Source organism: Arachis hypogaea, chromosome 9 (genome assembly GCF_003086295.3).
Source record: "Arachis hypogaea cultivar Tifrunner chromosome 9, arahy.Tifrunner.gnm2.J5K5, whole genome shotgun sequence".
Classification (NCBI taxonomy): domain Eukaryota; kingdom Viridiplantae; phylum Streptophyta; class Magnoliopsida; order Fabales; family Fabaceae; genus Arachis; species Arachis hypogaea.
Window position 1 is genome coordinate 12,820,311 of NC_092044.1, and position 72,089 is coordinate 12,892,399.

A 72,089-nucleotide genomic window follows, 5' to 3' on the forward strand; every position below is an offset into this window, starting at 1 on the left:
GGATTATAGTCACATATCCATCCAAACCCAAATTGGTCCAGCATGAGAAAGCATTTCTAGCATGATCTCTTCATTCCTTTTCCAAGGTTCCGAAGAGATCCAATTATGGAGAGTTTCTTTTCCAAGACAACTAACCAATTGAATTAAGATTGAAATCTTTCTAGTAAAATCAAGAGAAAAGATAGAAGAAGAAGAAGAAGAATGAAAACTAATATTGATCCATCAAATTACAGCAGAGCTCCCTAACCCATTGAAAGGGGTTTAGTTGTTCATAGCTCTAGGAATAAAAAATGGCAGAAAAGAAGAATCCAGAAAAGTAAATATACAGAGAGTAGTTCCCAAAAGTCCAAAAGCTCCCAGCTAGTTAAAAACTACTCCTATATATACTACTCTTCATGATCTTCTAGTGAGTTCTTCAAGTCTTGGATGTGGGCTTTAGACTTTGAGTTGAAGCAATTCTCATCTTTAGTGGGCTCAGCTTGCAGAGAAATATCAATTAGGCTTGGGCATTTAGTGAGATTAATGTGGAATACATTTCTGGGTGCGAGGACGTTAGTGGCATTCACCTTTTCCACTAACGTTCCACCCTTATATGCCCACGTTATTCTCAACGTTAGAAGTCTTAACGTGACTTCTAACGTTCCTTCTCAATTCTTGGCCAACGTTAATGGGACTCACTTTTCCCATTAACATTGGCTTGTGCCCCTTTTCGCAAACGTTAATAGGAATCACTTTTCCCATTAACGTTGCTTGCCTCTTGCTCCCTACGTTAGGTCTCACGTTAGCTTAGCTAACGTAGCTCTTAACGTGGGCACCTATCACCTTCAAGAGCGTTAGTGACACTCACCTTTGTCACTAACGCTCTAATTGCCTTAAGCCTCTACGTTAGAACCCACGTTAACTAAGTTAACGTGGCTCTTAACGTAGTAATGAAGCCATCTCCCAACGTTAGTGACAAAAGTGAGTGTCACTAACGTTGGCTCTTTGAACCCCACTCCACGTTAACTCTCACGTTAACAATTTTAACGTGAGAGTTAACGTAGGCACTGCAAATGATCCAACGTTAGTGACAAAAGTGAATATCACTAACGTTGGCATTGTTGATCCTCTTCCACGTTAGAGTTCACGTTAACTTAGTTAACGTGACTCTTAACGTGGGGCATTGCCTAGTTTCCCAACGTTAGTGGTGTTCACTTTTACCACTAACGTTGAGGAGAAACGTTATTGGAGTTCACGTTTCTCATTAATGTGGAGTCCTCTTTTTCTTCTACGTTAAGTACCACGTTAACTTAGTTAACGTGGCTCTTAACGTAGGCTATGAATGGCTTCGCAGGCGTTATTGGTGATCACTTTTCTCATTAACGTTGCAAGCTATTTGCCATCCCACTTTAGTAGTCACGTTAACTAAGTTAACGTGAATGCTAACGTGATTCTTCCATGCTTCATTTATCCTGAAATCAAGCAATTAAAGTGCATCAAAGCTCTAGCCAAAGTCATGAGATTATGCATCATTAAAATATCATGCAATTCTGGCAAAAATCTCATGAAATCATGCAAAATTCACAATAGTTGCTTAAATGAAGGTGTAAGTGTATTTTCACCCAAAACTTGCCTTGTTTACTAGGAAAATGCATGAAACTACCCTAAAACAGTAAAGAAAAGGTCAGTGAAACTGGCCTAGATGCCCTAGCATCAGACCCACAATTATTTAATATTTGCATCAGTTATGAATAGTGGGAAATCCAAACACATTACTGGAAGCATACCAAATTTAAATAATTGTAATGGCTTAACTTGACAGCATTAACTTAGCATGGGTCGGCGTGATTAGTAGGAACCAATGGTCTTAGTTATCCTCTATTATTTATTTAAGAGGTAATGACCAAATCAGTACCCGAAAGATTCAAACACTGACGTTTTGGTACCTCACTATTGTTACAAGCGTGGCCCCGAGCTCGCCGGAGCAAATTTTCGGCAAGCACAATGCTGATCTGGCCACCGTGTTTTGATGACTTGGCAAACCACCTCCAAAGTTCCCTCCCCAATGCACACTCTCTCCCCTTCCCTTTCCTTCCCTGTCGCAGCCTCCTTCCTCAACGTACACTTCTCTCCCATCGTAGTCCCCGCTGTATCACAACCTCCTCCCCAATGTACACTTCCTCTTTCTCCCTCAACACCACCATTCACAGCAACAACAACTTTAACATCAACAGCAACAACAACCTCCACCACTCTTCCTCTCCAACGCACACTACCCCTCCCTCCCTTAACCCCACCACTCGTAGTAACAATAGCCTTAATATCAACAGCAACAATAATCTCCACCACTTTTCCTTCTCCAACGCACACTTCCTTCTTCCTCCCTCAACACTATCATTCACAGCAACAACAACCTCAACATCAACCGAGTTGCCCCAAATCATGAATCATCCTAAATTTTTAGGTTAAATTATCATTTAAAAAAGTAATAACAATAAAACTCAGAGAAAACAAACAAATTCATATACAATAATCAAAATAAAATAAAATAAAACTTAATACAACACCACCAAAGCAAGAATAGAAGAAGAGCACCAAACACAGAGGAGGCACGACACGATGGAGCCAAGATGGAACCCAGACAGATAAGGCATGGCAGCATAGCAAGCAGATACAAGCATTGAAGGCGATAGCGGTGAAGGCGCACAGATTACACAATGCCACGAAGGAGATAGACGACACTGGCGGACATAGAAGACCCGACGACGAGATGACGATAGTGCGGTGTCGATGACACTAGCTCTGTAAGATTGAAAAGGTTGAGCTCTACTGCTGTTTTGGGAGAAAGTGAGTTGAGAGTGTGAGACACTGTGTTGTGAAGGGGATTAGAATTCAAAGGGGCAAAGGAAGGGGATTAGGGTTCAGAAAGGGGAATTTTGGATTGAGGAGGGGGAAGTGCATTGGGGATGGAGGATTAGGGTTAGGGAGGGGGGAGAATGCATTCAGGAAGGGGAAGGGGGACTGTATTGAGGAGGGGGAAGGAGAAGGAGAAGTGTGTTGGAAAGGAAGAAAGGAAGAAGTAGGGTGGGGTAGGGGGGTTCGCCATGTCATCAAAATGTAGTGGCCATGTCAGCACTGTACTTGCCGGAGATGTGCTCCAGTGAACTCGTGGGTACGCTTGTCAAATTTTAAAATCTTTTAAGGACCATTTTGTCAATAACAATAGTGAGGTACCAAAATGTCAGTGTTTGAATCTTTCGGGTACTGATTTGGTCATTACCTCTTTATTTAATAACAAGGTGCTATTAGTGATTTGGTGATGGACTCTTTAGATATTTTTCTTGTGAAGAATGGATTTGATATTTTGATTGATGGGGGTGCATCTTCAGTAGCTGATTGCTTTTACTTGATGGGACAATAAGTTCAAATGAACGACACTTCACACGCAACCTTGCTCTGATGGTGAGTAGCTATTTTAAAAGTGAAAGTGTGATGCTGTATTTTAAAAGTGAAAGTGTGATGCTTTATGGATTAAGCATGATGATATAATACGAAGTATTCCTAATTGTAGACAAGACTTTTACATGGGCCTTGTCTGACTTCATTGAGCCAAGAAGAACAAGGCCCAAGTCCATTCACTATGCTTGAGTTACTGTAGTAATATAAAAATGCATGCAAGGTTGGGAGACTAAATCACTGTTCATGCAAACTTACTCTCTTTCCACACATCAACAACACATCTTGGTCATATTCACTGATGGAGAAACCAGTGTCCCACCTAGTGGTAAGGGGAAAGAGGTGATGAACTTTAGTGAGGATACTCCAGCATCCCAATCTGAGCTTGGCCGGTATAGATTATTAGTTTGTACAAGCAAAGATAGAATGAGTTGTGATAGAAACCGATCCCCTGTATGATGTTTTTTTTTTACTTTGCTACAAGGAAGGACGCACCGATGCCAGTGAATGGGACAACATAGAACCAGAAAGTGTTACATTTCCTTGGTAAATTAGGGAGGTACGAGTTCTTATATGGTCAAGTTTCTTTCCTGAAATGCACATGTCACGGGGGTTATACTATGGTTGTTTTTTGTGCTGCGTCATATACTGATTAGATACTGACTCATTACACTTGCAGCATCTAAATAGGGATGAGAAAACAACGAAGACCATGCTGCAGTCTCATGGAGACCAAATCAAGAAATTGGCAGAAGTGGTTGAAGGTCACAGCCACATACTCGGAGCTTTGATAAAGAATGTGTTCACAAAACAGGATTCTGTGCCAACTAATAAGAATGATGGAAAGACTGTATTGGCAAAAGAGAGACGTGGTCGACCTCGAAAGACCAACAACACCAGAAGAAGACAGGGACTGGATCTATCTCAAGGACAATACCAGAGTTGAAATCAAAGTCGAAGATGGCAGATAGTTCCTTGAAGGTTAGTAATGGTTGGTCTGATGTCATGTATGAGGAATTATATGTCGTATTTAGATACTATTGCATGAATATGGCCTTATGTATTTATATCATGTCTTTCTCATTTATGGTGATGTTGTTTAGCGAAAGCTGTACTTTGAGGAGGAGTCTACTATCGATGAGATGATAGAGGTACACCAAGATGGCCAGGGATCCCCATTCACCTATTACACTCATTCTAATGCTTATATGGATGGTGCTGAGATGCTTGCAGTATGACCATTGTCATCGTATTGATGATTATGTAAAATTAGACATCATTTTTTTGCTTCGAGAGTTTCCATTGCCTAACTTGTATTCGTTCTCAGTGTATGGAATTAATATTCCCGGCGTGAGGGGATGGAGTTTGTGGAAATGGAACTTGCTGTCGTTGCATATATTTTTGCAAAAGATCTACCAAAGAAGTTAGGCTATTCACCTACATCAAGTTTGTTGTCATTTTTTTGCTTTGGTTGATTTTCTTGTTGCCGGAACCGCATGAAAAAAGGCTAATCTTTCCATTGTCATTTTCCACGGTTGTGGTACTGACAATAGGAATAACAGCGAGGTCAACGTCTCAACTGAGCACTGTCTTAGAGATAGGCGTGTCCTGCACACACTCTGTCCTGGAGAAAGGGTTATGGATTACGTAAGAACAAGATATTTTCTTCATGCCATCCATTTTTTTAAACAAAATCTTGAATCACACTATCTGATCCTTGTCTTAGTTGTTAATATGTCATTTTTTGGCATCCCATTTGATAAGTGATAAGCATAGTTGCAGTCATGTGCATAGAAGGCGCTATGTCTGAGTCTGTACTCAAGAGGTGGTGGCTTCCCACCTCTTTCCAGGTAAGGAATGCATGACACATTTTCTAAGTGTTATAAATTTTTTTTAAAATGGTTCTTACAATTACAGAAAATCACGGTGAATCCAACAAATTACTACCCAAACATGCTAGAGTACATCAAGCAAAAGTTCATGGGAAAGGCGGACAAACTTTTTAAGGTACATTATGCATTTGTTATGAGGCCAAGTCTCTGGTGGCCAAGATATTGATGCCTAAGAATGACTATTCTTTGACTACCCAATACAATGTTGACATGTGGACTGGTAGTTTGAAATAGTTAGTGTTGCGTTTAAGAGAGGAAAGTGCCTTAATGATGTAAAGTATGATAAAAAAAAAAATTTTTACTGTATGTCTATTTATGGACATTGATAATACAGGATAAGTGTGAGTGTAATTTGATAGTATAGGTGTCATTGGAAAGATGGTGTTGCCATGGCCCATCGGAGATGACGAAGGGAGGTTGGGAATTATGGAGCCTCGCCAGACAAGGATGATACTACTAGTAATGCACAAATAATCATCCACAACCGATTCTTTCCCAATATTGGTATCTCCAATCGGGGGAACCACCGCCAATAGGGAGCAGCAATGATGCCGTCAACGTTCCAACGGCGCAGCTATGGACCAAAGAAAGGTGTGTAACAGCATTTTTCTCTCATCTGAGCTCCATTGCACAAATCGCCATTGAAGTTGAAGAAGGAAACTGTTCTGCCATAGGTCCTCCAATCACCGCCGCTGTTGGGAGAGGTTCTGCTCCTGCCAACGAAAGCCACGGCCACCCACTCTAATTCTAAGAATCAAAGAGCAGTGTACCCTACGACCAAATCTGCATCTTCTTGTCTTCAAGCTAACGCCCAGCCGAGGATACCATGAAACCACCGCCGACGAGAGGATTGCAACACCATCTGATTTCTGATTGATGCCTCTTGCCTAACTTGGGCCATCATCTTATCCATGTCTTTCTGTGCTTGTCTTGCCCAGCGGATCAATTTGCACTGCAGCTGTATCACAGGCACAATTCGTCAGGTGATGCAAGTCATGCAATAGCTATGGTGTGTGTTCAACACAAATGGGTTGTTTGTGAATCGAATTGTACTTGGTTCTCTTCTCTTGGTGTGGGTCAGGTCACCGGGTCAATGTCATGCTCAAAAAATAAAACACTCGCATAAACAATTACCATCTTAATTATTACATTTACCGTCCTTTCACCTTAGTCAAAAGCTTCTCCACATGCAAATCAACCTATCATGTGTCTCTTTCTTATTGGTCCAAAGCTTATAGCCATTATAGCAACACTAAAAATAAAGCCACCAGAGATAGCACCTTGTTATAATTTCTCGAATGTCTCCATAAAAGGGAACAACCGTACTTGATTTAATGTTTGCAGGTTTACGTTCCCCTCCATACGGATGATTATTGGTACTTGATGATTATTGATTTTTTCAACTGGAAGTTGGTGTATCTTGACTCTCTAAAAGATTCAAAGCTTAAAAAGGCTCGTAAGGATCAGATGCTATACGTGGTAAGCGTGAGTAACATTCATATGTTTTCAAGGAGTGAATGGTGCACTTTCTTGGTATATATAAATAGATGCAGCCTGTCTTTTGGATGAAATAGGCCTTTTTCTTGGAGAACTTGTTAGCTACTGAGTTTTTCTACGAGGGAACTCCAAATGAAATCCACAAGCTATCAACGTATGAAATAGTGGAGCCGGAGATCAGACAACAAGCTGACGGATCGTAAGTATTTGTGTTTATAAATTTTTTAGTATTCTGCCCAAATATTTAACATAATTAAACATCTTAAATGAGATGAAGTAAATTTTTTTCAAGTGGATAAACTCATTATTTGATATAGAATGTGTTCAAATGCTCTTGTGCACGAATAAAGACCCATTAGTTACACTAACTGCGTTCACATCCCATCGAAACATTTGTTTGAACACATTAAAAAGTAAATTTCTTTGGAATACACTTTCATTAATTTCTAAATTATTTTATATCAAAATTAATTATATTGTTGGTTTAATGGTTAAAAAGTCTAGTGGTCGGGGGAAGAACATTACATTGCATACATTGATTAATATCATTGACAATGTAAATTCTTTTTAAAAGAGTGCGCATTTTCCTTTAAAATTTCACGCACTAGCAATCATTTTTTTTATTATTGGATCGATCAATCTCGGGCCCATGTTGCCTAATACTATTAATGTCATTAATGACTGCAGAGTGTTGGTTGCCCAATGGATGATCCAGTCCCACTTATAGAGTGACTACGATCTACCGATAATAGTTTAACACAGTTGATGTCCCGTCATTAAAGGTGCAAGCCACGGTTGATAATATATTTTTTGGTGTAATGTTTGCCTTTTTCTTAGGTGGTTATCGAACATACAATAATGATACTGGTGGTTGATCTTGTTGTGGGGAGACACAACCCCATTTGAGCTGAAATTGGCCGAAAGGCAGTAGAAGATTGGGACAAAAGATGCAGAAGGTCAGAAGAAAAACCAAGAAGAAGACTGGCCGATTAGAAGTTACTGCAAATTCTTTCATATAGACTGTAGGCAGAAATATTGTATCTGTTTTTGGTGCCCAGTGATGGGCTGTTTAGACAGTGAAGCAAGACTTTATGTTGTAGAATACCCCTTTAAATCTAACCAACATTCACTTACCAATGGGCTAATTGGTTGATATAAAGAGGCTATGTTTAGTCTGTCTTTTTTTTTAATTCGTCACACTTGATGGGTTTCATTGTTATATCCGACTCCTCCTTCGGTAAGAAGCAACTTTTGTGTTATTTTGCGCCGCTATGACGTTTTCAAAAGATGCACACGTAATGATTAATATCACCATCAAGTACGATTCCTCCCTTCAATTATATCTCTTCTCTTGCATATTGATTATGTTGCTAGTAAAAGTAATTAAAGGTTATTGGGCTTACTGGGCCTTTTAAATAAGGGAGAGTCCTTTTTCAGGAGAAGTTAACTAATTATTAACCCAACATCCTATTGATTGCATTAAACGTAGTCAACAATTTTCAATGACTTCTTAGTCCTACACAGATAATTATTATAACTCTAGTTTAGCATTGCATTACCCCTTAAATTGTGTGAAAAATAACTAAAACAATAATGGTAAGTTACCACTTTTATTATTATATGCACATAATAGTCATTGTCACCGCTCGACTAATAAATTTATTTTGATTTATCACTCAAAAAGGCACGTCACTATTACTAGTGATTTAATTAAATTTTCTTTTTCATTTGTGTTAAGAATGTAGAAAAAAAATCAACTGGTTTAACTCAATTTTCATGATATTCATATACTAAGATGCTAACAAAACTAAAATAATATCACCACCCTTTTTGTACCTATCATGCCCACAATCCATAGGAAGGCCATACTTAGTATAGTAAAAGTTCTGATAAAGTGGAACGGAAATGCTGAAAAATTTTTAAAAATTTTGCCAGCTAAATCATTCACACACTCATAGTTGCCACCACTTACTACAATTCTTTCCCCACTCAAGAAAGCTCTTAATATCCTATCATGTAGGTGTAATTTTGTTTTTTTTTTACTACATAATTGTTCCTTCCAACACATTTTTAGCAGCTTTAAATGAGTTTGCATTAGGTTCTTCAATGAAACTTAGAAAGTGATGAAGATATGTGTATGCTTAAACATGCAACAAACTTTAACCACCAGTAATTAACAATTTTTGCCATAAACTAATCCAGACTTTTGATTCTAGTTGATGCAATGACAAAGACTCAATAGGAAAAACTAGAAAAAAAACTTAAATAGCTTACTCTCCGTGTAAGTATGCATGGTAGTGGTAACAGTAAGGTCACATTAAAAGTATATGCATCATGGCAACATCATACTCATATATGTATGTAGTCCATATTAACCAACATGCGGAATAATCCAAACGTACTGATCACAATATCTAACTAGCTAAACACACTATTTCTTACCAATGCCTATCTTTGTATTTTTTTGACCGAGACGAGATTCCACGACATAACCGAAACCTCGAACCAAATCCTCATTCAGCTACACCTTTTTGGACAAGCTGTCTGATATTTCCAGCACATAAAATAGTGTGATTTGTGATGCGGTGGTTTACACCACAAACTAACCGGCAAGTGCACCGGGTCGTATCACGTAATACCTTACGTGAGTAAGGGTCGATCCCACGAGGATTGATGGATCAAGCAACGATGATTGATTATTTGGCTTAGTTAGGCAAGCAAAAAAGGGTTTTGAGATATTCAAAATGTTTAAATTTGAAAATATTAGAAGGCAGGCACGCAAGTAAATAAGTTGAAAATAAAATATTGGAGAAACAGTTAAGACTTCAGAGTTATCTATTTTTCCAGATTAACTTTTCTTACTAACTATTTTAATCATGTAGGATTTAATTTATGGCAAACTATATGTGACTAGACTCTAATTCCTTAGACCTTTCTAGTCTCCTCTAAAATTCATTAACTGCCAATTCCTTGGTCAATTAATTTCAATTAGAAGCTGCATGATCAAATTCCAGTTTATATGCCACAAAAACTCTAATTATCCAAAAATAAAAGGATTATATGTCACGTATCCCGTTAAATATAGATAATTAAAATTTAGGAGAATATGTTTTCAAGTTGTTGTTCAAGTAAAGAGATTTTCCAAGTTTTACAAGAACTCAAATAGAAAGAGGGTCATACTTCCGTTCCACCCAAATTCATAAGATAAAGAGCGAAAACAATTCTTAAATTATAAATCCATACATAAATTAAAATAGAAAAAGTAATAAAATCAATCCATACAAATAGACAGAGCTCCAAACCTTAACAATGAATGATTATTTACTCATGGAATGCAGAATGTAAATTTGTATAGAATTCCCTAATGGAATCCCCCTAACGGAATGTAACCCCCAATAGAAGAGAAGTCTCTCCTTTTTATAACTAATCATAATTAATTTAAAATCTAATATCTAAAATTAAGATAATATCTTTTCCTATTTTCAAATTCAAATTTGAAGTTAAATCTGAATTAATTAACTACTCTGCGTCTTTGAAACGTGGGGACCACTTGGCTTCACTGGATCCGCGCCTAACTTGGGTGCTAAAATGGGGCCCAAAAATCACCCCCAACGTTTTCTGCACGTGGCGTATGTCACGCGTACGCGTCGATGGCCTTTTTCGCGAGTCACGCGGACGCGTTGATCATGCGCACGCGTCGCTGTGAAATTCTTCAAATCACGCGTACGCGTCAGTCACGCGCACGCGTCGCCATGGAAAGCTCCAAATCACACACACGCGTCAGTCATGCGTACGCGTCGCTCCTCGCTGGTTTTCTCCTTTAATTCTTGTGCTGTAGAAACTCCATCAAATCCAGCCGAATGCTACCTAAAATAAATAAAATTGCAAAGGACTCAAAGTAGCATCTATATTGGCTAAAAGATAATTAATTCTTTATTAAACTCAACAAATTAGATGCAAATTCACTAGGAAAAGATAGGAAAGATGCTCACACATCACAACACCAAACTTGAATTGTTTCTTGTCCACAAGCAACCAAAATTTATATAGGCTTAGGATGTGAATTTGCATGAGAATGAGAATTCGATTAAGCTCATGTCTCTTTTTATAGTGGGGTTTACAACTGTAATCCTGAATATTTTTGGCATCCCACTCTCCTTTGAATCAGAAGAATGTTACTATTATTCGAATTTAGAATCCAGATAATATTATGAATTCTCTGATCTTTTGTAACTCAATTTAATCCTTGAACAGAGCAATTTTTCTTTGGTGCTTTGCACTTTGAGCCTAGCCGTGACTTTAAATGTTTTGTCTCAATCTTTACTTGACACAGAAACACCACAAGCACTTAACTGGGGAACTCTCTTTAAGTTCTAAATATTTTTATTTTTATTTTTATTTTTTATTATTTTATTATTATTTTTTAATTTTTTATTATTATCCCCAGACAATGGTGCTCAAAGCCTTTGGCGTACTTTGCAATTGATCTCGACTCTAAATGTTTTGTCTCAAGGATTACTTAACACAAGAACACCACAAGCATGTGACTAGGGAAACAACTCTTTGAGCTTTTAATCATGTCTGACCTCCCTAGTCATTGATGCTCAGAGCCTTGGACCTTACTTTTATTTTTCTTTTGCTGTTTCTTTTGCTTCAAGGATTAAACTTTCATTAATTTCAGAGAAATCATAATAATTCTCTAAATTCCTGTTTTTTGTACATCAACATTCTTTGATTCAAATTTAAATATGCACTGTTCATGTCATGTATTCAGAATTACAATTAATACCAGCACATTTAAGTAAATAGGACTACTCTTAAAATTAACTCAATTTCTCATGTAATACATCACTTCTGTATTTTTTATTTGAATTCAAGCTCAGTGAGTAATACATGAGACATCTTTTCAAAATTAAAGCATTTAAGGAAAAACTAAACTAGTCCTAGGATTTTAACTAATAAAGGATCATACAACAAACAAAGCAAAATAGCAGAAAACCGGAACATAACATAAAAAAAGAGGGGAGGAATAAAAAATGAAAGAAACTCAACCACCTTAGTTATCCTAGCGGTCGCTTTATTCTTCAGGTTGTGCTCTTCAGTGAAGATGATTCGCCTCCCTTTTGGTGCCATAGGAATAAACAGAAAACCCTTAAGCAAAGCGTCAACACCAAACTTAAAAGTTTGCTTGTCCTCAAGCAAAGAAGAACTGAAAATAGAAAGAGAAAAATATTATGATGAAAGAAAAAGAAAAGGATAAAAGAACAAGAGAGAATTAGGATTAGGAGAGGGGGAAAGAAAATTAAAACTGGGCGGCGAATTAGTGTAGTTGTGCGGCGCAGGCAACGCGTATGCGTACAGCACGCGTACGCGTGGGTCGCGGAATTTTCTAAATGACGCGTAAGCATCAGGCACGCGTACGCGTGCCCTGGGTTTTGTGCGATTTGCGCGAAACCAGCCATGCGCATGCGCAACTCGCTGTTCGCATGGCTTGGGAACAAATATTTTCATACGACGCGTGCGCGTCATGCATGCGCACGCGTGGATGAACATTTGTGCAAACGACGTGCACGCGTCAGGGACGCGTACGCGTGAACAAGTTTTCTGCTTCTAGCACACTTCCAGCCCTAAGCCAGCACAACTATCTGCCCAAACACTCTTTGACGCCGATTTTTAAGGTCACGCGTACGCGTATCGACGTGTACACGTGGAGTGCCAAAATCACGAATGACACGTACGCGTGAGGCATCATTCCTGCCCCACTGCCGCGCAACTCTATGTTCACTCTTTATTTTTCACGCACACATCTATGACGCGTATGCGTCAGCGATGCTTGCGCATCGTGTGCTCGTTTTTTTTTTCCGGTTCCTGTTCTAAAATAGCTACATGATCAAAAAATTATTAAGAACTCAATAAAAATCAAATAAGTAAGAAAACTACTACTACGAAAAATAACTAAGAATGAAAAGAAACGATCATACCACGGTGGATTGTCTCCCACCAAGCACTTTTAGTTAAAGTCTTAAGTTGGACATGTGGTGATCTCCTTGTCTTGGTGGCTTGTGCTTATACTGATCAAGGAATCTCCACCAATGTTTCTAATTCCAATGGCCACCAGGATTCCAAGCTAGGCGCATAACGCTTTTGAGCAAGTTGAAGCAAGTGACAAGGCCCCAAGAGTTTGATTGTGGGGATGAATTCCAGGGTCCCAAACCTTGCTTTTACACCCATCTTCTTGTGGAACACCATTGTTCCCACTGGGTGGCAAGCAATCTGAATTCTCACAGAGATATCCAAACAACCTTCTAGACCCATTTAATTGAGCTCTACACCAATCCTTGCATTTCAATTTGGAGCATGCAACCATTTTGAACCTTGCTTGACAACTCTTGCCATTAACCATCTTCCTCTCACTCTTAATGCCACAAAGAGCTCTAAGTTGACCATTCGTCTCCAGTAGCCCATATTCAAGTGGGAAAGTAAAGGTTAAGGATAGGAATTTTACCCACTTAAATGTTGTATTGGTTGGTGATGGCTTTGGAAGAGGTCTTGCAAGCTCCACTCCCTTGTGTTCTTCTTTGAATTCTTCTACCTCTTTGCAAGCTTCCTCAATTTCAACATCTTCCTCTTGGTAGCTTTCTTCTAATTTAATCTCTTCTTCATTGCTTACCAAGGGCATGGGAGTTTGTGCATCTTCCTCTTCTTCCGTATGTGAGGGTGAAAAGTTCTCTAATTCACTGGAGTATAAACTCCTTTGATTGGTTTCCTCACTTTTTTCCATAGGATCTTGTATTGTATCTCTTGGGAAAGAATTTGCTTGTTCCTCTTCCTGGTTCTTGATCATCGTCTGCACATATTTCTTTACATTTTTGACATTTGTCTTTATATCATGTAGGAATTCTTTCATGAGAAGCTCAAGATCTGATGGTATTTGAGATAAATAAGGAGATGGTGGCTCTTGGTATGGGTAGAAAGATGACGGTTCTTGATATGGATAGAAAGATGATGGTTCTTGATATGAATATGGAGATGGTGGTTCTTGGTATGAATATGGAGGTGGTGGTTCTTGATAGTTGGAACATGGAGCATTGAAGTTTCTTTGGGTTTGGCTTTGCCAACCAAAATTTGGATAGTTCCTCCATCCACCATAATATGAATCACTACTCGGGTGTGAGTAGTAACCCATGTGATCTCTTTCCATTATTTTTTCTTAGCACAAAACACCAAAAAGGATTAAACGCACCATGTAGTAAACAGAAAAGCAAAGAAGACAGAATAGAAATTTTTTTTGAAAAGGAATAAAATAAAAAGAATAAAAAAATTTCGAAAATAAATAAAAAGAAGTGAACTATAAATTCAAAAATTAAACACAGAAAGATACTAGGATTTTTTTAAAAAAATATTATTATTATTATGATTATTATTTTAAGAAAAATAACTACAGGGACACCAAACTTACTTTCAAAAATTAAGAGAAAAAAATTTAAATAAAATAAATCAAAATAATTTTTTTTAAAAAAATAAGTTAAATGAAATTAAAGCAAAAACGCCTAATCTAAGAAATCAAACAATCAGTAGTTGTCAATCACAGTCAATCCCCGGCAACGGTGCCAAAAACTTGATGCAATATTTTACACCCACAAACTAACCGGCAAGTGCACCAGGTCGTACCAAGTAATACCTTACGTGAGTAAGGGTCGATCCCACGAGGATTGATGGATCAAGCAACGATGATTGATTGATTGGCTTAGTTAGGCAAGCAAAAAGGGTTTTGAGATATTCAAAAGGTTTAAATTTGAAAGTATCAGAAGGCAGACACGCAAGTAAATAAGTTGAAAATAAAATATTGGAGAAACAGCTAAGGCTTCAGAGTTATCTATTTTTCCGGATTAACTTTTCTTACTAACTATTTTAAACATGTAGGATTTAATTTATGGCAAACTATATGTGACTAGACCCTAATTCCTTAGACCTTTCTAATCTCCTCTAAAATTCATTAACTGCCAATTCCTTGGTCAATTAATTCCAATTAAAAGTTGCATGATCAAATTCCAGTTTATATGCCACAAAAACTCTAATTACCAAAAAATAAAAGGATTATATGTCACGTATCCCATTAAATCCAGATAATTAAAATTTAGGAGAATATGTTTTCAAGCTGTTGTTCAAGTAAAGAGCTTTTCCATGTTTTACAAGAACTCAAATAGAAAGAGGGTCATACTTCCGTTCCACCCAAATTCATAAGATAAAGAGCGAAAATAATTCTTAAATTATAAATCCATACATAAATTAAAATAGAAAAAGCAATAAAATCAATCCATACAAATAGACAGAGCTCCTAACCTTAACAATGAAGGATTAGTTGCTCATGGAATGCGTAATGTAAATTTGTATAGAATTCTCTAATGGAATCCCCCTAATGGAATGTAACCCCCCAATAGAAGAGAAGTCTCTCCTTTTTATAACTAATCCTAATTAATTTAAAATCTAATATCTAAAATTAAGATAATATCTTTTCCTATTTTCAAATTCAAATTTGAATTTAAATCTGAATTAATTAACTACTCCGCGTCTTTGAAACGTGGGGACCACTTGGTTTCACTGGATCCGCGCCTAACTTGGGTGCTAAAATAGGGCCCAAAAATCACCCCAGCGTTTTCTGCGTTTTCTGCACGTGGCGTATATCACGCGTACGCGTCGATGGTCTTTTTCGCGAGTCACGCGGACGCGTCGATCACGCGCATGCGTCGCTGTGAAATTCTTCAAATCACACGTACGCGTCAATCATGCGCGCGCGTCGCCATGGAAAGCTCCAAATCACGTGCACACGTCAGTCACGCGTACGCGTCGCTCCTCGCTGGTTTTCTCCTTCAATTCTTGTGCTGCAGAAACTCCATCAAATCCAACCGAATGCTACCTAAAATAAATAAAATTTCAAAATACTCAAAGTAGCATCCATATTGGCTAAAAGATAATTAATTCTTTATTAAACTCAACAAATTAGATGCAAATTCACTAGAAAAAAAATAGGAAAGATGCTCACGCATCAATTTGTCACATAAGACTCGTGGTCACATAACACTCTTCATGTCAAACCATATTAGTCTAACATAGTAATTGTTTATGCATGCAGCTACACACTTGTTGACATGGACCGATAACATCTTTGGTTGTAAATGAATTCTGCACACGATTTCTTCCAAACGCAATAGTCTTCATGGAATCTACCTGAGACATGCCAACAGACCTACCTCCGAACCCTTCTTCTTTCCCAATCATTTAGTCATTGGATCCAGTGATGTCCAGATCAGCACCCTACATAATTAACGCATATTACCAATTCTAAAAGAACGAAAAAGATATTCACATAACAAAAAATTGAAGAATAAACCGTTATCACCAATTCTTGAAGCTAATTAACATCCATTATAATTTAACAGCAAAGCATTTTATACACCAAAAAAATGACATCATTGCATTGTCCCTCGTCAGCTTGATCCGAATCCAATTTATCTAGTCGATGTCTTTTTCCCTTTCGAGGTCTTCCCTTTGTGCAAGTCCTCTTAGTATGTCCCATCTTGTTGCACTTAGCACACTTTCTCTTAGACGCCTTCCTCTTATGACGCTTTGATGCTCCCTTTGTTCTCACGACAATAGGATCTCGAATATCACCGCATGCCTTTGAATTCGTTGGATGGGCACCTTTGGCAAATTCTGATTCCAAGGTTGCATAAAGGCTACGAATCCCATCCAAAGCAATAGTGAATAAACTAACCTACTGAGCACTTAAAAAGAACAACCAACGTGATATTGAATGAATTGCTCCATGGTGAAGCAAGAAGCCTCTATTGCCACTGTCATTAGTTTTCTCAACATATGCCTCCAATGCTTTTACTTCTTTCGTCCAACGCTTCAACACTACACTACCAGGTATTGCCAACAAGTGTTCATGCTTCATCACAAAAAACATATGTTTGCATGGAAACCCCTGAATTTTCCAAAAATTACAACGACATTCTAATTTACCCATATTCTTATCACATAAAACCATAATACGACGGCCAGGATGACCATACTTCTCAACTGTGTAAACCTTCATGGTCAACAACCTCCTCACACTGACAAAATTAATTGAAGATACACTCTCGATCTCCTTTTTTACATCCCCAAATATCGCTCGCGTGTAACGAGAAGCCGTATGACGCTCAAGGGACTCCAACGAGGTTGTCAGAACTGGCACACTAGAAATGGACCTTAACTATGCCAGCAATTCATTATTCCTATACTCACACACAAGAAGTTTCAGATTCCAAACAAGCTCCAACATACTATTTTTCTATTCAAGAAAATTCTTACATACAGAATTTATCCCTTCACACTGTGATATTGTTCAATACCTAGCACAAAACTTCTCGCACAGGAAAGCATTTTCCCACATCTCCTTCTTCCCATACACTTGGTTCCACCACATTGCATCCTGTAAGCCATAATCGACTGTGGCTTGGGCCCACTCTGCCTCAAAGTCTTCAAACCCTCATGGTTATGATTCAAAATGACTTTCTTGACCCTCCACAATGACCTTTCCTTGTTTAGATATACACATATCCTCGCTTCATAATCCGTCCTTGTCTCCGGCTTGTGAAGCCTCTTCCTATCAACCCTATTATAATGTTTCTTACCTCTCTGTCCCTCTCAATTGCAAAAAAATCTTCTCCGAACCAAACTACCCTCCTCATCCTTCAACATGTCACCCCTTCTAATACCAAATTCGTAAAATTTTCCTAATTTCTTATAAAACTCATATACATCATCTTCGCTACGAAAAACCTTCCTCAAAATATCATCTTCCATTAGTTTCCGTAACATCTCCATAATCAACTGCATTTGTATAACCAACTCCATCTTCACACATTATATTAAGAACATCATCAACCTGGGGGACGTCCATCTCAATGTTCACAATGGAGTGCTGACTTCAGAAATCAAACTTGCAAATTAATCTCACAATGATAACATACTCCAACTTGAAACCCTAAAAACCAACCACACAAACATCGTCTCTACCACAAGAAAATATTATGCTACTTGCACTATGAACCGACCACAATATACCCTTTTGTTATTTTAAAAACATGCATGGATCCCCTATAAAACATCATGCTTCTCGTTCTGCCCCCATCATGCTTCTCGTATTTCATCGTTTATTAAATGCCTCCGATTATAAACATGAATGATCTTGACGAATAATTTTTGAATATTTCTTTTCAAATACTACATTTGTTTCTTTTTTTTACCGACACAAAGTACTATAAACCATGTTGTATGCATTCAACCAAAACAAAGCGAACATAAATTAATTAGCAAAGAAGACTCAAGTATATTAACTCAGAATAAATATAGGAAACTCAAAACAAAATCAGATCTTTGTTAACTAAGAAAATTAACAACAACAAACACTATTAACTCTTCAAACTTAACAATAACAAAAAATTAACACAGACAATTAAAGATTACCAACATCATAATTAACTAAGAAGTCAGCGAGTGATAAAACATATAATTAATAAAAATTATTCACATAAATAGCGAACCAGTTGTAGAGAGAATGACTTTACCAATGGAGACATGTCAAGGAGAGAACCAACCACTGCAATGACGACAGACAAATGATTGCCATCGGCGATGACATGAACCTCACCTCCGTTCTTTGCGCAGCGGCACCGAGCTAATAAGTGGGAGTCTCCGTGTGGGCGATTCTGGCAGTGACGACACCTTCTAGGGGATGGCAACAACTGGCCGATGGAGAAGGGAGGGGGTAGGCAGTGCTAGGGTTCAGGTTAAGTCCCCATTATGTGGTGTAGGAGATGAATGACATAGGTGAGAGGTGAGAGAGAGTTTTTTTTCGTATACGAGGTGAGAGAGACTTTCTTTCTTTGATTTCAGTCTTCTGGGATATTCACCTAGTTTTTTTATCAACATTAACTCTTTTTTTCGTCACATAGTAAACTTTTATTACAACTCTTTTTGTTCTTCCAAAGCATTTCTTATGGATAATCTGGGTTGGGTATAGATTTTTTTAGTAAACTACTATAAAACCTATATGGAAAAAAAATTCACCCAAGCCTGCTAACCCCGTTAAAAACATGTCCGCTCTATAATCCCAAAAAAAAATTAAGCATAACAAAATGGAATACTTTTTCATTAGCACCGTAATCAATGACAACTTCTGCAGCCTCTCTGTGGCTGTCAGCAGGGATGATGCAACAACATCCTGTCACACCTAAATTCTCACACGCGTGTTTCATTGTCATCTCTTCCACGTAGGATCCACATATGTGGATACTATATACAATCCACACCAAAGACTCTCCCTATGTGCAAATGTACAATGAAGTATAAATTATATGGAATCCCATTCATTGCCTTTTTCTTAAGTTGGGGTTTCTGTCATCGTTTTCTCTCTGTAAACAAGAAAATCAATTTGCTTGCTAGGGTTTGCTGTCGCCATCAGTCTTGCTAGGCAGCAGCCCTCCCTCTCCTTTCTCCACTCTTTTCCTTCTCTCCTTCTTTCTTTCCATACTTTTCTACTTTTCTCTTCCCTTTCTCATTCTTCGCACTCCGATTCACCTTCTTCCTTTCTTCCCCTTTGTTCTTCCTCCTCCTCTTCTCTCATCCCCACCCCCTTTCCTCCTATCCTACCCCTTTTTTCTTCATTACTTTTTTCTAGTTTTTTTATTTTTATTTTATTTTATCTTTCTATTTTACTGTAAGTTTTATTTGTTTAGTTCTCTCTCCTTTTGTGTTATTTTATTTTTCTCTTTAGAATGATTTGGGTATGGTGCTACAAATATTTTAAATTGGAGAGAATGACACATGGTAGTTTATTTTTTGTTCATAGAAATATTTTCAGATTAGAGGAGGATTCATATTTAAGCCAAGGAGAAGAATGAATATTTCAGCATGTTGCAACACTTTTTCTGTAAATATAGAAACTATAGATATTTATATTTGTCTTTGTTTTTATTTATTAAATTTTTTTGAAATTAAATATTGAGCTTACTTTAAGCTTATAATTCAATATATAACATATCTAATCTTTTTCTTTAAACATGGATCTAATTTGTCTCTATTATTTGTAATTGTCGTATGGCTATTATTATAAATGAAATGTATTCTTTTGTCAAAATTATAAATTATATGATAAATTTTAAACATTCAAGTTGGTTTTTGAAGAATTTCAGATTAACCAACTTGGGTTGATCAAGTGGTTAGTTCACTTGTCCGCTTAAACAAGCGTCGGGAGTTTGAATTCCGTTCTATGTATGCAGCATCTCATTAGTCAGTCAATAACAAATTTTTAAATAGAGTTCAGATACGCACAGCGAATTTGTTCCTAATCTCTTAAATTGAAAGATACCATAAAAAAAATCAAATTGTACACTTTTTTCAATAAATTTTTATTTTTTTAGGAGTTTTTAAAAATTACTCCCGTATTAATCAAGGTTCAGAAAACCGGACCGGTCATCAAACCGCTCTAGTCACTGGTTCACTAGTTTATTGGTCTAACCGGTTCAACTGATGGTTCAACCGAAAAAATCGTTTTAGAATAGAATAATAAATAAATTATAAATACACATCCTAAAATATAATTATAGTTTGATATAAATCTTAAAATATCTTCGAAATTTAAAACACTACATAAAATATCATCAACCAAATACATATGATCTTATCAAAATCCAAACTCAAAAGTTAAATAGTAATAAAAGCATATCTAAATATTAAATCCCAACTACATGGTTTATCAATCATCAATATCCGCAAGAACTTGTTACAAATCTGCTTCGGTGGGATGATTTTCACCTTCATTCCCACCTTGTTCAGCAGAAGAATCAAGAGATGCAGCATAAAGACCACTACTACCACCGCCACTTTGATATAAATCAGCATCAATTTCACCTAATAAAATAGACATGTTGTCATTATATTATAAACTAACAACATTCTAATAAATCATTAGAAACTAAATATACTATACTCACGCAATAAGTCATCCACATTACTAGGAAGATCATGCTCTTTCTCTACAACCTCTTCAGTCACCCAAAAGTCAACTTGACTGATGCTTTCATAATCAATTGGATCATATTGTGTCTTTTGCTTTCTTTTTTCTTTTTCCTTCCTAAAAAGTTAAATACAATATATGAAGATTTAATAATTTACAAATTTGTTATGATAAAGATTACAAATGAAATAATATGGTATTTCATGAAACATATATTACCTGGATTTAAGACATAAATTATAGGTAACATAAACAATGTCATTCAGTCTATCATGCTCCAATCTATTTCTTCTTTTTGTATGAATCTGGTAAAAAGGCTCCAATTTCTCTCACACCCAAAAGAAGCAGATGCTTGGCTAAGAATGCCAACAACTATCTTTTGTAAACATGGAGCAGAGCCTCTGAATAACCTCCACCATTCATCTACCAATTATAAAACCATAACATATTAGAATATATCAATTAAGAACATAGGAGCATAAAACAAGTTACTATTAATTAAACAAATATTCAGCCATATTCTTACCAGGCTTAAGTTCAGATGCAGCTCGAATAGCTTCTTGTCTATCAAAACTTTCTTTCCGATCTCTATATAAATGTATTTCTTTCATTGCCTGAACTGAATCCAAATTGTTACACTTGCAATACAAGGTAACAAGATCAAGCAAACCTCGCATAACATTAGGTGCTTCTTTATAATTTTCATTAAAAAAGAATTTAGGATTCAAGAAGTAAGCTGCCGCATGAAGATCTTTCTTCAAATGCTTGTCCCATCTTGAGTTGATAATATCTGTGTACGGGTAATATGCAGTCTTGGATTGCCTAAACATCTCCTTAATTGCATCTTCTGCCCTTAGCATTCCTTCATAAACATATCCCAAAGATGATTTGTCATCAGCATCAACAACCCTCAGCAAGTAAATCAGAGGGCCCACAAGTTTACATACAATAAAGCAATCGTCCCAAAATTTGCAGTCCAGAATAATAGCACTCACAGCCCTTCCTAATTTATGATCTGTAAAAATTGAATCTACAACCAATTGTTGCAACTCCTTTTTACAGTCAAAGATGCTCTTCAATGTAATAAACACAGTTGCAAAACGGGTTGCACCAGGACGTACAATTTCTCTCCAATGAGGTCTTTGTCTTAGCCAAGATAAGAAAACCGTATGATTGTACACAAATACTGTGATCTTTTAAGGCAATGAGCAGCACATGGTGACCAATAGATATTATCATATTTTCTATTGATAAGCCTACCAGCAGCAACATAATTGGCCGCATTGTCAGTTACAACATGCACAATATTATTTGGGCCAATCTATTCAATTACCTCAGAAAATAAATTACACATGTATGAAGCATTTTTTGCCATATTGGAAGCATATACTGATTTCACGAAGCACAAACCTTTAGAACAATACACCAAGAAATTGATTAACGTTCATTGTCTTTGATCTGTCCAACCATCAGCCATGAGGGTACATCCAGTCTCCTTCCATGCACTCCTATAACTATCAACTAGCATTTGGCTTTCTCTTTTAAGATCAGCTAACAAATGAACCCTTAACTTATCATAAGAAGGCCCTTTGTAACTAGGTCCAATACTAGCAACACCATCCAGCATATCTTGAAAATATGGTGACATCACAGCATTAAATGGAATTTTAAAATCCAAAAGCCACCGAGCAAATCGTTTATCAACATCGTGTATTGGCTCTTTGTTTTGCAGAACACTTTTAATACTTGGTTGAGCTCCTGGAGTTGTTCTTGGTGCAAACATAGGAGGAATGACTCTGGCTTTTTTCTTTGGATTGCCTCCAACTCCTTGCTGACTCGAGGTACGCTGCTGTTCCTGTTCTTCTTGAGCTATTGCCTCATCAATTGCATCCTCTACCTCATCACCACCCTCTTCACCAAAACTTACTTTTCTTTTCTTCTTGTTGGTCTGAATATCTTTCAACAAACTTTTCATCTATTTTTCCACATCATATGGAACTTTAGGGCATTTTTTCACGTCTCCAGTAATCTTTGCTAGATGTTTCTTCATCCTGTGAATTCCACCTCCATTGAAAACTTGTAGACAAAATAAATATTGATATTGTGGTTTTCCATTCACCATTTGTAGAGCAACATATTTCCAAGCTAAATCTGTTTTTCCTCTAATGTTAGAAGAACCTTGTGACTGACTATCGTTAGCACTACGGGAATTAGGATTAGCAGCATCATTCAGAATAGGAGTATCGACAGGCATGTTATTATTCACAGAAGTATTGTTATCAGCAGTTGCTTCTTGATTAATACTATCTTCTATAACTGAAATTAATAAAACATATATGAAATTAAAAACAGCCACAACAATAAACATTAACAATTCTGCCTACAGCAATTCAGCCAGTCAACAATGATGCAAAACCGAGTAAGTTTCCAGCATTAACAAAGTACAAAACAGAGTAACAAATTTCAGCTTATTTAGCAAAGGAACGAACAGAAATTGAGCAACAAATTTCAGCTTATTTACAAAACAAAGTAACAAATTTGAGCAAAGGAACGAACAGAAATTGAGCTACAAACAGAAATTGAGCAACAAATTTCAGCTTATTTACAAAAATAGAGTAACAAATTTGAGCAGAGAAACAAACAGAAATTGAGCTACAAATAGAAATTGAGCAACAAATTTCAGCTTATTTACAAAAACAGAGTAACAAATTTGATTAGAGGAATGAACAGAAATTGAGCAACATACAGAAATTGAGCTGCAAAATAGAAGACCAGCTAGTTAATTTTCAGATTATTTATTTCTCACCCTAACCAACAAACAGAAATCTGCTAACCAACAAACAGATTATTTATTTCTCATGCTAACCAACAAACAGATTTTTTGATAGTCATGCTAACCAACTAACAGAGGAAAAATCATAATTAAACTGAAATCTGAGTTCACAGAGAAAGTCGAAGTTCACAGAGTATCAATTTCACAGAGGAAGTTCACAGAGGTGAAGAACAAAGAAGATGAGTAGAGGACGAGTCACTCACCTGGGGTTGACGGAGGGCTACTGGTGTTGACTGTTGAGGACTGCGCGACGACGAAGACGATGAGAGGGCTACTGCCTGCTGGTGTTGAGAAGATGAAGATGATGGAGATGGAGGGCTACTGGGCAGGGAACCAGGCGAAGATGGAGGGTTACTTGGGCTGAGGACCAGGCGACGCGGTGGCGCTGATGACCTGAGACCGCGGCGACGAAGGAGGGCGACTGGGCGGCTAGGGTTCACGACGGCTAGGGTTCGCTCTTCTCTCACTGTGAGATGATTTAAAATCAGATGAATCATGAATGAATGGGGTCGGGGGAAGAAAGGGGGGTAGGGTGCTCCACGAACGGGTCGGGTCGGGTTAAGGGTTTTTTTTAAAAACAATAAAACAGCGTCGTTTATGCAGAACCGGCCAGTCATCGGTTCGGCCCAACCGGCCAGTTTTTGGCCGGTTCACCGGTTTTTAAACAGTTCTTTTCAGCACGATTTCTACAAGAAGACCGGATCGTTTGCGTTGCCAATTTACGGTTAAACCGGTCGAATCGGCCGGTCCAATCTGATTTTCAGAACCTTGGTATTAATCTTTTTGTTTTTTGAAATGGACTAATTTTATACTTTTAGAAATTTAATTGTTTTACAATAAAATTTATTAGATTTATTTGTCTAATATGCATTAAAAGTAATGGAGGGCAAAATATGAGAACCAAAATATCTGATTTATAATTTTAAGTGTTTACTCTAGATTTTATATGAAATTGTTGAATGCAGACATAAATTAAGGATTTTGTTCTATTTGGGGAAAAAAAAGGATTAGTGTGCAACATAGAAACTTTCGCTGGTCCTTTTTTATGCAATATATGACTTTTTGTTTATTCCTTGATATTTATTTTTTGGAGAAAAAAAATTTTATACATGTGCGTAGATACGGGTTTGATAGTATACTAATAATCATATATAATACACCATTCCTAATTTTTGATATAGTAATTATTATTCACACAAAATATTTTTATATAATAATTAAAAATTATTTAATAATTTAATTAAACTGCTTAAGATCAGTACAGTGTCAGTGCCGGGGTATCAGTATCACTACACTGTATGACACAAGATTTGACAGGGGCCAATTTGGGATTTTGAGGGATTGTTAGATTAGTGTGGAAACATTGAATGTGGCCCAATATGAAGAATTGTGGCCCTGAAGGGCCCAAATTCGTTCGTGAGACCTACACTCTTCCTCACTCTTCATTCCACTCCCTTCTCTCTCTCTCTCTCTCTCTCTCGGAGGTTGCCTAATACCTTCGCTCACTTTTGTTTTCTTCATATAATAGATAATAGATTGCACCTTTTCCATAAAAAAGAAGCATATAATTTAGCATAGCTGGGTAGACGAAATAGCAAGGCAGAATGGGTATCATTGAGAAGATCAAAGAGATTGAAGCCGAGATGGCTCGGACTCAGAAAAACAAAGCCACAGGTACTCATTATGTGCCACTTGCACAGTTGCACCTTTCTAAATCTTGCATATTTCATTATTATGCGTTATAACTACGATTTTCGTTATTATGATAACTGCTTTTGAATTTGTTTGTTACGCAGAGTATCATCTCGGGCAGCTCAAGGCAAAGATAGCCAAGTTAAGGACACAATTGTTGGAGCCTCCAAAAGTATTTAAAAACACTTTTTCTTTTCCTTCTCATGCCTGTATTTACTGCTTTGTGCTGTTATTAATTGTTAGTTATATCATTTTACATTTACTTTTAAGTTCAATATTTTGTTTTCCTTCACATGATTAAGTTTGTGACATGATTCTTATTGTCTTTTGGCATATGTGTTTAGCTTTAGTATGATTAGTTTTGGTTTTTGTCAAATTAATACTTGGATCCTGAATTCTTATTGCTTCTATCATTATACTGTATGAGTATACGTATTTAGCTGAGATGAATAAAAGATTCCAAGGGAGGGGTATATGGTTCTTTACTCTGTTTATGTACTCGTTGTAGTCGAAGGCGCTAAATTGACACCTGAAGCTTAAGCAATAAGGTGGGGTGCGCAAGGCCTCAGCGATTTACACCGGCTCTGCAACTGTCTCTTTAATGAGGCATTCATTCATCATGATACAACTCCTTTATCATTTTGTTGAAGTCTTGCTTACAATTGGAGAAATTTTGTTAGACTAGGTTTAGGGAATTAGTAAGGTAAAGTTAGAAGCCAAGACTACAATGAAATGCTCAAACTCAATTCCTAGTGTTGAAGAGGAGGTTGGTTCACAAATCTACGATGATGGAGAAAGAGATGTAGATCAAAGTGTTGAAAATTATGTAATATATTTGATTGCGATGCTATGAATGCACTTTGTGGTGAGATCCAGGAATTTTTCGAGACTTCAGGGCTTCCAATTCATTTACCTTAAGCCCTAATGAAATCTTATCTATTTCCCACAGAAAAGAAACAGTATAAAATGCTTTAACCCAAGAATGTATCCGTTATTGATAAGTACTAATGTTTAGAAATGTCTGGTGGGTGAATCTTTTAATTTACATATTATTTTCATGTTTAGTTCAGCATGCATATGTTTCTCAATTACTTGTCTGTCATTGTTTGATATTCTCTGGTACATAGTTTCATAAGCCACTGTATCTTGTCAAATTATGTGATAGGGATCTAGTGGAGGAGGAGAGGGATTTGAAGTTACAAAATTTGGCCATGGGCGTGTTGCACTGATTGGATTTCCAAGGTTTGCATTCTAAAATTCTTTTTCTCATTAGTTTTGGTTATCAATGTTTTATTATTTTCTTTTGCTATCGAAATTGATTAAAATATTAAAGGTGTATTGGACTTTATACCTTCACATGTTTTGTATCTGTGATGGGTTTACATGCTTTTGCTGTCTATATGTGTAAATTTCACGTGTTCCTAAAATTTCACCCTTCCAATGTTTTTTGTCATTTTCCAGTGTGGGAAAGTCAACTCTTTTGACAATGTTAACGGGCACACATTCAGAATCTGCATCTTATGAGTTCACAACTCTTACTTGCATTCCTGGCATCATACACTATAATGATACTAAAATCCAGTTGCTTGATCTTCCTGGAATTATCGAGGGTGCTTCTGAAGGCAAGGGACGTGGGAGACAGGTAAAACACAAATTTGTTGTTTCAATCATTCCTGTAGTTTTCAGGGTATTGCCTTTGCAATTAAGAATTGATAAACAACTTTTAAATAGTGCTGCTATCTTATTACCTAGTACACACTAAAAAGAGGTGATGTGGCTAGACACTTGCATTTCTTGCTTGGTTCTTTCTCCGATCTATATCCCATTTTCCTCCAAGTCAGAAACCATGTTTTTTTCCATATTACTAATCATGGAAAAGTTTTGATATGTGAATGTTCTCCCAGGTTATTGCTGTTGCTAAGTCTTCTGACATAGTATTGATGGTTCTTGATGCTTCAAAAGTAAGTTCTTCTTGGCATCTCCTACTGCAGTCTTTCAATCTTATTGTAATTAGTCTTGGTAGTTGAATGTTCTATGATGATAAGATGATATGTTAATTATTATAATAAATTACTGCTCTAACTGGCAATAAATACAATAGCTAGCTAAGATATTGATGATCATTAAACATCATTGTTTAAAGAGACACCCTTCAATCAAGGTGAGAAACTAACCAAGTTTTTTCGTTATATAATAGTTATTTTGTATTCCCTTAAATTATTATTGTCCAACCCTCTAAACATAATGTGACTTGCATAACTCTTATGTGCCTGTTTAAGATCATTATTTTTACTGAATCATGTTTGTTACTTCATGTTCCACTTGGATAGAAACATATTTGAGTCTTCAACATATTCTCCTTTACTCATTTTTTTTCTTTCTTTTTTTTCTCCCTGTTATTACTGTTTATGGCATAGCCGCACAAAGAATATGTTATGGTAGAGCAACACTTGTGTCTAATAGAGTGAGCTATGAGAGCTTAAGAGAGCAGTAGAACAGTTTAGAAAGCAGTGTGCCAGCTAGGATGGGGACATGGGGCAGCTGTAACTACCATAAAGCTGTCATAACTAACTTATGAATATAAAGACAGTATTCCCTTATGATAGTTTAATTTTTCCTTGTTTGGTTCTCCCGGATACCCAGCTGTGTCATTTATTTCCTTCTTTTGTGGATACACTTCCAAAAAGACTGATATCACACTGATATCTTGTTCTCGAGCATTAGTGCTTCACTTTCCCTTGCGTTGTTTCCAGTTTTTACACCATGTTGCATGTTGGATTGTTCTGAGATAGTTCTCTATTTGTTATTTGTACCTTAATTGTGTCAGAGTGAGGGCCATAGGCAAATATTGACTAGGGAGCTTGAAGCTGTGGGCTTGCGGTTGAACAAGAGACCACCTCAGGTACGTTTCTAGCTGTGTCCCTGAGGATGTTTTGGGACTTAACATAAGCCTGTATTGGGTTTATATATATTTTTTCTGTCTGTAACATTGGAGCTTTCTTACCTGGCAGATATATTTCAAAAAGAAAAAGACTGGTGGCATCTCATTTAACAGCACTCTGCCTTTGACTCATGTGGATGAGAAGCTTTGTTATCAGATTCTGCATGAATACAAAATTCACAATGCAGAGGTACATAGCAAACTCTAGTGTAATGTCATTTAAATTTCCTTTCCAAGGATGTATATATATATATATATATATATATATATGAGTTGTAGTTATTTCTATGATAAATATACACTTGTCCTGCTGCATTAGTTTGTTTCAATGTGGTGGAACAAGTGCGGTGAATAGATTGATAGCTTGGTTGGTGATGTGAGGTTGCTTTGATTTCTGCAAACCATGATTTTATGGTTGTGTAAGCAAACTCTAGCTAAGACTAAAGCTTAGGTGGAAATCTCAATTATGGATTCATATTTCATATCAGCCATGCACACGAGTATTTTGGATTTCAGACATGGATAATGCAGTTTTCCTGGTGCTAAAATTGAATTCAATTACCAAAGAGCAAACTCAACAAACCACATCATTGTAGAGGATTTGACACTTTGTTAAACACTGACTGTCCTAAACTTTTATGCAATTGTGCAGAGTTCCAAATACGTTTAACAACAGAATTTGGATCCTCTAAATTTTGAATTTTCACTTTAGAGAATAAAATATGATCTCTCACCCTTGAATAGTTTCTCTCTCATGTTTTCTCTTAGCCCCACCTATAAAATAAATGGTGAGAGATCACACTTTACCCTCTAAAGTGAAATTCAAAATTTGGAGAATCCAAATCCTAACAATAACCCCAATGCCCCTGAATAATTCTTTATGAAAGTCATCATTTACCCAATCGTTCCTTTTCTTTCTGAGATGTGAAGAAAAGTGTTTATATATTGATAAAATGTGAAATGTGTTTGCTACATATAATTGATGAATTCATTGTCTCTTATTAAACTTCTCTTTGCATTCTCATTTATGTTGCGTTCTCACTTCTCAGGCTTCCCTGGTAACCAGTAGTAAGTTTTGGTCCCCTTTTTTTTTATTATTTCTTTAAAATTTATTATTAACGCCAAATGCTTCAACAGAGTGCATCTATTACATTGCTCATATTAACCCTCAATATCAGTGTTCCTTTCCATCTATGTTATTCCAAGTAGAAGTGAAATTGGTCGATAACTCTGATTATGGACATTAGGCAGGCTTTTCTATTTATTTATTTTTATTTACATGATGATAAGTATAGTAAAATTTAAATGTAGTAAAAATATTACTGAGATCTGATTCTGCTTATAATTGCATATCCGTGTAAAGGGACTTGACTGACAACCTCTTTTTCAGATTCTTTTCCGGGAGGACGCCACAGTCGATGATCTCATAGATGTCATTGAAGGAAACCGTAAATACATGAAGTGTATATATGTCTACAACAAGATAGATGTTGTTGGTATTGACGATGTGGACAGACTAGCCCGCCAACCTAATTCTGTTGTCATTAGCTGCAATTTGAAGGTAGATTAATATTTTTAGTGTCACTTGAAGAATTTGAGACAACACATAATTTTAACCCTTTATCTTTTTAAAATGTACTACAACCTAACTATTCCGGAAGCTATATATTGTTAATTTTACTCCGTTATGTTGTCGGTAACACTTTGTTTCTTGGAAACAGCTGAACTTAGACAGATTACTTTCAAGGATGTGGGACGAAATGGGTCTGGTTCGAGTTTACACAAAACCCCAAGGGCAGCAGCCTGATTTCTCTGATCCTGTGGTTCTTTCCGCGGTATGTTTCATCATGTAATATTCTTGCTAAGGAACAGTCTGCCATGTTCATTTTAAAAATTATGTCATCCTTATTTCACTTCCTCTGGCACATTATTGTAGGATAGAGGTGGCTGCAGTGTAGAAGACTTCTGCAATCACATACATAGAAGTTTGGTGAAGGATGTGAAGTATGTTCTCGTCTGGGGTATAAGTGCAAGGCACTACCCTCAACATTGTGGCCTTAGTCATATTCTTCGTGACGAAGACGTGGTTCAAATCGTTAAGAAAAAGGTTTGGATAGAAACCCTTTATCTTGTTTTCTATTCTCATTCACTTGTACATCATTGTCCATGAATTTGTGATCATTGGAGGTTGAACTTGAGATGTATCTGTGTGATGATGAGAGTGATCTTGACATGTGTATCGTTCAGGAAAAGGAGGAGGGAGGAAGGGGCCGATTCAAGTCGCATTCCAATGCTCCAGCTCGGATATCTGACAGAGAAAAGAAGGCACCACTTAAGACATAATTTGATGAAAGCGTGGTTTTTGAAAAGTTACTACAGGCTGCACGACATATATATCCAAAGCAATGGACTTTTTTTGAGTGCTCTTGCTGCATAGGGATCAAGTGCTCTTCATGTGAGCTCTTACTTTGTGAAGTCCTAGGTTGTAGCCACCCATGTGTTGTAATCCCACCACCCACACCCCCTTTCTTTCTTTCTCTCTTTTTTTTCTTTTATAATAATTTCTATTGTTTGTGAATCTTGCATCTGACTTGAAAAATGAAATAGAGAGCAAAAGAAACCTGTACTGCATCTTGAAAATTTGCTGTCATATTTGCTTGTTATCATAATCCCGTTTCTCTTGTGATGCTTTGGTTTATTATAAGGAGCTCAAATACCTATTCAAAGGTGAACTGATCAAAGATATTACTCTCTGGGAAACAATAATTCACATAGACTTTATTTTACTGATATTCTTTGCTCAATTATTATTTACAATGCACGTTTCTCTTGTTCATTCTTTCACTAATTTGATCTCTTCGATAATGAAGGGATCGGTTAACTTGGTTTATTTTCTGATACCTCTGGGTTAAAATTAAATATCGTTAAAATAATAATAGTAAACGATTGAAGTATACTCTCTATTGTTAGCAACCGGGATCCGAATGGGAGATCGTAACTAGGAACGGCAATAGCAATGGGTGTTATTGGGCGGAGTATTGGGTATCTATAGATATTAATTTTTAAAAAATTTAAAGAAAAATGAACACAATATAATATAATTTAATATAATTTAAATATAAATTTAACATAATTTATATATACATAAAATTTTCAATATACACATTAAAAGAAAATTAAATAGAAATCATTTTCAAAATTATATAGCATATTTTTTATATATAAGTGAGGATATTTTATAAATTTCACTTTTTGTCGGAATTTGACGGGCCTCATGAATTGGGTTCCTCTACTCCTATCCCAGCCTATCTTTGTTTCCGTAGAAATTGTGGGTCCCAATTAAATTCTTATTGGGGATAATATTTGTAGGTATTTGCTTTCTCTCTATTTTGCTACATAAAGTAGAATAAAACAGTCTCATTTAGGGCATTTAGAATAATAGGCATTGTCTTAAAGATCAATCATCTTCTATTTACATACGACTCTATTCTTTTTTGAAAGGCCAATACAACTATATGTGGAAATATCCTTGAATTATTTAACTACGTACGAGTGCTTCAACGATCAGAAAATTAATCTTGGCAAGTCTGCAATTTTTTTCAGCCATAATATTCCTCTTGACTCTCGCGTTCGTCTGGCTGCCTCCTTAAACATTTCATATAATAAATATCTTGAGCTGCCATCTGTTATTAATAGATCAAAAAGAGCCATTTTTAACATGGTTAAGAAAAAAGTACGGAAAAGAATTCAAGGTTGAAAGCGTAACCTATTGTCTGTTGGGGAACGATTAGTTTTATTAAAAGCAATTGGGGAGGTCATTCCAATTTACACACTCTCCTGCTTCAAATTACCAGACAGTCTAATCTCTGATATTCACTCCTTCCTGACTCAGTTTTGGTGGGGTAAAAAAGGAAATGAAAGGCGAATGGCCTGGATCGCACCTAAGAAAAGAAGGAGGTCGTGGTTTCAAAGACCTTAGGGCCCAAAACCTTGCTCTATTAGGTAAACAGTATTGGAAAGTAGTGACACATTATACTTCTCTATTGGCTAGAATTTACAGAGGTAAATATTTCAGAAACGAAAATATTCTAAATGCAGAAACTGGAACACTCTTCTTGTGGATGGAGAAGTGTTTTGCAAGATAGAAATGTGGTGGAAAAAGGGTTTTTCTAGAGAATAAGTAACGGTATAAATATTCGTACATTTGATGATCCATGGATGTCTCCTCCATATCCATTATGTGCCAATAAATGTTCAACACTCGGCCATTGTTGCTCCCAGAATAAAAGACCTTATTACTGAAGAAAAAATTTGGAATCAGCCGTTAATTACAGAGATCTTCCCAAGAGATATTTCAACTAGAATTTTATCTTTGAAAATTGAAGGTGGAGATGACACACTCCAATGGGCACTGAACACACAAAAGAAGTATGATACAACATCAGGCTATAGAGTAGCATACCTATTCTTGCACCCTCCGCTTGAACTCCGTCCAACTCATATGCAGCAAATAGCCCTCTAGATCGGAAATGGATCCTCTCCATTTTTTTTTCCACTTGAGAGAATAAAGTGTGATCTCTTAACTTTAATTCTATAAGTGGGATCAGAAATTAATAAGAGAGAGAAAACAATGAATGATGAGATCAAACACTGGACACTATCCAGTTCTTTTTTCACTCGAGAGGATCCACTCCCCCTAGATCAACCTTTGAAAGATGAAACTCCCTCACAAAATCAAACTGTTTATTTGTAAGTGCCTCCATGGTCGGCTCTCAGTTCTAGCCCAGATTCACCGGAGATTTCCCGCAACACCAGTACTGTGTCCCTGTTGCCAAAAAGAGGACGAAACAATCCCTCACTGTCTCATGCAATGCCCAGCAATAAGAGATGCTTGGTCCAATAGTTCTCTGAGCTTGTGCCTCTCCACCCATCCAATTACTGAATTTTGATATTGGTAGAACACCTCGTCGGAAAGTTAGGAATCTCTCTCTCTTTGAAGGAACCAACACTACCCCAATTCTATTCTTGATGCTTTCAGTAAACTCTTTCGAGAGATTCAACTTCTCATGGGTAGCGTTTGTTTTCGGAGACAGGATACAGAGACATGGACAGTACATGTTTAAAATGTGTTTGAAAGCAAAGACATGGACACAGAACACATTGTCTTCGAGATAGTTTTTTATATTTTTGTGTCCACTCTTTTACGAAGGACAATGATGGACACGAAAATTGGAAGGGTGGACACGGACTTTTTTATAAATTTTGTTTCCATTTTTGTCTATAGATATTTTTATTATTCCACTATTATCCCTTCTTATTTTTCCTATAATTAATCTTAAAATTTTTGAAAGATAAATATTATTAAATGTAAAATTGATCTTTTAAAATGCTAAAAAATAATTTATAAGTTGTAATTGATTTTATATAATTTAAAGAAATATTATTAAATGTAAAATTGATCTTTTAAAATGCTAAAAAATAATTTATAAGTTGTAGTTGATTTTTATATAATTTAAAAAAAATCAATTTTTAGATAAAAAAATTGGTTTTCTAAATAAAAATAGATTTTTATGTGTAAAAACTATTTTTTTCATGTAAAAATAAATTCTTTTTGAAAATTAATTTTTTATTTAAAATTAATTTGGCTTATTAACCTAAACAAAATTTTTATTAATCAAACTCAGATTTATTTTGTTATTAATCTTAACCATATGTATTCCTACATATTAATAATAAATTTAAAAATAAAATAAATATATTTATAATTTTTATTTTAATATAAATACTATTATATATTTTTAGATTCACCAAGGATCGAACTCTTAACCTTTTGGATCTAGCACTCTAATACCATGTCATGATACCACTCATCCAAAAAACTTCAACTAATGGGAAAAGGTAATACTAATGATTATATCTCTAATACTCCATAAACCTCCATTGTACACATCGTATAAATATTCCATTGGCTCCTCATACTTTTCTTATATTTTTTATTAAAATTTTTTGTCTCTTCAAACATTTTTTTTCAAGTTTCGTCTGTACTCCTAGGTACTCTCATTCTCTATTAAATTAGTTTGTACTTGATGTAGAAAACTTGGAATCATATGGTTATTTTAGTCATTTCACATAATATTTTAGTTTTGTCTATGTGTATCCAAACATAATACTGGACATTACATTAGTGTTTTGTACATCGTATCCAAACACAATACACAAACAATAATTTTTAGTGTCTCCGTCTTATTGTATCTGTCTCAGTGTCATATTCTGTCCTATCTCTAAAAACAAACGCAGCCATGTAGCTTTCCATTGAGTTGGATCACAAGCCCTATTCACTTGAAAGAAGTCTACTTCCCCTTCTTATAAATTTTTTTTACACCGTTAGATTTTTTCTAAGAGGTAGGTTGGATGGAAAAGAAAAATTGGATGGAAAGAAAAAATATAAGGTGGATCTCATAAATTTTTTTTTTATAGATGAGATAAAAATAGAAGGAAAATGGATAAAAATTAGTAAAATTATAAATTTATCCTTTGATTAATAAAGAAGAAAAATATTTAAAAATATTAATATAATTTTATATTATTATAATTTTCTTTTTTTAATTTTTTTCTGTTCAAACAAAATTTTTTTTTTTTATCCAAATAACACACAAATAATTTTATTTTTTTTTATTTTCTTTTTTTTCATTCTTTTTTTTTTTATTTTTTTTCTTTCTATTTTTTTTTTATATCCAAAGAAAGTCTAAGTAAAATTTATTTGGGAGATCTTTCATTGTTTTTTATCCTGACAATGATCTTGTATTTCATTTACCATATTTAATGAAATATTTTTATCTTTGAAAAAAAAGGCTAGGCTTGGATAGTTGGGCCTCAACTTGGCCTATTTCTTGTTGAAGATTTTAGTTTTGGATTTGTCTGGCCTATTTGATAAGTCTTGCCTAGTGTATGCTTGTTTTAATGTTTTATGCGCTGTTTGGACAGTCAAAGAAATATTAAAAAAATATTAATAAACTTGGTAAATGTTAACGATGTAATGCTTTCACAAATTCAAATTAAATAAAGTAATTCTTTCTATTCATATTAACAACAATAAAGCTTACGTACTAACTTACATTCATCTCATTTCATAACATTTTGTAAACTACTTGAATGAACAACAAAATATCAACTATTCAACCACCACCATGCATCCAAAACACCAATAATAGAAATGGTGCAAAAAATTAGCCACTAAAAAAGAACAAACCAGCTACTAAAAACTATTCATAATCTTTTTTTGGACTAAGTACTTCCATGTTTATTAATATGAGATTTATTAACTCATTAAAAAAAACTCACAAATGCATTACTGTAGAAGTTTTGCATTCAAATAAGACTCATCATCACTCTCTCTTGTATATGAAATTGGATTCTCTCAATACTATTTTGATACACACTAATAAATATATATCCTACTAGCAATTTGTAAGATAAAGAGAAAAAAGTGAAAAAGAGACGTGATAATTTAGACTGACTGGAATTAGAGTTTTTTTTATAGAGCTGAAATTTTTGTAAGTTTATATTATTTTCTAAGCAAACAAGATAAATTAGGACACACAAGATAATTTACGTCTTTATCTTAAGTTGATATTTAATTTTTTTTTTCTTTTTGGTTTTTCATGGTTTCTCTCTACTCGACAGGTTAAGGATTAATCTGTCGCAGATTTCAGCTCCATTTAAGGATCTATCGCTGATCAATGGATTGCTACATGCACAAAATGAAATTCGAACACCTAACACTTACTTAAGTAGACGAGTAAGCTAACCACTCAACAAACCCAAATTAATTATATTTAAATTTATTTTAACATTTCATTTCATGTATGTAAAAAGGAAAAAAAGTTAGTCGCTCACTCGCTCCAACTTAATTAGATGACCGGAGTTTCCATATTCGTAAAAGGCAAAAATAGCCCGAATAATAGAGCACACCAACAGGCAGGGTTTTGCCGCGTGTCACAAGGGCTTCAAAGCTGATTGCTGCAGTCACGGCTGCCGGAGACAGAGTTTCGGCCACATCCGGCGGAGGCGCATTGTTTCTTGCTTAAAGAGATCAGTGCGTTTAACAATTCCAAATTTAATCTGCTTTCTCTGTTGTTCCAATCAAGGTTTTCTTTTTGCTACCAACACCAATTGTAGGTTTGTTTAGTTACTTCATTTTTGTGACTTCAACTGTAATTAAAGAAGGTAGCGATTACTGTATTAAAGTGTTCCTCTCCATCAAAGTTGTTGCAATGGAAACTTGGACGTTCAAGTATGGAATGGATTTGACAATTTCACTCCCTTTTTTGTTTGATAGATTAAATGTAATGTACCAACCAATGTTTTCATTGGTTTGAGCCTGGAATTATGTTGTGCCAGAAAATTTTGAAAGATGTTAAAGACAACCGAGGCACCTTTATTGCATAAGAAATTGAATAAAAAATGGAGTAGAGATGGTGGAGATAAGGGATTTATTGGTTTCATGTTTGATTTATTTGTTTCATGTTTTAAATTGCTAAGTTTTATGGTTCCATTCCTATTTCAGGTTGAGAATGGCTTCCTCCAGCAGAAAGCCGCATGATCATTGCAAAGGGAGTGCTGACACAGCCCAAGTTGGGAGTGAAAGGCAGGAGCTTGTTCATGATGAAGAGGTACGAGCTCGGTACATGAATCTTTGTCTTCCTTTCAGGATATTGTATCTAGCATGTAGCCGTTAGTTTGGGTTAGTGACCATGTTTCAAGCATTTCAAAGGTTCTATTAATGAAGACAATGTTGAGATCCAGTAAATTTAGTCGCAAGTCCTAACAGTTGGATTAATGCTTAATGTAGTCATTGTAATTTATATAATTTATGTTCTAGAGGGATTCAGAATGTTGTTCATGAAAACCAAAAGAGAGGATTTATGTTGACCCATGATAGAGACATTAGTGATACTCGCCTAAGATTAGAAGCTGCACCACTTTGAGTGGTTTAAGAATAATATTGAATTACACGATGGCAACATGTTCATCTCAGTTTGACATACTAGAGTTGTTGTGGCATATGAAAATACAAAGCAAAGTTTAGTAACCGAACTTTGAGGGATTTAATCAGAACACCAATTTGTTGGGGATTCAACGTTTGTAATGATGCAGAGAGTATTATTGTTTATTAATACGTGTACAGGGCTTGAGGTTGCTAATAATTACTGTATGAGGGAATGTAGGAAAGATATCTCAATTTTTGTTTGTTATTGATCAGGAAACATGCTTGGACACGATGATTGAAGCCGATGACTTCGACAGGGACAATGTTGACAAATGTGTAGGGTTGGCCAACAGCTTTGTAGAGTCTGAAGTACTTCGAGCTGAGGATGTGCTACATATGGAGTTCAACAATCCGGAGGAAGCTAGTCGCTTCTATAATGAGTATGGGCGAGCTAGGGGTTTCTCTATAAGGCAGGGAAAGAAGATAAAAAACAGTAAAGGGGAATTTGTTCGATACACCTATCTCTGCAACAGAGAAGGATTTAGAGATAAGAAGTGGTTGGAGAAAAGTGATCGCAAGAGGGAGCACAAGGTTGTAACCCGTTGCGGCTGTCTTGCCGAGATGAGGATTAAGAGGAAAGCTGAGAGTGGGAAATGGTATGTGTCACGCTTTGTGGATGAACATAACCATGAGGCTGTTCCAGCAAGGTACCTGTTGGGACCGGAAAGAGTTGATGTCAATCAAACTGGTGACATGACAGCATTGTACAGAACCAGATTGTGGGTTTGTTTACTTAATTCATTTTTGTGACTTAAAACTAGAATTAAAGAAGGTACCAATTACTGTATTAAAATGTTTTTCTCCATTAAAGTGGTTGCAATGGAAACTTTGGGAGTTCAAGTATGGAATAGATTTGACAATTGCACTTCCTTTATTGTTTGAGCCTGGAATATGTTGTGTTAGAAAATTTTGAAAGATGTCAAAGACAATCTAGGCACCTCTATTGCATAAGAAATTGAGTAAAAAAATGGAGTAGAGATGGTGCAGAGAGCCATGGAAGTGACCAGTGGGAAGGATCAAGGAATGTTGTGAACACATTATGTTTCTTTGGAATGAAGAGACTTGATGGTAGATTTTGTAAAGCAATAGGAAGAATTCGAAGAGTGCAATAAGGGATTTATTTGTCTTATGATTTTCATTGCTAAGTTTTGTGGTTCCATTCCTATTTCAGGTTGAGAATGGCTTCCTCTAGCAGAAAGCTGCATGATCATTGCAAAAGGAGTGCTGACACAATCCAAGTTGGGAGTGAAAGGCAGGACCTTGTTGATGATGAAGAGGTACGGGCTCATTACATGAATCTTTGTCTCCCTTCCAGGATATTGTTTGTAGCATGTAGCCATTAGCTTGGGTTAGTGACCATGTTTCAAGCATTTCAAAGGTTCCATTTATAAGACAATGTTGAGATCCAGTAAATTTGGTCGCAAGTCCTAACAGTTGGATTGATGTTTAATGTAGTCATTGTCATTTATATGATTCATGTTCTACAGGGAACGAGAATGTTATTCATGAAAACCACAAAAGAGGATTTATGTTGAGCCATGATAGATACAATAGTGATACTTGTGTAAAATTAGAAGCCGCACCACTTTGAGTGGTTTAAGAATAATATTGAATAACATGATGGCAACATGTTCTTCCCAGTTTGGCATACTGGAGTTGTTGTGGCATATGAAAATACAAAGCAGATTTTGTTAGCCAAAATTTGAGGAATTTAATCAGAACGCCGATTTGTTGGGGATTCGACGTTTGTAATGATGCAGAGAGTATTATTGTTTATTAATACATGCACATTGCTTGTGGTTGCTAATAATTACTGTATGAGTGAATGTAGAAAATATATCTAAATTTTTGTTTGTTATTGTTCAGGAAACATCCTTGGACACAGTGAATGAACCCGATGACATCGACGGGGACAATGTTGACAAGTGTGTAAGGTTGGACGATGGCTTTATAGAGTCTGAAGTCCTTCGAGCTGAGGATGTACTACATATGGAGTTCAATGATCCTGAGGAAGCTAGTCGCTTCTACAATGAGTACGGGCGAGCTAAGGGTTTTGCTATAAGGCAGGGAAAGAAGATAAAAAACAGTAAAGGGGAATTTGTTTGGTACACTTATCTCTGCAACAGAGAAGGATTTAGAGACAAGAAGTGGTTGGACAAAAGTGATCGAAAGAGGGACCACAAGGCTGTAACCCGTTGCGGCTGTCTTGCCGAAATGAGGATTAAGAGAAAAGCTGGGAGTGGGAAATGGTATGTGTCGCGGTTTGTTGACGAACATAACCATGAGGCTGTTCCGCCAAGGTACCTGTTGGGACCGGGAAGAGTTGTCAATCAAACTGGCGACATGACAGCGTTGTACAGAACCAGAGTGGATGCATTTGTGCATCTGTGTAAGCGTTTAGCAAAGGCAGCTTGCTTGACGGATGAGGACTACAAGTTGTATACCGATAGGATTTTGAGAGATACAATTTTATTAGAAATCAAGAACGGGTTGGGTGTTGAGGTCGTGAGAGGAAGTAATGTCAATGCTGAGGTAGCAAAGGATCCAATCCACGTGGGGACAAAGGGAACAGGCTGTGCCAACGAAGCATCTGGTTCAAAGGGAACAAAGAAACGCAAGTGCAGCACCTGGGGCCGTCGTGGGCATCGCAGGACTAGGTTCCCGAATGGGTCGCCATCAACTGCATTGCCTGGTGAAGATGCTGTACAAGACCGCACGGGCCACAGGCTTCAAAATGTAAGTTTAATCTCTGTTTTGTTTTCGGTTCTTACCATGGTTGCCTTTAAATTGAAAACAATATTTTGGCTAAGCAAAATGCATTTGTTATAGTTCCGATTGAGATAATTTAAGTCGATGTCAGTATCAGTTATGGGATAAGTTGTAATTTCTGCCGAACTTGCATAGATGACAAATGTTGGTTTGTTAATACAAGCATACAACTAATCACTTTGTTAGTTGGTTCTTGTTTCTATGATTAATCTAATTCTGAATTTCTGACACTTCAGGTTCGTATCGAGTGAGCCTTTTTTGACATACTGATTTGTGTGGCAGTTAGAGTTTTTGTGCCTGGGGAATATTGCACGGGTTTGTTTCTTTTTCGTTTGAGTGTGTGTATGCTGTTAATATTATTGCATATTTGGTGATATATTGCAATGCAGGGAGTGATGGGCCAGCAAGAATTTGTGAAGCGGAAAAGGACAGTTGACTTTCTGCCTCCGGTATCGTTTGCCAAGTTTCTTTGATGCAGTTGTTGATAATTAAGCGTTTTTATGTTTTGTATGGTTTAGGAAAGCAACTCTTACCTATTGAACTACCTACTTGTTCACTAAAGCTAGATGATGTTTTTGGATCGTAATGTGGAATGTGTATTTTGCAGAGTAGTCTGGTTTAGGAACCCCAAACTCTTGTTGGTAGACACTGTAAGATATGTAGGAACTCGTTAATTTAACCTAGTAAGTGAGATGAGCTTTGGTACTTGGAATTAGTTGTTGTTGTAATTGCAGGCTATTTGAATCTACAGTTAAGACCCAACTTTGATCCTTTAATGGCTGGAGACTGGCCAAAGAGGCGTTGTCAAAATGCTTATTCAATGAAGTACAGTGAACAAGACGACGACCAATTAATTAAAGATAAAATAGGCATCTTTGTATGACTATGACAAATATAGTAAGACCTGCGTTGTGGAAGGAATCTTTTGTATTGTGGAATGGGGATTGTCAATGCTGTGGCATGGAACCTAGATTCAGTTCAAGATTTTACTCTCAAACTCAGCAGTTGCAAGCCCCCAACCTCTTCCAAGTTGCATTAAATGACTAGACAAACACACTCGACCTAGGAGTAAATTAAAATCCTTTCTTGCCAATGGTAATTATACCCAGTCCCCTAATTATCTTAGTCAATGATCTTATTCATTTTAGAGTAAAGATTCAACTCTGTTCTTGTCTATTTTTACAAAAAATAACACAATCCCCTTAAAAAAGTGATACGTTAGCCTCCCAACATTATTGTTTTGAGACAATATGAACTATTTGATAAAAATTGTCTATCCAATATTAATGAAAATTGATTTTGTGGTGATTTTATTTGTAATAGGTGGGATTTAAAATCCACTTTCCAAAAATTATTAAGCTGTTTATTATTGAAAATTTCTTCACTGAGATAGTCTAGTGAGAAAAGACTTGCTAGAAATGATATTACAAGAAAAAAAAAGATAATTATAATACAAAAACCTTTTTTTAAAAAAAAAAATAGCATCTTTGCACAAAAAATAAGAGAAGAGAATAGTAATATTGATGGTAGTAGAAGAGATAACGATGATAATAAGATATGGTTGTAAAATAGAATTAATAAAAACAGAAGTTATAATAATGAGAACGAAAGTGTTGGTAGTTGATCTTCTTTAGAAAGAACTATGTAAGTATTTAAAACTCACATAAATTATACATAAAACTGCTATAAAATTAATTTCTATTAATATTTGACTATTTTTTAATAGAAGGTTTATATTATCTCAAAATAATAATATTAGGGAGCCAAAGTATCATTTATTTTAGTAAGAAATCGCATCGTCTTTTTGTCTTTTGTGAAAATAAAAAGAGAGCCAAGTCTTAACTTTTTTTCTAGCATAAAGTTGGCATATATGGTGGTCTTAGCAGTTGGTGTGCTTGAAGCATATTAGAGTACCATGCTGATGCTTAGACTAAGAAGTTAGGCACCGTTTAGTTTGAGAGATATAGACACTGAGATATAGACACAATGGTATACGGTGATACATGTTTGCTGTTTGGTTTGGTGAGACACAGATTTTTGAAGGACACAGGAGAACACGGATGAATACGGAGACATTAAATTTGTATACCTCCAATTTGGTGAGACACTAAGACACAACTTGTGAGACACTAATTTTTTACTCTTTTACCCTTATTGAAATTTTAAAATTTGTCCTCTTATCTCCCCAAACCTTTCTTTTTTTCTCTTCATCTTTTAGATTCTATAACTAAATTTATCTTTCTATTTTCTTCAAAAAAAAATTGTACATTTAATTTTTTATTTATTTAAATTTTGATTAATCTTTGATAAATTCTAAACTTTAGTTTTTATTTTTTTCAAAAAATATATATTTAATATTTGAATGATAATTTAAGATGATATTAAAAGAAATAAAAAATATTAAAAGAAATAAAAATTCAATGGTGATGACATGTAGTGTTTGGGATAATGGATGTACAGTAACAATAATAAAACTTGTGGTAGATTGAATGATAATTCAATCTTTTTAAAATATGTGTGTCTTGTTCTTTATTTTTACCAAACACAATACATAGACACAAATATTTTATGTCCATGTTTTTAATGTCTATGTTTTTGTGTCTATGTTTCATCATATACATCAACCAAACAGAACCTGGGAAGTATGCCACAGCCCAGTATAGTGAAAGCTCTTGCTCAGGGCATGCGACTTAAGTTTGAATAAAAATTACATACAAAACAAATGTTGAAGTTTTTAGTTTCAACACTCTTTGATGCTGAAAGTGACAGGCAAGGGACTAGCACGGTGCTTCATGTTTGATTTGATCTATCTTGTAATATGCAAGTTAAACACAGTATAGTTTTTTTTCTTTTTTTGGTTTGTTTTGCCCTTTTTTTGTAAGGTCTTATATTAATTGTTTTCTTTAATTGCTGCTATAATTTATTGATGACGTGATTATCGTTTCTTTATTTACTCATTTTCGTTGCCATACATTCTACATATTCTTTTTACCATGTGCAAATCTATCTTTTGGATAAATAATTAGTTAAATGAAGGTTCATGTTCAATATGTTATAAGAAAGCCAATCGAAAATATTTAGTAACAAAAGAATATTAATTAAAAACTATTAGAATTTATTATTTTTGACTTTATTTAATACATTCTATAATAAATAAATATTAAATAAAACAATTTGGACTATGTAAGTCTATTATTTTTTGTCTCCTTAATATTACCAAAAAGCAAATATAAAAGAAGAGATAGTCAATCGTATACTAACTTTACATTTTTTGTAGCAATAAATATTAAATAATAAACATGTTTAGTTGTATTCGCATTGATCTTTTAGTGCAGCCATCAAAGAAAGGACATTATATTTTAAAAACAATAGTCTACCCAAAGATTATTTGGTACCCAATACTTTTCCTTATTAAATTACAAGTCCTTAGACACCCAACCTTTAACACACAAGCCTAACACTCCACATAAATGGCACCAATATTTTGTAAACTATTATGAAGCTTGTACCCAAAGTTCTTAAGAACCTTCTTATGTGCAAGCTAGCCTCTATTAAATTTGTTATCAAATGTGATCATTGACTACCTTCGTAAAACCAGTTATGCAATCAACATCAAGAGGTAAAAACAATGGCAATGGAATAAGTAAACACAAAATAAAAGGACTATTTGCAGAAGTTCTGACTTAGATTAGGACGAGGAGTTTCTGCTCCTTTTATTGCTCCAATGTCAAATTCAGAAAGTAAGTTTAACAACTGCTTGAAAAAAAGAAAAGAAAAGAAAGAGAAGTTGCTTCTTTACTAAACATTCGGTTGTTGTCGGAACACCGCATAAGTGACACCCTATTAATTATGCTCCACTTCTGTAGAAATCTCTAAAATTCTGGTGACTGTTTAAAAAGAATAAATATTTAGATATTATGATATAAAAATATAAAAATTAAATAAATATATAAAGTAATTATTAGAAATATTTATTAAAATAATATCTAAAAATATATATAAGAAGAATTATTTAAAAATTTCAAGTTAAATGTGATCTAAAATACTTATAAATAGACCATCATTAATTTATTATTATTAAATAAATAAAAAATATATTAAATTTTTAAAATATTTCTATCAATAATATAACATTATCAAAATTTTTCAACCATTCATTTAAATTACTCCTTAATCAAAACTATCTCCTGTTAACTACAAAATTTAAATCTATAATGCACTCAACAAACTACTGGAATCTATTTCATAAAACTAACATATCCCTTCCTCGGCCTGCTCCAAGCGCGTGCACATGTTGTTGAAATAAGCACTGCGTACCATAGAATTTCCCAAATTCAAGAGAACAATTCTGATATGAAGGTTCACAATTATATGAATCCATTTCTCTTGTTATTGACCAATTAAAAATGGTATCTGAAGTTGTGTCAAGCCATTTTATTTGTTGAACGAAACTCTGATATTCTGCCACATTGATTAGGCTGACCCCCAATCCTTTCAATAGCAACGGCGTGTACTCTGATGCCACACTAACCTTAATTTCAAACTGTGCCTGAGATTTTGCTATACTTCTTAGGTAGTTAGAGCATGCCACGTCATACATCAGATACACGTGGTCCGATGCAATTTCTCGAGCTGGCCTAGACAAGCGCAACTTGATACTCTTCCCTTCATCCTCATCATCACCAACACTGAGGCTAAAGTTTAAAAACAAACCCTCAGATGCAACTCTCGGAACAATGAAGGCAAAAATGAAGTCTAACTGATTGGAAGGCAGACCAAATGGGACATCAATTGTTATGTGATCGCCAATTGTTCTGTGCAACAACCACTTCGGAATTCTGCTTCCCGGATACACAAAGCTGGCTGTGGCTTCATGAGCATCATAATCTTGGTAACTGTCACTTTCAAATCTGGACAAATGTTTCATGATGTTGAGTTGCGCATTCAAGCCAATAGCCTCAAGAGAGTGTTGATCCAATGCCACACAATTCCAGAATGCAACCTTTTTCCTTTCTTCCTTCATTTGTTCAGCTACAGTCACAGGGAACAACACGGTCTTCAGTGATATGCAGGCTTCAACATTTAGGTCTTCGATGTTTGGGGGTAGCTCCGGTAGAGTTTGAAGCTCCCTGCAATCCCTTAAATCTAAGATTCTCAGCCTCAAGAGGTGCTTAATGCTTTCAGGCAAGTACTCAATAGTACTATTTGCAAGATTTAGCTTTTCAAGTTTGCCTTGAATTCCAATAGATGCAGGCAGTTGTTTGATCCCTGTGTGATCTAAATACAGGTATACCATATTCATTGAAATAACAGAAAATTCCTTCAGTGCTGTGCAGCCAGAGAGAAAGAAATAGCGAAGGGACCTTAAATGAGTATCACTTATAAGGCTTGTAAGGGAAACGCAGTTTACAAGGTACAAACTCGTGAGCTTCTCTAAAGAGAAAACAGATGGATGTACGTGAATCAACTTTAAACTCCAACTGAGAGCAAACACTTCAAGATTTATTGCATTTGAAAAGTCTGGTGACTCTGTTAATTGGGTGGAACATTCAAGTAAAACCATCTTTAAACTTTGAAGATTCTGTAACACACGAAACAGATGAAGGATTCATCAGTAATCATTACATACATATAGCTAATTAATTTTGGAGTTAATTAATTATTTTTGAGTGGCTGTAGTTTTACTCTATTTTTTGTTAGTTGCTCGTATTTTAAAGATTTCTAATCCAGTTCCTTCATTGTGAAAAAGTTTTCAATTAAATCTCTAATTTAAACTAAAGTTAAAATATTTACGATAAATTTAGATTATTTTAACTTTTTTTTTAAATATTATTGAAATATTCAACCATGAATGAAATATTTGATGAATATCCACTACCCTGACTGTATAATATATTGCTAAATTTTTTTTTTATTCTAATATATTGCTAATATGTTAGTGGAACAATTCACATGTTTTTACTTACATGTCACCTCTTACTCTTGCACAATGGAAAAAAAAGTAGTGTATATTTCACTTTTACGAAAAATATTTAATTTTAAATATTTATCAAAGTTCTATTTTTATTTTTAATATTTAAAATATTTATTGTTATCTTAAAAGTTTTATATTATCATACTTTTTAATTTTTTTAACTATCACAATTATAATTATAATAGTCAAAATAGTATCAGTAGTGATTTGAGAATAAACTTCATAAAAGAATAAGTGATTAAAACAATAAACAACAATAATAAAAAATGGTATTTTTTTATTTTAATTAGAGAAAAAAATATAATATTTTAAACATCTAATATAAAATTAAGATTTACTCTAAACATTAATGAATAAAACATAATTTACTTTTTATTTTTTTATGTAATATTTCAAATTAATTCTTAAAAAGTATTTTGTCAAATATTTTAGAATCCAACGAATTTAATTATAAAGTTAATCTTTGTTACGGACCACCGAATCCAGCCCCGCCAGCCGGCGGGTCGGGGCACCGCCCCTGACCCAGTCCCAAACCATCCTCCACAATAGGAATGACATGCCGGGTCGGTTCCTATCACCCGACCCAGAGGCACGCCCGACTTACCCTCCATGCGAACCACATCACCATTCGGGTCAATACCCTCGGGGCATCATTCGAAGCCCCGACCCGAAGTACGGAAAGACCTGCCCCTCCCACGTGGGATGGGACAGCTCACAAGCTCCTTGGCTAGTGGGCTAGGTCATCCATGGGCCCGCCCAGCACAGTATATAAGGGGAGAGGTCAGCTCTCCCCCCGAAGTACGTCATATTCTTACCTAATTCGGCTACCATCTCGTACGGACACTGACTTGACCGTCGGAGTGTCCTTGCAGGTGACCACCCCCCTCATCGCACCATCTCTGGCGTCCCCATCTTGCCATCCGCACCTCCTTCAGTTTCGGGTCGACTCAGGGTCTCGACCACTCTTACCCATCAACACCCGACCTCCCAAGTACCCGAGATCGTCAGGTAACAAACATTGGCTACTCCACCAACCCTTGCTCAAATGCCTACGCCCCAACCAGACGGACTACGTCCTAACCGAAGTCCATGAGGGGTGTTGTGGTCACCATATTGGAGGAAGATAGTTGGCAAGGAAGATCATCCGAGCAGGGTATTACTGGCCTACGATGATGTCGGATGCTCAGGAGTTCGTCAGGAAATGCAAGAAGTGCCAAAAAAACGCCAACTTCCACAAAGTCCCACCCGAGGTACTCAATTTGATGATGGCACCCCGACCTTTCACCCAATGGGGAATCGACCTCTTGGGGCCATTCCCACCCGGGCCAGGACAAGTAAAATACTTAATAGTGGCCATAGACTACTACACTAAATGGGTAGAAGCAGAATTGCTAGCCAGCATATCTTCAGCAAATTGCCAGAAATTCATGTGGAGGTAAGTAGTAAGAAGATTTGGAATCCCAGAATTCGTCATTTCGGATAATGGGACACAATTTACTGATAAGAAATTCAAGGAATTCCTCTTAGGATTAGGAATAAAGCAAAAGTTCTCATCAGTCGAGCACTCTCAAAGCAATGGACAGGTGGAATTAGCCAACAAGGTCATCTTAAAAGGGCTAAAGAAACGACTTGAAGACAAGAAGGGCTCATGGACAGACGAGCTACCTTCAGTATTATGGTCTTACAGAACCTCCCCTCAGTCATCTATTGGCGAGATCCCCTTCCGACTCACATACGGGGTCGACGCAGTCATCCCAGTCGAAATAGGGGAGCCGAGTCTGCGACTACTTCTTGGAGGAGGAAGCGAGGCAGTTGAAAAAGACCTAGTTGACGAAACAAGGCAGATGGCTCACTTGACAGAGACAGCAATCAAGCAAAGGATAGCCCTAAGATACAATGGCAAAGTGTTCAGGAGAAGCCTCGAGGAAGGCAACCTGGTTTTACGACGTAACGACATAGGACCGCCAACCCCAGGAGACGGCAAGTTGGCCGCAAACTGGGAAGGACCTTACAGGGTAAGAGAAGTCCTCGGCAAGGATGCATATAAGTTATAAAAGTTAGATGGAAACGAGGTGCCGAGGACATGGAACATGGCAAATCTCAGAAGATTCTACTCATAGGACGAAGCGACCTAACGGCCTGACGACCATACCACCACTTTAATCCTTTTTATTTTTCTTCGTCTCTGTTTTTCTTAAATTATGTATCACAACACTCCTTTACTTTAAAGTTTTACATACATATGCGCACATAATAAACTGTCTCTTTTGCAAGATTTATGCCAAGTGCAACGAAACGGAGAAAACCACGAGCAGTCGACCTAACGAAAACCTGGGACTGATCACCCCGGGAACCAAAAGGGACCCAAAGTTAAAAACAACTCAAAAGCGGCAAGCAACTAAAACGGTAAATACCATGAAAATGGTAAACCAAAAGGCCACGATGACCCGGATAAGCAAAGCAATAAAATAAGCAAGGCCACGACGGCCCGAGCAAGTAAACACTTATCATAAAAACGACGTAAATAAAATAAAGTAGCAAAATGTTCATTACAGCCAAAGGCGCCTTAAAAGGCCCAGAAGTAAAAAACAAAAAGTGCAAAGACAAGAAACAGGGAGTACAAAAGCTAAAAAGAAGAATCCTCCTCAAGACTTGAGGATATCAACAATCTTTCCGTCCTCAACTGTCTTAAGAGCACCCACTTGAGAAAGATCGAGGTCGAGAGCCAGCACAGCGACCTGAAGCTTAATCCCTTCCTCAGTCAGCTTCACGGCTTCCCGGGCCCCCTTAGCAAGCTCTTTATTCTTCTTCTTCAAGGCAGCCATCTCCTGACGAGTAGCCTCGACCGAGCCCTCCGCTAACTTCAACTTTTTCTCTAATTCCTCAACCTTTTTCTTAGCTGCAACAGCCTCACCACGAGAGGCATTCAAATCTTTCATCAAGGCAAAGTCCTGATCCACCATCCTGTTGATCTCCTTGGCATCCTCCTCAGCCTTCTTCTCCTACTTAGACAACTTTGTCTTCAGAGACTCCTCCCGAGATCTCGAATCTGTCAGGTCTTTTTGGGAGTTCCGAAGCTTCACCTCCATAGCATGATAATTTCCCAAAACAGGCTCCACTTTCTTGGCAATAGTTGCTGCTTGATGAAGGCTGCGATAGACCCACCTCGCCTGCCCAGAAAGATCGGCATCACGGAAAAACTCATCGGTGCCAGGGAGCAATTGGAATTCAATAAAACCCCCAGCATCGAAGTTTTTCTCCATACCGAGAGTGCCTTCCCGGAATCGCGTTTCCTCTTCTTGGGGTTGCTGACAACCTTCAAGTCATCGCCAAACCCCAAGTCCTCCTCGTCAAAAGGAGCTTCCGCCTCCACACTCGGTTTCCCCGAATTATTAGCAGGAGGGACCTCAACCTTCTCCGGCTGACCTTGGTCGGCACCGTCAACCCGACCGCTGCCTTCCCCGACATCTCCCTGGTCCTGACTCGCCGAAGGAGTCGCCGAGGAATTGTCACCACCCTCATCATCCCCTTGGATGAGGTTCATCAGGTCAGCCAGGGTCTTCTTCCCACCAGCCATGGAAACTACAAGCAAAAAGATAAAGATATAATTAATAGAAAAGCAAAGTGCTAAAAATGCAAAAAGTGAAAGACTCACCAACATACGACCGACCGGCCTCCCGGTCTCCTATAACCATACGAGGATTGAGATTTCTCTCGCCAAAAATCACCAACAATATGTCAGCAATGTTATGATCCTCCGGGCTCAACCAATCGTAAGAAATTTTTATCAGATAATCGGATCTCGCCCCGAAGCTCCAGTAAGTCGGGATCCGTCTTTCTCCCTCGGTAGTAAGCCAAAAGAGTTGGTGACCCTCGATTGGTCTAACCTTGAAGAAGGTAGATTTTAAAACCATGGAAGGAGTCCTCAAAAAGGCCAAAGATCCTGCGACCTTGTTGAGCCCTGAAAGACATGTACCCCTTCTCCGCCTTCCCTTGACGAGAAGGGTTCGTGAGAAGGAAAAGGTAGAGGAAAACATTCACCGAAGTTGGAAGCTCCAAATATTCGCAAACCATCTCGAAGCGCCGGATGGCAGCCCAGCTGTTCGGGTGAAGTTGTGACAGAGCAACATCACAACGGTTCAGCAAACCCATGACGAAGGGAGAGAAGGGTAAACGAACCCCCAAAGTCGTGAACATGGCTTCATAAACCCACAGCCAGTTGACAACTCGTGGGACCGCCAAATTCTTCCGGCAGATACGCTCCCGGGTAGCAGGGACATAAACTTGATAAAACACTTCCTCGGGACCACCTCCGCACAAGAGCCCTGCCTGGCGCAAGTCCTGGAGGCCCTCCTTTGTGACCGAGGAAGGGGTGTCCCTCACATCAGAAGAAACCCAAGCGTAGTGATCAACAAAGTCGGCTAGCGGCCGCTGAGCCTGATCCGGAAGAACTAGGCGATCGGCCATACCTACAGCAGGGGCACCACCTAGTCAAAACAGAAAATCGGGAACCTTTAAAGCAGAAAAAACAAAACTAACAACTCCTCAAAACACCCCCTACGTTAACCCAACACTAACCCATAATGTAAAACAAAACCCCAGAAAAACCCAGCGGCTCCCCCTCTAAAGGAAAAAAGAAAGCAAGAACAGACAATCTAGGTATGCATAGAAAAAATGCACAAAGAAGAACATGCAAAAACCAAGGGGAAGAAGTAACCAAAAGGGGAATCCATAAAAACAACGTACCAGAAATGTAGAATCCGCAAAATATCGAGCAGGAACAAAGAATCCAAGAGAGAGAAAGGGCACCAAAAGCAGGAAGAGAATCGAGACAGCAGGAAAGGGAAGCAGAAACGGCAGCAGCTTGAGAGAGCAAGAAGAAGTAGAAGAAGGAAAATGGAGTTATGAGGAGGTTACATAGCAAAAAAAGGGGAAAAAGCGTAACCGCCGAGGAAGAGCGCCAAAAGGTAAGGGCATATTCGCCATTTCACTCAAAATTTCAAATCAATGAAATGATGGGCAATTAATGCCCGACACGGAATCCAAAAAGGCAGCATCGAGGAACGAGATGACTACGCGTGAGAAACACGAAACGCTACCAACGAGCTCCCGAGAAGAAGAACGCCTCCCGTCTCGGCGAGTAGGACAAACGCGTCTAGCCCCGAGCCCCAAAACTCAAAGTTGGCGCGTTGGGGGAACTGTTACGGACCGCCGAGTCCAGCTCCGCCAGCCGACAGGTCGGGGCACCGCCCCTGACCTAGTCCCAAACCATCCTCCGCAACAGGAAGGACATGCCGGTTCGGTTCCTAACACCCAACCCGGGGGCACGCCCGATTTACCCTCCATGCGAACCACATCACCATTCGGGTCGGTACCCTCGGGGCAGCACCCGAAGCCCCGACCCGAAGTACAAAACGACTTGCCCCTCCCACATGGGATGGGACAGCTCACAAGCTCCTTGGCTAGTGGGCTAGGTCATCCATGGGCCCGCCCAGCACAGTATATAAGGGGAGATGTCAGCTCTCCCCCTAAGGTACGTCATATTCTTACCTAATTCGGCTACCATCTCGTACGGACACTGACTTGACCGTCGGAGTGTCCTTGCAGGTGGCCACCCCCTCATCGCACCATCTCCAGCGTCCCCATCTAGCCATCCGCACCTCCTTCAGTTCCGAGTCGACTCAGGGTCTCGACCACTCTTATCCATCAACACCTGACCTCCCAAGTACCCGAGATCGTCAGGTAACGAACAATCTTTAAATTTATTTTGTAGATAAATCAATTTTCATACTAAATTACTCGTCTACATATAAGAACTGATTTGAAACTCTAAAAAAAAATTTAAAGACTTTTATGTCTTTAATTCTTTATCAAATAATGAGGAAGACTAATTTATTTAACAAAAAGAAGTAAAGAGTTGATTTAATAGTTAAAATTTTTTGAAAACTAAAATGTTCAACTATTTTTTTTAAAACTGATTTGAGTTTTACTCTTATTTTATTCTTTTTCTTTCTCGTGATGATAGAATCATAAAATACAAAATTTTATGCATGGCAAAACTAGTATATATATGTAAATTTAAAATATTGACCGTTCCATTAATGAATGAAATTAATGTTTTGATATTTTTATTATTTAAAATTAAAAAATTAATTTCGTTCATTCATGAATCATGATAGACTTATCAGAATTCTAAATTTTTAATCATAGAAATATAAGTTTAATTTATTCTTAATTTTTATACTTGATAATTCATTGTATAAATATAAAGTGAGAATGATTAAATACAAAATATTACAGTAGAAATTTGAAATTCAAAAAAGTTCATAGTAAATTTGGATGAAAATATAAGGACATTCATGTTAATTAAACCTTATTTGGCTATGTTTCTATCCATGGATTTGAAATTATAAAAGACAAGCATGTTTGGTTCTTACCTGCTCTTGATGCCAAAGTTTTTTCACTCGGTTAACGGGCAAGAAGAGTATTTGAAGATTTTCAGCAGAAAACTGAGTTGGCAAGGCTTCCATAGGGTAGTGCACCCAAAGAAGAACCCTTAGTTCATTAGGCAAAGACTCAAGCCCTTCAGGAAAATACAAACTCATTGGCTCTTGTGGGAAATAAGAAGGACACGTGTAAGGAGCTAAAAAGTCCAAAAACTGTAGGTTGCTCATCTTTGCAAATACTTGAGGGCTTAGCTGCAGCTTCTTATTAAGCAATGGCAACTTGGCGGAGATGCTTCTAATGGCTTCACTCCCCTACAAATATTGCAAACATTTTATACCATATATCGTTCAAAAAATAAAATCCTCTTTAAAATTAACTTTAGAATATATTCGGCTTTTAAAAAGTAACAATTTTTTTCCCATAAAAAAAAGTAACAATTTTTTCGAAACAAACTTTTTATTGGAAAAGAAAAAGTTTGTCTTTTGGTAATATATACATTTACACACCTATTCTTCTTAGGAAAAATTGGTAATAAACTTTTTTCGGTTAATAATCGACCAACATTGTTTTCTCTACAATAGTAATCCAAAACCGTAATCTTTGTCCGTTCAATGCTTGGTTCACAAATTGCTGGTTACAAAAATGTTAGGTCCCATCGAAATCATATTTTCTAGAGTCAATTTTTTTATTTTTCTTTTAAAAGTTATATATTGCTTTTTTTAAACATAAAGAATTTGTTTCCAAATTTTATCAAAATTATTTTCTAATGTTATCACAAATATCTTTGAGTTTTATAAAAATAATTTTTACCTTTTTCTAAAAGAAAGAAAAATATTTGACAAATAAAGTATGCTTTAGTTTCTAATATATAATTTAATTTAATTTTAGAGTTTAATTTTAATGCACTTATAGTATAAAGTGTTTTACACAATTTTACAATTACATCTGTTTTTTTGGATAACTATTTACGTAGTTAATGTGAAAAGTAATTATTTTTATTAATGTGACATTATATAGTTAGATATACGTATAAAATTATTTTACATTATAAGTGCATCAAAATTAAATTCTTAATTTTATTCTTAACCTTTGAAATAAATTTTAATGATATCCTTATCACATTTAATTCTATTCTTATGGTATGTCTTTTGACAATCAAAGATTAGTAAATTTTTTCCCTAATAGTACTCTTATACAATATACACTACTCTCAAAGGAAATTGACCTCTTAAATAAACAATGAAAAATTAAAGATGACACTGAAAAAGCAAAATTGATTTAAGATAACATAAGATAAGATGTAAACTTTCTTTCGATTTTGCTTTCTTCTCAATTTAGTTTTACAAGGACATTAAAGGTGAAAATTGAAATTTATTTTAACTATTGAGAATGAAATTTAGTAAATTAAATATTAGAAATAATTTTAAAAAATGTTAGAAATAAAAAACATTACCATAAAGAATCCAACCAAATTATGACATTTACCTTATCACCTTTTAGCACTTGATAAATGTCATTAAAACTCCATAATCGACTTCGTTTTCCAGGGTCTTCAATAGATTCTTGACGAACAATCTCGTATGCTGTTTCTTGAATAATGTCATGCATCGATACAGTTCTTTCAGAAACAGTTATGAGGCCTTTGTCTTTTAACCTTTCTAACACAAAAGCCACAGAATTGATCTCATCCTTCAAAAGTAGTTTTATATCATCCTCTGTCACAGTTAACCATTTAAAAAAACAAGCAATATCCAAGAATATCTTTTTCTCATCGCGATCAAGATCATCATAACTGAGTTTCATCACGTTATGGACCTCTTTGTCTGGCATATTTTTAAGCTTATCTAACAGGCTTTCCCATATTTCTTTCCCTTTTCCATGGACATGGTGTCCCAGAACTTCAAGAACTAACGGAACACCTTTGGCATACTCGATCACCTTTTTTGATTGCTCACGAAATTCCATCTCAAGATCACGATGTTCGTGTTTGAAGGCAATTGAATTGAAAAGTCGAAGCGCCTCATCAACTTGTAATGGCTTAACTTGGTAGATAAAATCAACTTCTGTATGGAGCACTTGCTTATCTCTGGATGTTACAATGATTCTACTACCTGATCCAAATTGTTCCCTTGCTCCAAATAGTATTTTCAGTTGCCGAAAATCATTGACATCGTCTAGAACAATGATTACCTTCATTCGACCAAGTCTTTTCTCAAGAAAAGGGGGCAATCCATTTGAGCTATCAATTTTTAAGCCTGGTTCACCTATGAGTTCAGAATAAAGTTTGCTCTTCAAAGAAAATATTCCTTCCCTGGCTGAACTTTCCCTTAAATTTCTCAGAAAACAAGAACCTTCGTACTGTGAGCGTACGCTGTTAAACACTTCCCATGCAAGAGTTGTCTTACCCAAGCCCCCCATTCCCCAAATTCCCAAAGCACGCACGTCTCCTAACTCCGGATTCAATTCTGACTCTAAGAGTGCAATTGATTTGCCAATTCCAATAAGCCCTCTTGAGATATATTTCTGCTCATGATTCAATCTCTTTATCAGATGTTTGATGATTGCTTCAAGGAGCCCATAGTCATTCCTAAAAAACAAGGAAGATGTATTGAATGACAATATTTTCAGAGTTTTTTCCTTAGTAATTTTGAATATAAAGGGATCATGTATATATGTCATAAAGTATATATTTTTTTCTAACTCAAGTGTAAGAGTAAAATCCTTAAAATTGCAAAGGATCAGACCAACAAAATAGGGATTGATAGTTTTGATTTTACATATGGAAAAATGAAATTCATGAAAATTTAAAGGATCCGCTTAATTAATGAATAACTTTTTGGAGATTATTTTGACTATTTACTCAATAGTAATTATTTAATTATATATATATATATATATATATATATATATATATATATATATATTTATCAAAGATAGGAGATTCGAACTCGCAACCTCTTAATTGAGTATGAGAAGACTATGTCATTTGAGTTATAACTCATTGGCAATTATTGTGTATATTTAGGACTATATTATATATGAATTTAAATAAATAGTATGATAAAATTTTATGAGTAATGTTATATATACAAATATTTTTGTAATTTAGTTCAAATAAATTAGTGCAAGACTAATAAAAAAAATACATGCATACGTCACTATTCTTATTTTTTGACACAGTACACAAATTTTTGTTGGAAAATACAAAAATTTATTGTTATAGTACATAAATTTTTAAAATATAGCACAAAAAATTTTACTTATAACACAACCTTATTGAATAGTATACAAATTTTTACTTCAAATGTATTTTATTAATTGAGTGAGTCAATATTTTTAGTATGTAGTTCTCAAAAAATTTATGTCTTGTGCATATTTCATTGGTAGAGTATATAAATATAGCACATAAACATTTTTACATAATATACAAATTTTTTGTCAAAAATGTATTTTATTAGTTGGAGGAGTCAATAGTCTAGATATATAGTCCTCCTAAAATTTATATATTATGTACCAAGATTTTTATGATGTACACTAAAATTTTATGTGTTATACATATTTTATTGATACAATATATAAATTTTTGTATATAGTATACAAATTTTTGCACATAACACATAATTTATGTGTTATAATTTTCTAAATATTTATAGGAAAAAACGAAGATGATAACTACCAAGATGATGATGATAATAAAAGAGAATGAGAAAAAAAGAAGAGAAGAAAAAATTAAACACAACATCAAGAAGAAAACAAACTGTGATGATAATGACAATGATAACAATGTATGTTAAAGAAAGAAGCCTACAAAAGAAGAAGATGACGACAACGATAACAAAAGAAGAGGAAGAAGAAGTGCTCACTTGTGTACGATAAAGAAGAAGCACGCAAAGAGTTGGTTAAAAACTTGGTTTAAAAAATAGTTAGACGCCTAACATTTTTTAATTTTTATTATGTCTACGAGTAGAAGTTAGCTAGTGTATTTATTAATCAATTTCCATTAGTTAATTTATTTATCAGTTTAAATAAATTTTTAGAGTTTGTATTGTATTTTGTGCATGTAGCAATTTATATTGATCAGCGACAAATTATTAAATAATATTTCGATCCGTGAAAAAATAAAAGTAAGATGATTTAATTTATAAATTAATTATTTTTATTTTGTTTGATTTTTAAAAAAAAATAAAAAATGAATGTATTTGAAATCTTTCGATGGAGAAAAATAAAAAATAACATACCTATATTTTGTTGAATGTAATCCAGATAAATTAGCAGCTCTTTGCAAAGTAGTTCTCCAACGCTGAACCTTGACCAAGTCATATTTCTTCTCATGTTTAACAAATGCGTCCTCATAGGATCCTCTTTGGTGCCGCACATCTGAGGGATCTACGTCAAGAAAAACTGGTAGCACAAACTGGCCTTCTTTTTCTCTGCAGTCAACTATTTTTGCAAGTTCCTCCAAACACCAGTGTGAAGAAGAATAGTTTGGTGAAAATATAACTAGTGAAATTAATGATGCCTCGATTGCTCTAATGAGTGAGTTTGGTATTTCATCTCCTACCTCAATTTTATCATCTACAAAGCCATTAATTTTCTTTCTAGAAAGTGCGTCAACCAAATGACTAAGAAAACCTCGGCGGATGTCTGGGCCTCTGAAGCTAACAAAGACATCATACTTTATCTTAAGGGTATTTTCGGAAGAAGAAGCCACACCCTTCGGTTTCAGAATAAGCAAGAGACAAATAAATACAACATATGCCTTCTGTGATACTCGGAAAAAAGATGCATGTGCCATAGCATAGGATTGAACTCTGAAGTACATGTATCAAAATAAGTGAGCCACAGTAAAAATAGAATAAAAAAAAAAGGGAAGAAAGATCAATTTTATGGTGAATAAACCAGTAAAACGATACTAAAAAATATTGACGCTAAAAAATATAGACCCCAACAAACAGAAGTCTCCTCTGTTGCTAAAAGAGGACACCAATTCTACTGTCGCTGACATTTAATTTTGATATCAAATTTACTATTTATAATTTTTATATTTTTAAATTAAATATCAATTATTTAATATTTTTTAATAATTAAATATTAATTTTTAGGTATCATAAAAAATCACCCAATAATAATATCTGACAAAATGAATCATTTATGAGTAAATTCAAAACACCTACAAAAGAATGCAATATCCTACTTTCACTATTTTATCAATTGTCCGTCTTTTTCTCAAGATCAACAAAATAAAAATAGTCAAAATAATTTTACACTGTATTCAATTACATAATATTACATTAATAAAAATAATTATCTTTCATATTAATTGTATAAATGATCATCTAAAAAGAACAGATATAATTGTATGTTACACTGCATTAAAATCACCAAAAAAAATTTTAATACTATCTTTAATAATTTTAATTTCTTAAATAACATAGTTCATATATCCTACAAATCCAAATTATCGGCAAATTCAAATACTGCTTTTGGTTTGAAATAATTGTGTAATGAAGAAATCATTACATTAGAAAAACATTGAAATATAGAGGAAAGCCGACCCTTCATTAGCAAGATACCAAATTCCATCTATACTTAGGGACTGATGATGATGATAGAGATCAGATTAAACTTTTGCTCATATAACCATCGGTTTCCTTCACTCTTTAATTTTATTTTTCTTGTAGTTAACTTTTAAGTTTTAACCCAAAGATGAATAATGATGAAACTGAAAGACTTTGGAACAATATTATTACTACTTACCCGGAATCGTCTTTTACCCTTTTGATGATGGGTTTGTAGTGCACGATAGAAGCTTGATTGAACTCTGCAAATAGTATTGCAAGAAATAAGTCAACCGAATTGAAGTTATTCTATATATTCGCACATGGGGAAGACGCCAAACTACACTTCTTCAGTTCTTCCTCTTCTTTTCTTATATTTTTATTTTTTGATTTATGCTAACAACCACGCTTCTTTTTTTGATGTAGGCCTCTCATCCCAAACTTAAGAGAAAAGTCTGTTCCTTTGAGAAGAAAATGCAAGGAAAGAGTGGGAATAGAAGGAACTTGAGAGGAAAATGGCTATTTTCTTATTATTTGGCTGAGGTGAAAGGTTGTAAAAGAATAAATAAATGGTGGAAAAAGATGGATCAGACTCACTTAATTTTTTCTCCTTTAATATTGGACAAAAATGTGAAAAACTGAAAGGAAAAACTACCATTTCACCATGTTCTAATATTGTCCCTGCCATTTTCAACACATTTATTTTAAATCCTTTATCTTTATGCTCGTTTGATATGAAAAAGAAATTCTCATTCTCTAATTTTTTTTATTTAATTTCATCTGGGTTATCTTTAATCTATTTTGGCATTTTTTAACTTAAATAATATCTAAAATGAGATTATATTAATTTTAACTTTTTTAAAAATTGTTACTGTTTTTGTTATTTGAGTCAAAAGTTTAAAATAAAATAATTGGTATACTTAATGGTTCGTTAGATTAATTTAAAAAAACTTATATGAATAACAATATTAAAAAATTTATTTTAATAAAATATATAAACATTTATTTATTTCATATTAAATAAGAGAACTATAAAAGTGTCATTTGATGCTTCTAGCATGTAGCAATAAAAGTTCATTTAAGCAGAATTTTTATATGACTATGAAGGTTTGTAAATGATCCAGAGAAAGGGGTTAAATTTATGGTCTCTATTTTAGATTAGAATAGAAATTTATGAGATAATTTTATTTTGTCTATTTACGATACAATCTGAAATAGAGCAATTTTTGTTTTTGGATAACTGTGACTTTTGAAATTAGATGATGTAGGAGATAATTTCATTTTGTCTCATACCAAAAGAAAATAGAAGAAGAGTAGAGAGGAGAAAATCACACAGTCATGTATCCTGAATCAGTTACTTTGTGCAATGTGACCTACATCCAGTCTCGCTCACAACAATAGTAAAATTTTCATTATCTTTAACAAGATTACAAACACCAATTTTCCTGGGATTCAACCCAATACTATTTGGGATAAACTCAACTTCTACCCAAGCTAAATTTGGCTAGGTTCACTCCTTAGATTTGTAACCACTAAGTGTTCACTACTCACCCAACTTAACAAGGGAATTCACTCAAGATCATATATACAAAACAAAAAAAAAACATACAAAAGAATTTTAACATAATATTTTTTACTTTTTTTTATAAATCTCTTTATTTTTTTAAGTGATTTTTACTGATACATCACTTAATGCCTTTTTCTAATAAAAAGAAACAAAGAAAGATGAACTCTGAAGAACAAAAAATTTAATGTAAACTCATGAAGGAAAAGAAGGGATAGTTTGAAAGTTATAAAGACCTAAATTTATGTCCTCACTTCTTACTCCAATATCTGGCTGTTTATCTCTTTAATAGAAGAGTAAAGCTTCCAAGTCTTGAAACTTGGCTTGAACAAATTTGGCTTCTTCTTTTCCAAATAACACAGAGCAGGAGCAACACAGAAGAGGGATGTGACAATAGCAATGATTAAAGCTTACATGCATCCATATCTATCTACTTCTCTTTCATCTTTTTTTAAAATTTTTCAAGAATCTGAGTCATTCATCAATGCTTTGTCTCCAAATTTTGTTCTACCCTTGATTTGTAGCAGAACTTCATAATCTCTATTTTCTTCAAATTTTCAGTTTAGTAAGTGTGAAAAAAAAAACATTTTTAACAAATTACCAATAAAGCACAAAAAAAAATGATTTTCTGAATCACCCTTTTAATTTGATCTTTACTTTTAGTATCTAACTTTTGACTTTTTTTTATTTTTTGATGTTGGTAATCTACTTTTGCTTTTTTTAATTTGAATCCTAATCAAACTTACCATTTTTTGCTTTCTTTTGGACTTCTTCACGTGGGTTAGAGAAGAGAGAAGAGAGAGAATGAATTTGGTTGCTTTAATATTGGTTTAAATGGGAGTGAAGCTCCCTTCCTTTAATAGGGATCAGCAACCATTACCATGGGTCTTATGAGATTGAATTTGCTTGTCATTGGACTTACTTGTTTTTGGTCCATATTAATTTATACACACTAACCAAACAAATCATACACAATTTGAATTTTTGGCCCAATATTATAATATTTGTTTATTATCAAATTATTGTTATTATTTCTTCAAATTCAACAAACTATATGCAACAACTTTAAGACATTTAATTTTAGTTTTGGTATTTTGTTTTCCTCTGTTTGGAAGCTTTTTTTATTTTTTAGTTTCAAAAAGGTAGTCATGACTAGGCTGCTATACAAACATTTCTAGCATAAAAGCAATTATATTATTATTATCATTATTATTATTATAACCCAATATTATATTTACTTATAGAGTGAATATCCAATTCGATCCTTAAAAATTTTTTCGAAGGACAACGTGGCCCCATAAAAAAATCTTAGATGGTTCTTGAACATTAAATTTATGAGACTTGTTAGCCTCTGCGTCAATTATCTCTCTCTAAGATTAATGAAACATACCTATATGACATATTAATATAGTAATTTGGCCGTTAAGTGCCAGTTTGAAATGCTCACCCAATCTGGCTCCGGTTAATTTTACAAAATCAACGACTTCCTCTCTTCTTAAAAGAAAAAAACATGAGCAGCCCCTTTTTATTAACCCTAACGTTGTTGTCACCTTCCTTGTATAACCACTATTTCTATCACATCATGAGCCGTGAAAACTATTTCTCAAAAACTAGGAGTCATACTCTGCGTGATTATAGTTTGGGTGGAGACGGTAAAAGTTACACTTTTTCTTTTGGGAGTGTAGTAAAAAAAAAAGAAGTTCGTCTCTCCCAAATATCACTGTGGTAGTTACGTGATTTTCTTTCAATCTTGTACAAAAATTAACTCAAATAGATTCTTCTTAGGATGACCTAATTACAATGTAAATAATGATTCATATTTTTTACATGAATTTAAATTTATTTTGAATATTTTCTCATCTTTGTATAATTTTTATATTTTTACAATTGAATTTTTTGTTTAATTTTCAAACCACAACAGTCTCACATTATAAGTATTTTAAGTGATTAAATGTTTTAATTGAAGAAAATATTGATGAAGACATTATTTATCAGAATGTTATTTTAATGAAAAGAGAAGCTCTAACGTATAGTAAAAGAGTTAAATATGGAAGTAAATTTAAAAATTTAGAATGAAGTTGGATTCCAAGGTAGTGGAGATCACAAATATTTTAAGATTGTGATTGTAGGTGTGATTAGTATATTTTAAATAAATGATGCAAGATTATATTGGATATATTATGATGATTAGTTTAGTCTGTAATGCTTTTGAAATATAAGCAAACTTATGTAAAATTAAATTTTATGCTAATGACTTTGATGTTAGCTATATTTTTTATTTGTCAACTTACTATTAATTTATTTAATGTTAAATGAGATTGCATTACACTTTGAATATGTTAATACATCAATCACAATAATTAATATATTTTAAAATGGTTTCATATAACAACCAAAGTCAACTATTTTATAATGATTTCATGTATCAAACATGATGAATCTTTGAATTTTAAAATTAACAATACTAAGGCTTAATAGTTTAATAACATATATATATAATAATCCTGTCATCATGTCTATCAATGAAATTACAAATATATCCTACCTTAGCAACTACAATAACAACACTTAATCATCTTCAATGCACAATAGTTGTTAGAAAAATTATAATGTACAGATTTTATTGTATAAAGATTTATAGATGTTTGGATTGAAAGAAGCTAAAAGTAACATGTGTTCATGAGAGATGATGCTGGAGCAGCTTAGAGGTCTGTGCAAAAGAGTGTGTACGGAAGCCACCACGAAGCTGAACTGCTGAAGCTAGGACGGTGGATGGCTCTGTTTGGTATATTTTTTTTTTTTTTGAAGAATTTTAAAATGGATAGTTGGAACTGAATATGCTGTTGCAATGATTGGGTCCAGACAAAAAAAAATTGCACAGAAAGCCTTGGTTGATGTAGGTGGTATTATCGATAGAAAAAACCATGATGTAGGAGTAATATATCATGGTGAATTATATGGTAAAGATATAAGTTTACAGATCTTTCTTTTTATGAGATGAAAGAGAGATTGAAAAAGATAAGACCCACACTTTGAATAGTAATAAAATAATAAAAAATAACTATAAAAAGAATTTATTTTTTTCTATACCACTTCAATCTGTATAATAGAGTGTCCCATATATCATTGAAGAGTATATGATCTCTGAACAAAAACCTAAAAGTATATGACCCAAATGAAGAAAAAAAAAGATATGTATATTTATACGTGTATATATATAAGGCCAGAAAAAATATTTTTAAGTTAATATAGTAAATATGATTTAGTCAACATTAAATATGTGATTAAACATTGTAGTATTAATAATAGATGTATGAGACAGTCAGTGTTGCCCAAAAATTATAATAAAAAATATTTTTAAGTGGACAAATTATCTAAATAAAATAAATAGATTAAATATTTATTCAAATACAATAATTAAAAATTGGTTACGGTTCATACCTAATTTAACACTGTGGTCTAGGTCCAAACACACAAAAAGGCCCAATCCAAAAATTGGCCTTCGACTATCCACCGACTTTCTCAGAAGAGGTTGGATTCAACGTGGACTCCTTCCCAAAGAAGTCGAGTTTGAAGGATAGCTGGCAGATTACATTTACTTAAATAAGTAACTACTCATAAAATCTCTCAACCCACTTCCAAGAGCCATATCTCAACTACCCTAAGATAAAAGGACGGTTATCTACTCCCAAAAGGTGGAACTTCTCCAACGGTGGTTATTGGATCACCACTATAAATACAGTGACACCCCTCAGGTATCTCTAAGTTCCAATACTCTAAAAACCTGCTTAAACCCCTTTCTGACTTAGGCATCAGAGTGTCTTTGCAGGTACTACCCCCATTCTTTCACACACATAACTCGGACGGCGACTCCCAGACATGATCTGAGTCGGAGACCACCTTCCAGTAACACTTGGACCATTCTTTGAAGTCCAATTCACCTATTTCAGGTTACCCACGTAACAGTTACTTTTTTTTTTCAAAGATAGTAGGTTATATTTCATTAATTATTGAAAAATGAAATACAAAGACGTCTAAAAATAGGACAGCATAATAAAAGGTGGAAATTTCTCAAAACAATACACTAAAAATATTCATCCAACGGTGCATAGTCGAAAAACAAAGAAAAATCTTAAAGAAGAAAGAATGATAAATCAAATTGAATGAAACTAAGAGTTTGCCTCATGGAGATGATGATCTAAACTAAGAGTTCTTCGGATTTTATGAAGCAACTTGACAGAGCTTGCTAGAATGGCAAAGGGTATTGAAGTAGAACCTTCAAAAATTAAATGGTTGCGAGCTTTTCAGCGGTTATTGAGGATTACGGTCAGCATTTTTCAACAGGTTAAGCATCTCTGTTAACGCAATCCACCATGTCCAAAAGTCGTTAGGATATACATGGCTGAATTCAGACTTTAGTAAATCAATCTCAAATTCAAATTTTAGTAAATCAATCTCCACCTTCGAATTAGATCTGTATTCATGCTGCCATCTGATAATCTTATGCCGACAACACTTTATTTTTTGAGTTAGGTGATAAACCCCAATTTTAGGGTTTATCTTGTGTTGAATTTAGAGCATTTTATCAATCTTTTCTCACATTTAGATCTCTCAGTTTTCGAATTAGAGTCTAAGAGAAGATGGGAGTGATCCGACCCTGATTCTGACAGTTTAAGAACCGATGCATTGGGATAGAGTTGCTGCCAGTCAACTCCTACTAGAAATCGGTCCAGTCTTTTCTGTATCAATTCATTACCACTCTGCCTATATCAACCAAGTGAATGGTCTTCCGACCATACCAATATCAATTAGGAAATTATCATCAATAAAACTGTTAAAAGTTTCAATAAAACTGTCCAAATCGTTCCGAAGGATGTAAAATGTTCCTGAGATTCAGTGGAAGTTATGAAATAGTGAAAGAAGTAACAATGAGACAAAAATCAAGTTTAGATTCATGAATAATGTAATTAACTTGTTAATTTATTGTGGTGAAAATAAACCGTCTAAACCGTAATATTAAATCATAAACACTAAATCGTAAAATAAGATAATTTTTTATTTATATAGTTTAGTATTATTTTATATTTGTTGAATTTTTAATCGAATATCTTTGGCTAAAAATAGTATTCTATAAGTATTTTATAAATTTAAATATTTATGTTTTTTATTTGTTATATATTTTATAGGATATAAGATAAAAGATGATTTTCTAATGGATAATTTATTATATATATTGAAAAAAAATTGCTAAAAAATTTAATTTTTTAATTCTATTATTAAAAATTTTAATTCATTCAAGATTCAAAGAATATTATTATAAATTATTTTTTCCTTCCACTTGAGTGTCAGAATCAACCCTTTCCTTCCCTGTACCTGCTCGACCTCAATAAGTCGTGGACGTAAACTAACGAGAAATTTCCTCACTCATATCAACACATCTCTTCTTTTTTTTTCCTCCTCTAATATTAAGGTCACATATTATTTTTTTCAGTACAATACATCACAACTTTTATACCTATTTTAAATGCTATGCTAATCTATAATTTTGTTGCCACCACCAATTCTCCACAAAGAAAAACTAAAAAATAACCCAAAATACAACCCACCAACTCATGCAGCCCATTACTAATCACTAAAAAAATAAATAAATTATTGTAACTGCATTGGTTAAGCTCAATCAAGCTAATCATCTATCATATACCAAAATCATGAGCTGACAAATGACAATTTCCATTATGCAAAATGAACGTACACGTGTCCTATTATTAAAACTCTCTTTAAATCTTTACCAACAAGCATCTGTACACTAGATGAACCCTAGTTGTTATCATTAACATTATTCTGTGAATCTTGACCGAAATGAATCACCCACAATTACTTATATGTAAAATCACACACTTAAATCCAAATAGCATCAGGCACTTCCACACACATTAACACAAAATATTGGTAAAAAAAATTTCCTTTCGGTCAAAACTTATTCAATCTGATAATCAACATGCAATTAAAGAGTTAGTGAGTAAAGAAGCTTACCTCAACACTGAAGTTCTTTCATTACGACGCCGTCAATAGTTCCGTTGCACAACAACTTTTTTTTGGGAGTCAAGCTTCGTCACCAAAATTTGGAGGGAGAGTTAGGATTTTGTGTAATTTCAGGGAGTAAAAGAGGATTTTTATGTCCTCATTGTGTGAACAATACAATTTTATCGTTTCAAATGTGTTGAACGGTGTCGTTTTTTAATAATCAGTAGGGCTGAATTGGGTGATCCGTTATTCAGCCAATTCAAACTAGCATTTAATAGACATGTCACTATCTTAACGTATCACATAATTACATTTTGTTAATTTCAGAGATAAATTATTGATGAAAAGATTAATTTGTCTCACAAAACTAAATATCAATGGCCAAAAACTAATTTTTTTATTAAAAATTTTGTTGTCTTTTAAAATAATTATCAAATGTTATTTTTTATTTTTTTTCTCTTATTTATATAAAAATCTTATTTATATACTAAAATTAATAATTAAAATTAAATATTATATATTTATATATAAATATATGTATAATTTAATTTATTTTTAATATATATTTTATATTTTAATATAAATTTTATATTAATAACTTAATTTAATAACAAATTTTAATATACAACTAATATTTATAACATGTAAGTTATATTATATACACGCGAGTAACACAATGGCATTTTAGACTGTAGTGATGAAAAGGTGGCACAATGTTTTATAACTTTATTCTTATATTTACGTATCAAAAATATTATTTTTATATTAAAATTAATTATTATATATTTATATTTAATTTAACTTATTTTTAATATATATTTTATATTAATAATTAATTTTAATGAATTTTTATTATAATTATTTGTGTAGAGATTTTTACTATATATACCGAGTAGTAAAAGTTTTTCAACAATTATTATGACTAAAATAGTATTATCTATAAAATAATAAAGACTCAAGTCTCTAAGAAAAATACTTGGAAAATATCATTTCCTTAGCGTGTTTGTCTGGGAGAAAAATATAACAAAAAAAAATTAAAAAAAATAATTATTTTTTATTGTTTGATTGATAAAAAAATATAAAAAATTTGAATAATATAAAAAATTAATAAGATTCATTAATTTTTTTTTTTTAATATTAAAAAATAAATAAATAAAATTTTTTTTATATCTCTTTACTTCTAATATTATTTCTTTTTTTAATATATTTTATAATATAAAAATAAAATTATTTTTTATAACATTTTTTTTAAATTTTTTTATTTAAATATATCTAAAAAAATAAAAATTTATTCAATTTTTTTCTTTCTACTTTGTTTTTCTTTATTTCTTTTTTTCCAATCAAATATAGCTTTAGCAAAATGGCAAAATATATAACGAACTTAACAAAATGCCAACATATATAGTAATATTTTTAGTAGATATATCAATCAAATCAGTTTTTTTTTATTTGAGTATATTGAATAAAAGAGTAAATAATCATTTCTGACAATAAAAAATTCAAACCCTAAAAATTCAAAGATGAAAATTAGGGGTGGTAGGATTTCAGATTAAAAGAGTAATGGTGTGGAGTAAAATTAGAAGTTAGAGTCAGATTATATTAGAGAATAATTTAGGAATTTTATTTTATTTTTTAGAGTTCGAATAATTTTGTTTACAAAAAACTATTTTTCATGACTATAACTTTAATTTTTATCTTTTATGAATAAAAATGTCAGCGTCCAAATCTTTCATAATTAGAAATAACTATTTACTTTTGAATAAAATTATTCTTGGTATAGCTGCGGCTTTTTCTCTTCTTCATTTTCCTTCTTTCTTCTCTTCCAAAAAACATAAATTAATAAATAAACAAGGCTAATAATAAAAATAAAAAATATTATTTGAACAAACAAAAATTTGCCTCAAAATCAGACATTACATATTTATATAAAAAACTTTTTTAAAATTAAAAAAAAGTTAAAATGATGTATGATGGTTATCAGTAACTAAGAGAAAAGGAGTTGAATCTTGGCCTCCTTTTAATTTTGTTTAAAACCTTAAATTCAAATGAGATATTTTGAGTAGAAAATAAGAGAGATTGTGATTTTGTCTCTTGACGCCATAGGAGCTAAAACAGAGTAATGTGCCAGGTGTGTTATGAAGAAGTATTATTGAATAGTAGAATAAGGAGATACTTCAGTTTTGTCTCCTTTAACGGAGAACAAGAAACAAAGAAGAAAAATGATAATTACACACATATGTATCTTGATTCAACTACTTAGTGCAATGTACCCTACATCCAGTCTCCATCACAACAGTGATAGACTTTCACTATTTTTTAACAGAATTACATTCACCAATTCTTCCTAGAATTCTAACCAATCCTATCTGGGACAAATCCAGTTTCTAACCCAAACTAGACTTGAATAGTAACTTACCCTAACTTTTCAACAGCAAAGCGCTAACCTAACTTATAAGAGAATCCCCTTAAGATCATGACAACAAAACAAAAAGACTTACAAAGAATTTATAAAATAACTATGCCTTTTTTTTATCCAAGTCTAACTCTCTGTATTTTTTCACTCAATGGCTTTTTCTTACAAATCTCACAATTTTATCTTTTACCATTGAAACACAGAAAGATTAAACTGAAAAAAAGAGATACTTAATAAAAACCATGAAGGAGAGAATAAACAGCTCAGTGAGCTATGAAAACCCAAACATTGTGCTTTCACTCCTTACTCCAATCCTTAGCCGTTTAACCCTTTAATAAAGGAGTGAAGCTTTCTAGATTTGAAAATTGCTTCAGCACCTTGTTTGACTTCTTCTCCTAAGATCAGTTGTAGCAACGGCGTGACAGAAGAGATAGTGGGCAGAAGCAGTGACTAAATCAAATATGTAATCATACCTTCAATCTTCTCTTTCAACCTTTTTCATCTTGCCTCTTGAATCTGAACCGAGCATTGATTCATAGCAGAGCACCATTATCTTTACTTTCTTCATTTTTCTGGATCGGTGCTTGTAACTCAATGGATTTCTTCAGCAACCTTGAATAAAACACGAATGTGAAAATATTCTTTTTGTGATTTGCTCTTGGATGTGATTTTTACTTTTTACCTTAGCCTCTTCTTTGCTTGAAATTAAAAACTTTTTTTTATCTTTGATTTTACCCTAGCTTCAGACTTTTCTTTTTCTTTCTCCAAAGAGTTCACGTGCTGTGATGTGAAAAAAAAAAGAGAGAAGAAAGAATTTGGCTTTTTGTGATATGAAGTTTAGTTCAAATGAAGTGGGATTACATTACTTAATTAGTAACTAAGTTGAATGTATGGATTTGGATATGAACCACGATTTTGACTTAGGTTTGATCTTGGGCCAGATTTCTTGTTTTTCTTCCAAATGGTTTAGCAACTCAATTTTTGGATTAAGAGTGATGAGTGTTATGTTCAAGCTAAACCAATGTTGGGTTTGTATATGTGCTTCTTGGGCTAATTTTATTTCGATTTCTATTATGCACACTAAACAAAATGAATCATACAAAGTATTTGATTTTAACCAAATAATGTTTAGTCATCATCTTAAATTTTTTTAGTTTTTCAAACTCAACAACCCCCCTTTGATGACAAATATTTTAAAATAAATTGAAAAGAAAATGAGAAGAGTTTTAGCAACATCCTTTTGATGTTTCCTTTTATTTGAGGTTTCTCCTTTCTTTTGATCACCAAACTTTCTCTAAATGTTTGCTTTTATCAACTTGTTATTTAACACAATGAAAACAAATCTAAACATCATATAATTTTACAACCAATTTAAATATCTTGGTAAGTCTGTTTGATTTTTCAAATATTTTCAAGAATTTTTACCAAAATATATCATCAACCAGCCTTAAATCAGAGCTAATATTTAAGATAAAACATATGCCAATTCAGAGCAAGACCAAACGTTTGATTAAAATTATTCATTCAAAGGCTCAACAATCAAGGTATTAATAAACTTATATTAAAAATTAGATCAATATGCCTAATAAAAAATTCAAAAGCTATAAGCAAAATTCTCAATCAAAGCAATCTTTATAAGTTGTAATAATTAATTTTCATCACCATACAACACAGAAATAGCATCAAAATATTCCTGGACTATTTCAATTCATTTCACATTTTCTCTCTCTTTGTCATTAAGGTGGAAAATGTGCATAGAAAATAGTTTAGCAAGCGTTCTAAAAGTGCAAAACAGGTAAAAATGTTAGTAACAGAGTTAAGTTTCTATGACTATTATAGTGATCCAAATGTAAATAGTTTGCAAGAAATAAAAATCAGAATTCAGAAAAACAAAGTTTTAAACATCAACAACAATAGAAAAGAGGGGCTAGACATTAGATCCTTCATCCTCGGTTTCAAGCAGATCTTTTTCTTGATCGGACATTGTTGGTTTGTCATCCAAAGAGTCTATATACTTGAGTAATAACTCAACTCGACTTTGAGATTTTTGAAATTAGTTCTCATTTTAGAGAGCTAGTTTCCTAGCTTGTTGGCTCGAGTTGATCATTTATTTAGTGAGGTTTATAAACTCCTATAAAAATGTCCTTAACAATACCATTCACAAGGTACTTATGCCAGGAAGAAGTTCCTGCAGTGGATGGAGGAGGAAGACTTTTTTCCTCATCTTCTTCAAGAACCGTGTCCCTAGTAGCCTTTGTACTTTTTTTCTTTGATTGTTTTACTGCACCACCATCTTTGAAATATAAAATTTTGTCTTCCATGGTCTCATTGCTCAGGTCAATAGCAAAATAATCAAAGATGCAAGTAAAAAATATTCCATATGGAAAAGAGACATTTTTGTCACTTTTAATACGTCAAACATATGTTGCATCATCAAGTAAGCAAAAGAAATTTCTATTTTATTGAGAATAGCATAGAGGGCCAAGGTATCACAGAGGGTGATCCTTTGATATGAACCATTTTAGGTCAGTAAAATGTGAGTGATAAGACAATGAAACTGTGCCTTGGAGGACCTAAGGCTCTATGATTTGGTGTGACACCATCCATGAAAAATATGTTCTCATATGTTTGCTAAAACATCTTTGTGTGAAATCCCAAGATTATTATCCCACTTTTTAGAAATGTAGGCATTTACTCTTACATTAGAATAAGCAAGGATTCACCAATATTTTCTTGGTTCAAATAGATTTGGTAACCCTTAACATATGAGTGAACAAAAGCCTCATTATAGAGCATGTTAGCATAGAATTCTCTTACCGAATCAAGGTATACAGGCTTTTAAATTTCAAAAAGTCTTTCCCAATTCAAATATCTAAAATTTTTAATAAAATTAATTCTTCTTTCAGCCAAAGTTTTCATGTTAGCAAGAAAAGTGGAGCACATGGGTCATTTGGAAACAATGTCTTTGTGAAACTCAAAATTCATGCTAGAAGAAAACTGTAGAGGATCATAGTGAGAGTGAGGATGTTTACCAAAATGAGATTTGAAGGCAATAGAATCAGAATAAACAGGTTCCTTTACAATGTTAATGAAAGGTCTTTTGTTACCTTTTGAAAGACGAGAAGAGGGGGCTAAGCATCCTTGTGGATGAGAGGAAGATCGAGAAAGAGGAGAGGTTGGTGGTTCCTCATCGATCATGGGACGCTTCCCTTTGGCTATTTTTTCCTTTGAAGTACCTTCCTCCTGAGATGCCGAAGATGGCCTCGGATTGGTGGTTTTTGTTCTAGCCATAGGTTCGGGTGGCTGATAGGAATGAGATTATAAGTAAGAATATATATGAATGTGAGTGTGGGTTTGTGATTTTTATGGAGGGTTGCAAGGAGGACGTATGGTGCCGGTGCCTTGCGAGTAGCAACCTTCTTTCTCATCTTAATTACACTCAAGTTATCACAAAATAAAGGTATATTTTTTACTTGCGATTTGTAATCTGCAAGTTGTGTTTTAAGCCAAATTAATTGAGAACAACACGAAGAAGCTGAGATATATTCGGTCTCTGCTGTGGATAGAGCAACAGTAGCTTGCTTCTTGCTTGACTACATATTTAAGGATTGCCCAAGAAAGCAACAAATACCTGAAGTGCTTCTTCAATCAACACGGTCTCTGGAAAAATCTGCATACAATAACCAACTATACAAAACTCATCAGATTTGGGATACCAAAGGCCAAAATCAACAATGCCATTGATGTATCTAATGATTCTTTTCACAACAAAAATATATGATTCTTTTGGATGAGATTGAAATCTTGAACACACACCACAATATAAACAATATCTAGTCTAGAGGATGTTAGATACATGAGTGATCTTATCATATCTCTATACCTTATTTCATCCACATCTTTCTCTTTTTCATTCTTTTCATGTTTGGAATTTGG

The 72,089-nt window shown here is 34.5% G+C and overlaps 4 protein-coding genes and 1 long non-coding RNA gene across 15 annotated transcripts; 3 read left to right on the plus strand and 2 right to left on the minus strand.

Annotated features, from left to right (window-relative positions):
- The first annotated feature begins 5,156 nt into the window (after window positions 1-5,156).
- On the plus strand, window positions 5,157-7,943 carry LOC112710427 (uncharacterized). 2 transcript variants are annotated; one of them, XR_011865092.1, is made up of 2 exons: window positions 5,157-7,023; window positions 7,512-7,943. It is a non-coding gene; the product is annotated as an uncharacterized lncRNA (long non-coding RNA). The 2 variants fall into 2 exon arrangements; XR_011865091.1 differs by having other exon boundaries at window positions 7,662-7,943.
- Window positions 7,944-25,098: 17,155 nt separating this feature from the next.
- LOC112710428 (developmentally-regulated G-protein 2) lies at window positions 25,099-31,005 on the plus strand. The gene is made up of 11 exons (XM_025762636.3): window positions 25,099-25,396; window positions 25,519-25,586; window positions 26,580-26,656; window positions 26,876-27,056; window positions 27,319-27,375; window positions 28,242-28,316; window positions 28,426-28,545; window positions 29,746-29,916; window positions 30,077-30,190; window positions 30,292-30,462; window positions 30,603-31,005. Exons 1-11 carry the CDS (start codon window positions 25,327-25,329, stop codon window positions 30,696-30,698), a joined length of 1,200 nt encoding a protein of 399 aa, XP_025618421.1. The 5' UTR covers window positions 25,099-25,326; the 3' UTR covers window positions 30,699-31,005.
- A 5,215-nt stretch (window positions 31,006-36,220) lies between these two features.
- Window positions 36,221-40,935, plus strand: LOC112710429 (protein FAR1-RELATED SEQUENCE 7). 10 transcript variants are annotated; one of them, XR_003156836.3, is made up of 7 exons: window positions 36,253-36,450; window positions 36,922-37,027; window positions 37,618-38,123; window positions 38,576-38,681; window positions 39,271-40,140; window positions 40,410-40,488; window positions 40,563-40,935. XR_003156836.3 is itself a non-coding variant. In XM_025762638.3 (6 exons), exons 2-6 carry the CDS (start codon window positions 36,929-36,931, stop codon window positions 40,644-40,646), a joined length of 1,665 nt encoding a protein of 554 aa, XP_025618423.1. In that variant the 5' UTR covers window positions 36,221-36,533; window positions 36,922-36,928; the 3' UTR covers window positions 40,647-40,935. The 10 variants fall into 10 exon arrangements, 8 of the variants coding, with proteins under 8 accessions (XP_025618423.1, XP_072058630.1, XP_072058633.1 ...); XR_011865410.1 differs by having other exon boundaries at window positions 36,254-36,529; XM_025762638.3 differs by lacking the exon at window positions 40,410-40,488 and having other exon boundaries at window positions 36,221-36,533.
- A 3,340-nt stretch (window positions 40,936-44,275) lies between these two features.
- Window positions 44,276-58,741, minus strand: LOC112710431 (disease resistance protein RML1A). The gene is made up of 5 exons (XM_025762641.3): window positions 58,352-58,741; window positions 56,833-57,405; window positions 54,080-55,181; window positions 52,585-52,905; window positions 44,276-45,754 (listed from the first exon to the last, which is right to left on the minus strand). Exons 2-5 carry the CDS (start codon window positions 57,387-57,389, stop codon window positions 44,417-44,419), a joined length of 3,318 nt encoding a protein of 1,105 aa, XP_025618426.1. The 5' UTR covers window positions 57,390-57,405; window positions 58,352-58,741; the 3' UTR covers window positions 44,276-44,416.
- Window positions 48,658-50,616, minus strand: LOC140175431 (uncharacterized). The gene is made up of 2 exons (XM_072203866.1): window positions 49,803-50,616; window positions 48,658-49,729 (listed from the first exon to the last, which is right to left on the minus strand). The coding sequence occupies exons 1-2, from the start codon at window positions 50,182-50,184 to the stop codon at window positions 49,227-49,229; spliced, it is 885 nt and encodes a 294-aa protein (XP_072059967.1). The 5' UTR covers window positions 50,185-50,616; the 3' UTR covers window positions 48,658-49,226.
- Window positions 58,742-72,089: the final 13,348 nt, after the last annotated feature.

Bases quoted from the DNA above. Each gene is read 5' to 3' on its own strand.
- LOC112710428 (XM_025762636.3), top strand. From the start codon at position 25,327: ATGGGTATCATTGAGAAGATCAAAGAGATTGAAGCCGAGATGGCTCGG. The intron at 27,057-27,318 runs GTAAAACACAAA...ATGTTCTCCCAG, and splicing joins GCAAGGGACGTGGGAGACAG to GTTATTGCTGTTGCTAAGTC. The intron at 30,191-30,291 runs GTATGTTTCATC...ACATTATTGTAG, and splicing joins ATCCTGTGGTTCTTTCCGCG to GATAGAGGTGGCTGCAGTGT.
- LOC112710429 (XM_072202529.1), top strand. From the start codon at position 36,929: ATGGCTTCCTCCAGCAGAAAGCCGCATGATCATTGCAAAGGGAGTGCT. The intron at 37,028-37,617 runs GTACGAGCTCGG...GTTATTGATCAG, and splicing joins AGCTTGTTCATGATGAAGAG to GAAACATGCTTGGACACGAT. The intron at 38,124-38,575 runs GTGGGTTTGTTT...TTCCTATTTCAG, and splicing joins GCATTGTACAGAACCAGATT to GTTGAGAATGGCTTCCTCTA.
- LOC140175431 (XM_072203866.1), bottom strand. From the start codon at position 50,184: ATGTTTTCCTCTACCTTTTCCTTCTCACGAACCCTTCTCGTCAAGGGA. The intron at 49,730-49,802 runs GTGAGTCTTTCA...TTTTGCTTGTAG, and splicing joins GGCCGGTCGGTCGTATGTTG to TTTCCATGGCTGGTGGGAAG.
- LOC112710431 (XM_025762641.3), bottom strand. From the start codon at position 57,389: ATGGCACATGCATCTTTTTTCCGAGTATCACAGAAGGCATATGTTGTA. The intron at 55,182-56,832 runs GTATGTTATTTT...CTTGTTTTTTAG, and splicing joins TTACATTCAACAAAATATAG to GAATGACTATGGGCTCCTTG. The intron at 45,755-52,584 runs GTAAGAACCAAA...CGTGTGTTACAG, and splicing joins AACTTTGGCATCAAGAGCAG to AATCTTCAAAGTTTAAAGAT.